Source organism: Eublepharis macularius, chromosome 5, assembly GCF_028583425.1.
Source record: "Eublepharis macularius isolate TG4126 chromosome 5, MPM_Emac_v1.0, whole genome shotgun sequence".
In the NCBI taxonomy this organism is placed as follows: Eukaryota; Metazoa; Chordata; class Lepidosauria; order Squamata; family Eublepharidae; genus Eublepharis; species Eublepharis macularius.
The window spans coordinates 148525089-148582324 of NC_072794.1; the positions used below are offsets into that span (position 1 = coordinate 148525089).

General features: G+C 43.8%; 1 protein-coding gene across 1 annotated transcript; it reads right to left on the reverse strand.

Moving 5' to 3' along the window:
* Positions 1–3433: 3433 nt before the first annotated feature.
* Positions 3434–44188, reverse strand: PEDS1 (plasmanylethanolamine desaturase 1). Its single transcript, XM_054981923.1, has 6 exons — positions 43821–44188; positions 30173–30292; positions 10915–11006; positions 7533–7677; positions 5892–6104; positions 3434–4218 (listed from the first exon to the last, which is right to left on the reverse strand). The coding sequence occupies exons 1-6, from the start codon at positions 44143–44145 to the stop codon at positions 4097–4099; spliced, it is 1017 nt and encodes a 338-aa protein (XP_054837898.1). The 5' UTR covers positions 44146–44188; the 3' UTR covers positions 3434–4096.
* Positions 44189–57236: the final 13048 nt, after the last annotated feature.

Below are 57236 nucleotides of genomic sequence, written 5' to 3' on the forward strand. Positions count from 1 at the left end.
CAGTACTGAGGTCATCAATGCTGTCTATAGGGGCTCAAAACAAGACCCGGGGCTAGGTGAGCCCTTTTCACACGTCCCCTGGCCACAAGTTCACTACGTGGCATTATTCTCTCATCTGTAAAATGGGTATAATACTGGTCTATTATGAGGAACACTGACGAAATCTTTTGACACTGCAGTCTCCTAACAGACTGACCTGGCAGGCTCGAACCCACATGGTCAGATGCCCATCCATAAAAACTTAAACCTCACGGTACTCTGAGGCGCCTCAACACACGTGTAGCAAATAAGCAGCAGTGTCCATTTTGGTCTCTGAAATTTAAAACATATGACATTTTCAGTGCTTTAAATATATTATGTAAGCGCTATAGTGTCAGCGCCGTTTTGCTCAACCAGGAAAATGGCATTTTAAACTGACCGTTATCACCATGGGGACTAAGAAGCAAGTTATATAGTGGAGCCGTAGTATGAAATGAAAGATGAAATGCTTTAACAGATAAGGCTCAAAACAGGAAGGGGAGATGTAGGCAAGAACAAAGAGTCATCCAACCAAAAGCGAACACACGTTAAGTCCATTACGCAGGCTTTTAAAGATGGTTCATCTAATTCTTCAGGAGAAGCATGGAGTTTTAAGATCTATAAACAAGATTTGGAGGGGGGAAGAATTGTAGAACACTGAATATTTCAACTATCTCCTGTTCATAAGAGTACTGCTGGTTTAGCCCAGAGGCCCATTTAATTCAGAACCACACTTCTCACAACCAGGTGTTCCAGCAAAGCCTACAAGCAAGGTAAACCGTTTTTCCCTGTTGTCGTCCACCGGGTATTCACAACACACATCGGCTTGCTCCTGGTCAGTGTGACCTACTTGTATTTGCCTGTCAACTCATTACTGGAGATGCTATGCAGACAGCCAAAAAACCCAAAAAGATGAATTGCAACAAGACTTAACAAATGTGATTAGTATTGTCGAACTACTGTTATAAATATATTATATACATTCAGACCACATTAAAATATTATTCCATGTTACACCAAAAAAGAATTAAGGCTTTATAAATATTTACATGAATGAGCAAGCACCTTTAAAAACAAGACTAATCCCTAACCTATCCTTTTCTAAGACATCGACTTGACAGATGTGCCCAGTTTTGTAGAGCTACTTTTTAACAATTATTGGAAGATGAAATCATACTGAAAGGGATCCCTGCCCTGCATCACTGACCGAACATGAGCGCTGATCTTGGGCATTTCCACAAGATGTGCTCTGCTGAACCCCCTCCCCCCCCCCCCCAGATTGCTACCAAGGTAGTTACAGGTTTACACAGCAACCATCTGCTCGAATCACCAAGGGAAAAGAAGTAGAACACTTGTTTATTTCATGAGAAAGACAACATTAAAGGATCCTTAATCGAATAGCAGAGTGAGACTCTCAAATGTTCTGCTGCACACCACAGACTAAGATGGGATATGACAGCAAGATGAAGCAACTGGTTCATGTACCGAGCACTAAATGGTGACCGTTTCAGACTCCCTCTTTTTTGCCCACTGGATTTCATGCAGTAGGTCTGGATCTGCTCCCTCGACGACGATGCAAGTGCTTGTTTGCTCTCCTTGTTATTCCACACCGTCTTAAACTACTTTTGAAGTGGTAATTCATGTTGATACAACACTTTTTTTTTTTTTTTTTTACGGTGCCAACAACATTATCTTACTAGAAGTGGTAGACTCTCTTCTCCAACTAATGGCTTTTGAGATTCAAGGATGAAAGTATTTGACATCAGTAGATGCGGCTAACAGAAGGTGCTCGGTGCAAATGGAAAAACCATTCTGCGTTTCAAGTATTGTTTTGAAGAATGAGTCCTTTAACTGCAGTCTGTTAGCACTTGTTTTTAAAAAAAGCATTGTGCTTTAGTCCATTATTTCTTTGCAAGTCTTTAATTTGGCTGATGGCTTTTTCTTTTAAAAATATTGGCAACAAATATGTGGACTGCAGAAGCCTGTCAAAGCGTTATTTAATTTTCTGAGCCCATTTCATGTCGTCTGCTCGGTTATTTAAGTTGTTGAATTCTCAACCAACACTGCCAGTACTGAGGTCATCAATGCTGTCTATAGGGGCTCAAAACAAGACCCGGGGCTAGGTGAGCCCTTTTCACACGTCCCCTGGCCACAAGTTCACTACGTGGCATTATTCTCTCATCTGTAAAATGGGTATAATACTGGTCTATTATGAGGAACACTGACGAAATCTTTTGACACTGCAGTCTCCTAACAGACTGACCTGGCAGGCTCGAACCCACATGGTCAGATGCCCATCCATAAAAACTTAAACCTCACGGTACTCTGAGGCGCCTCAACACACGTGTAGCAAATAAGCAGCAGTGTCCATTTTGGTCTCTGAAATTTAAAACATATGACATTTTCAGTGCTTTAAATATATTATGTAAGCGCTATAGTGTCAGCGCCGTTTTGCTCAACCAGGAAAATGGCATTTTAAACTGACCGTTATCACCATGGGGACTAAGAAGCAAGTTATATAGTGGAGCCGTAGTATGAAATGAAAGATGAAATGCTTTAACAGATAAGGCTCAAAACAGGAAGGGGAGATGTAGGCAAGAACAAAGAGTCATCCAACCAAAAGCGAACACACGTTAAGTCCATTACGCAGGCTTTTAAAGATGGTTCATCTAATTCTTCAGGAGAAGCATGGAGTTTTAAGATCTATAAACAAGATTTGGAGGGGGGAAGAATTGTAGAACACTGAATATTTCAACTATCTCCTGTTCATAAGAGTACTGCTGGTTTAGCCCAGAGGCCCATTTAATTCAGAACCACACTTCTCACAACCAGGTGTTCCAGCAAAGCCTACAAGCAAGGTAAACCGTTTTTCCCTGTTGTCGTCCACCGGGTATTCACAACACACATCGGCTTGCTCCTGGTCAGTGTGACCTACTTGTATTTGCCTGTCAACTCATTACTGGAGATGCTATGCAGACAGCCAAAAAACCCAAAAAGATGAATTGCAACAAGACTTAACAAATGTGATTAGTATTGTCGAACTACTGTTATAAATATATTATATACATTCAGACCACATTAAAATATTATTCCATGTTACACCAAAAAAGAATTAAGGCTTTATAAATATTTACATGAATGAGCAAGCACCTTTAAAAACAAGACTAATCCCTAACCTATCCTTTTCTAAGACATCGACTTGACAGATGTGCCCAGTTTTGTAGAGCTACTTTTTAACAATTATTGGAAGATGAAATCATACTGAAAGGGATCCCTGCCCTGCATCACTGACCGAACATGAGCGCTGATCTTGGGCATTTCCACAAGATGTGCTCTGCTGAACCCCCTCCCCCCCCCCCCCAGATTGCTACCAAGGTAGTTACAGGTTTACACAGCAACCATCTGCTCGAATCACCAAGGGAAAAGAAGTAGAACACTTGTTTATTTCATGAGAAAGACAACATTAAAGGATCCTTAATCGAATAGCAGAGTGAGACTCTCAAATGTTCTGCTGCACACCACAGACTAAGATGGGATATGACAGCAAGATGAAGCAACTGGTTCATGTACCGAGCACTAAATGGTGACCGTTTCAGACTCCCTCTTTTTTGCCCACTGGATTTCATGCAGTAGGTCTGGATCTGCTCCCTCGACGACGATGCAAGTGCTTGTTTGCTCTCCTTGTTATTCCACACCGTCTTAAACTACTTTTGAAGTGGTAATTCATGTTGATACAACACTTTTTTTTTTTTTTTTTTACGGTGCCAACAACATTATCTTACTAGAAGTGGTAGACTCTCTTCTCCAACTAATGGCTTTTGAGATTCAAGGATGAAAGTATTTGACATCAGTAGATGCGGCTAACAGAAGGTGCTCGGTGCAAATGGAAAAACCATTCTGCGTTTCAAGTATTGTTTTGAAGAATGAGTCCTTTAACTGCAGTCTGTTAGCACTTGTTTTTAAAAAAAGCATTGTGCTTTAGTCCATTATTTCTTTGCAAGTCTTTAATTTGGCTGATGGCTTTTTCTTTTAAAAATATTGGCAACAAATATGTGGACTGCAGAAGCCTGTCAAAGCGTTATTTAATTTTCTGAGCCCATTTCATGTCGTCTGCTCTAGGTTTTTCTCCTGTCAGTCTTTGAATGATATTCTCCAGGAACCTCCAAAATCTGATTTTTTCTAATGGATAGTTGAGCCAGCCTGAAAGATTACAGACAGAGAGAGGATAAGGATGCGAATTAAGGCAGACATGCTACAACTAATTAATTTAGAGACAATACAAAACAATACAAGGTGTAAGTTTTAGGCTTCAGTTGTGCAGTTAAATCCTGTGTGTGCTTCCAGGGAAGCATGTTCCACTGTTCAATGAAACCTCAGGTCTTCTATAAAACTTTTCAGCCTGCAGTTTTTTTTGACGCTAAATATGCTTCATGCATTACTAGTGTGACATTAAAAAACCTAAAAGAATTTGATTCAGATGAAAGTTTTCACATGCACAAGGATTTCTACCATAAAGGGAGATTCTTCCCCCACCTCCAGTAGCAAGTCTAAAATTTCCCCCCAAATCTTGCTTCTGGGGTCCCTTATCCATAAGAAAAGGATTTCAGGGGACATTTTGGGTTTCCAGGGGCAGAGAGTGGACATTGCACTCCATGGGCAGAAACATGTTTGGGTCCAAGCGACAGTCTTTTTAGCACCCCTTAAGGGCTTCTTCTAAAACAGTGCAGTATGTCAATCCAATACCTGCTTGTCAGACAGAAATTAACTTTTCAAAGGTAGTTTCCTAGCATCCTTCAGAACAAGTTTACACATGCGAAGGAAAAATGGGCTGACGTAGTTTTTTTTTAAAAAAAAATAAAGATCAGATGTCAACTGCTGGTCACCACTGACACCCTAGACAGTCAGCAGCATGACAGTTAAACTAAGTGAAAAGAAGTTCTGTTCTTTCCTCTGCAGGCAATGCTTGTAAAGAGCCAAGTAAATGATAGGAGACGCTTGCAGTGGTTAAAAGGAAAATTTGGTGCCAAAGTTTCAGGATTTTTGATTTCAGCGTTTGACTTCAAATTCTGGAGTATGATAAAAATATGAAAGTTCTCAACTCGGACAGAGTATGTGCCAGCTGTCAAATAAGAAGCAGTCAGTGACCAAATACTAGGTTCTATTGCACGACTGTTTAGCTAATGCACTGTCAGCTAACAAATATGGAAATCGTGTATTGTCAAAGCATCAAACACTAAGATCGAGTATTGTCAGTAATGGCAAATAACATCAGATATTAATTTGATATCTGCGGAATTATGAATCCTCCACATCTAATACAATGGTGTGGAAAATAGTCGCTGAATATGCATGGCGACACATGATGCTTTAATAAACAGTGTGCATTTTGCTATTTCAAGTAAAGCTCAGCAGCAGCTGCCGGCCCCCAAGCCTCCAAATCCCTGCCAGATGGACTGCCACAGAAGCGCTCCTCAAGGCACTGTGGTGGAGAGAGCGCTGTCAAGTCACAGCTGACTCATGGCAACCCCGAGCAGCATTTTTATGGCACAAGACCGACAAGAGGTGATTTGCCATGGCCTGACTCTGCAATCTTGGTCTTGGTTGGAGGTCTCTCATCCAATTACTAACCAAGGCTGACCCTGCTTAGCTTCCATGATTTGACGAGACTGGGCATGCCTGGGCTATCCAGGGACGGGCCCTTAAGACACTAAGGGCTGACACAGGAAGGAAACATTGTCCGCTCCAGTGTGCGCAGGGAAGCATTTTCTGCTTCCATGGGTGAGCGGGGGAATGCATATTTGTGTATTCCAGCTAGTGCTCTGCCAAGTGCATTCGGACGTATGTTTACCATGGCAAGCTGCATTTTCCTTTACCTGTAGTAATACAGAAATAGGTTTCATGAGGAGACACGTGGTGGATTCTGTGGTGTTTCCGTGGCAGGATGATGTGCCAGTCCTGTAGAAAGACGACCCAGCACGGAAGACCAAAATAGGTGTGAGACCACTTGTGAATCTGGTTCGTCAAGGTTACAAATATAGCCAGGGCAAAGACATAACATTCCCATGGGCACGCTTGGTGTAAAGCTTCTGGGGGAAAAAAAGAAAGGCAACAGGATCAACTCTGTTCACTAATCCAACAAGAGACCAATAGAAACTGCTGCAACATAAGAGCCCGTCTACCAACCATGGTTTGAGTCCCCCACCAAGTCAGGTGTGGTTTCTAAGGACTGATGACATTTAAGCAATGGATTCTGTGGCAGTGCACTTGCTGAATAAGCTCCAAGAAGCTGTAGGTCAAACTGCAATTCTCCAGCACACATACAACATTCATCTGGGGGCATCTTGGGCTTGTATATACACTGACTTCTTGCTTTATGGTACTTAGCACTGTGAGCACTAGGCCCAGAGTGAAGCAACCCTCCGGTCACTCCATATAGCAGAACTCACTTCCCCAACGGCATCAAAGAAGCTGCGTTATCCTCCAAACTCTGAAATGTTCCTACAAGGAGTTAGTTTGTAATGGTGCATCTTTGTCATCTGAGGCAAAATATCCACAGCAGCAGTACTCTGATAGGGCTTCAATTCACATGCAGAACCAAAGTGATAACAATATTTCAGGTCAGGAAAGAAACTTCCTTAGTATACTGCATGGTATTGCCTGAGCCACCTGGATTTTCTATTCCTTTAATCTCAGAGAGACCTCTTGCAGTGCCAGTTTTATTTACACTTTGCATCTGCCACAATATTTATTTTAAACGCGTCTACTGTACCATTCAGGCCCCATAGTGGTTAATAAATTTAACATGTAGTCATCTTAAACAATAAGCAAGCTTAGAAAATGAGCAATGTAAGTATTACATTCAGACCAAATCCACCTATTTTCAATTGTTTAAACCAGTTTATTGTGCAAACCCTAGTTAAGTCTGTCACACATAACAGACACAGTTAGTCTGATGCCTGACTCTTCTCCTGAAGCACTGGATGCTGTCCTGAGCTCCCTTGCATTGCCAGGTTGCTGGACAGGAATTGTTGCAGGGCAGGGAGGAGCCTAGGGCCAGCCAAACCCCTCCCCTCTTTTGGACAGAGATCCCTGCTAGCTGCTTTTTAATACAATGGTGAGATACAGAAACTGACCATCAGCCACTGCATTTTTAACCAGTTTAAGTTTTCCAATGCTTTGCATAGACAACCCCACACTATGGGATTTCAGCATGAAAGTTACCAAGGCATGGGTCCAGGAGGGGCTGCAGGCGGTGCACCAACCAGAGTGGGCAAAAGGCGCTATGGGCTTCAGTTATCACCTGGGCATCGATATCCAATGCTGATCTAAAAGCAGTCCCAAGTGGAAAGTGATGCAGGTTCAAATGGACAATTAAAAATCTTTAACTGTTCATGGCAACATTCTCCTTTCTTAGCTGTTGCAGTTTTACTGGCTTAACAGAGGACAAAGGCCCATTCACCGTACTTCGTGGAAGCTACAAGTCCAGTTTACTCAATGATTTATAACTAAATTACCTGGCGATAAAGAAACCAATTTGTACGCCATGTTTGCTAGTGGAGCTACGGTCAACATGCAGTTATCACCATTGGTCTCTATGAAGTCATGTCTGGTAATTGCTGTTGGGTCAATGTGATGTTCTCTAAAGGGTCTGATAAAAGCCTAAAAAACAGGAGAGAGATAAAAGTTAGAAGTGTGACCTGCCAGCTTTAACAGGCCTGAAGTCCCGATAACCCACTACCCTGTCTGCCCACACACACATACTGATTTAATTTGTAAATGCAGAAACCTCTGGCTAGTGCCTTAAAAGTAGGGGTGTGCAATTCAGAATTGATACTTAAGCAGTTGCTTGCTGTTTATTTACTTGTTGCTTCTTGTGGGGAGGGAACTGCTTAAACAGTTGCTTACTTACTGTTTATTTACTTGTTACAATGTCCCTCGCTTCACTTTGGTTTACATGGAATTCTCAGGTTTGATATTATTCTGTTGCTTCAGTTCTGGTGGATTCATTGGTTTGACATTGATTCTGGTGGGATTCTCTGGTTCGAAATCTGTTGGCTTGCTTCAGTTTGGTTCTGTGCTATATACACTAAGATTTAATCTAAATGGGAGAAATGAATGTCATAGACCCATTGGTTCTGTTTTGTCTTCTCTCAGATTTGATTTGTCTCTGATTTGTTGGTTCCAACTGCTTCAGTTTGGTTCTGGTGGGATTCCCATGTTTCCATTTGCATTGTGAATGGGACTTACACTGGGACTGGCTTTTGGCCAAAGGTCGTGGACTGCCCCTTTGCTTAAGGTTTCTTTGTCCTGGAAAGCCTTGGGATGTTTTCCCCTCATAGGAAACAATGGAGAGTGGCTGGAGGTAGCTTGTTCAGATGCCCAAAGAATTGGACGCCTGGGTCCAATCTTGCTGAAATTTGGGGGATCTTTAGTGGACAGGAATGACCAGGTACCCTGCAAATTTGGTGGAGTTTGCTTTAAAAATGCCCCCCTCCTCCCGAGATAGTTTCTCCCATAAGGAATAATGGCCAAATATATTCAGGATTCTCCAATGAAACTTGAATCCGATTACAGAATCTGAGCTGGATATCAGGAATACTGAATATTTATGGTATTGCTGATACTTGGATCCAAATTATGCCACTATTTTTTTGCTGCACATCCATATTTAAAAACATCTAACAGCATATCATCCATGGGGATCAGATGAGTCAAGGACGGGTCCCTCCTTCCATCCATCCAAAGTGATCTATTCTAATTTTTTTCCTCTTACCCCACCCCAACTAAGTCTCCTGCTGACCTGGCTATTATAAGCTATCATCATCTAGCTTTTTGGCAAGCCTAAAGGAACTTCCTCCCCAGATGTGTTGACAGACGAAAGAAGCGATGGGTCTTCTCAGCTCTGGTTCTATTTAACAATCGTAAGAAATCTTTCTGGAAGATGAGAATGAATGGAGCCCTCTCCTTAAGCCTCCTAACTCAGCTGTTGCAGCTATTTCTGCAGTTTTCACTAGAATCAAGTCATACCGGCCACACCCCAATGCACAAACATTGCAAGGCAGGAACTTCCTCACAGCATGAGCTGAGGATTGGTGGGTTATACTTCTTACTTGTCTCTCCTCCTTGACAGCAGCAAGGAGGGGATAGAGAAACAGATCATCATCTTTTCTCCAAGCTTCCCGCTTCCCCCTCTGTGCAGCTACAAGGTCATCACAATTAACCGGGTAAGAAAAGAGCATTTTTTCCCAGGCTGTTCTGCCTGCCGAGCAGATGCTCTACCACTGTACAACAGATCTCTATGGAAGCAAATCGCTACCAACGTATCTTCTAATCACGTGGGAGCTGGCCCTGTAATTTTTAAATGCCATTCATGCTATAAACCCAGGGTGAACGTCAAGACATGTGGCAGAGGGAGAGCTATTAATTTATTTCCCGGCTGACTCTCCTAGAAGAACTTCAGCTTGGTACCAGGTCAGTTGTACTCAGTATACCAGTCTTCTTAGGACAGGATACACAGAAGGGGCAGGGAAGGAAAGACCAAATACAGACAGCAGAAATGGCACTTGTTCCAACTAAGACACTGTACATAAACACCTTGGGAAAGCACCAAAATCATTAGCTGAACCAGAGAAATGCGGCAAGCTGCAAGAGATCACACCTAGCATACATTATTTCCCTTATAAAATTAGGGAAGATAAAAGCAAACAAAGTTGCCAGCAGACAAGCTGTGTTTATTCCTGCGCTCTTGGAACCAAACTAAACAAGATGTTGGCGATCCATGCTGATTATCTTTCATCTCTTTAGATTTGTGTTCAGATTTGGTCTCCTGTGCATGCTTTTAACAGATGGGAGATCCACCATGGATCTTGACTCCAACATGTTGTCTGGTTTGGCCTTTATTCTGGAACAATAAATACTCAAAGACTCCAGTCTTTCAAAATATTTCTATAGATGTCTGAAAATATGAAGAAAAACCGTGAGTCTGTCACAGCATGTCAACTGCAAACTACTGTGTACACTTTGATATCTGGCACTTGATTATCCAGGATGCTCAGTTAATTGGCATCACCCAGAGCTCCTCCTGCTCGGCCACTATATTTTAGCGTCCATGGGTGTGTGTGCACTCATTTCCTGTCTTTTCAGTCACCCAGCTCGATGCCTGTGGACACTGCTGGCCTTCTGACAGCAGAAATCATCCTCTGGTGCTTCCTTCCCCCTCAGCCTGCCTCGAGCTGCTGGGAGTCAGCTCTGCCAGAGGGCTGATGGGCAGCCAGTCCACATGTCTGCCTGCTATGTACGATGGCTCTGTGGTTTAGGTGAAGGGTACCGCCATGCCTGGATGAGGCAGTGGAATAAGCCTGAGTACCTGGCACAATGAAAAGTTTACTATACTTCGAAGTGGCTCTGCAACCAGTAGTTGCCTGCCTCTGGTATAGTGCCTACTAAGCGTCAATTAGCTCTTCCTAGCTCTGCTCTCTATGCCCAATCTGCAAGAGAGGCAAATGGCATCCAGAGAAAGGACTTTTTCAGTGGTGGCACATCACCCTTAGAATGACTCCACCCCACTCTGTGGCTGCAACGGTGCCCACCTTGCTATCCTGTAAGAGCCAAGCCAAAATATGTATTTTTAGCTAGGCTTTTAACTGAAGGGATGCCACCTTTTAAAGCTTTTGTTGTCTGTGCTTCTAGCCCGAGCATTATTTTATGAATATAATTTTAAGCTGTTAAATACGTTTTATGCTGTTTTTATACCTATAGCCTGCTTTTATTATTGATGACTAACGTAAGTTTGTTGCATTTTTTGCTTTCCAGGGACCCATTTGAAGAGGCTCACAGAGGCAGCATATACATTTCTAAATGAAAGCAATCCTTGTTTCCACAGTAATAAAGCCAAACCTTTCCAACTATTGGCAGCTCCACAGATCCCCAAGTGTCTGCTCCCCAGTGCACGAGACCCGAGACAAAGTCCGCAGTAATGACTCCTGCAACTGTAAAAGAAGGGGGCAGGGAAAGGAGAGAGAGGATGAAGACAATCGTTAGACATTCAAAGGAGTATACCAATGGCTTAATTTGTTTTTTAAATGAACCAACCCTGTGTAGTGATCTAGGCATGGCTTTGACCAATAGCCAAGTGCAAAGTAATGCACATTGGAACCAAAAATCCAAAATATAAATACAAGTTGATGGGGTCTGAACTGGCGGAGACTGACCAAGAGAGAGATCTTGGAGTCATGATAGATAACTCACTAAAAACGTCAGCACAGTGTGTGACTGCCATAAAAAAAGCTAATGCTATGCTAGGGGTTATTAGGAAAGGGATTGAAAACAAATCAGCCGGTATCATAATGCCTCTGTATAAATCGATGGTGAGGCCTCATTTGGAGTACTGTGTACAGTTCTGGTCGCCACACCTTAAAAAAGATATCATAGCACTGGAAAAAGTACAGAGAAGGGCAACTAAAATGATTAAAGGGTTGGAACACTTTCCCTATGAGGAAAGATTGAGGCGCTTGGGGCTCTTTAGCCTGGAGAAAAGACGACTGAGGGGAGACATGATAGAGGTTTACAAGATAATGCACGGGTTAGAGAAGGTAGAGAAAGATGTGTTTTTCTCCCTTTCTCACAATACAAGAACTCGTGGGCACTCTATGAAATTATTGAGCAGTCGGGTTAGAACAGATAGAAGAAAATACTACTTTACACAAAGGGTGATAAACACATGGAATTCGTTGCCACAGGAGGTGGTGGCAGCTACAAGCATTGCCAGCTTCAAGAGGGGACTGGACAAATATATGGAGCAGAGGTCCATCAGTGGCTATTAGCCACAGGAGATAGATGGTATTCTCTTTGTGGGGAGGTGGTGCTCTGTTGTCTTGGTGCTGGAAGGAAGGCAGTGGGAGGGCTTCTGGTGTCCTGGCCTCACTGACAGTCCTTTAGATGGCACTGGATTTCTAGCCACTGTGTGTGACAGAATGTTGGACTGGATGGGCCACTGGCCTGATCCAACATGGCTTTGCTTATGTTCTTATGCTTAATACATGATGGTTGGCAAATATGCAGATTGGCAAATGGTCATGGAGGAAATTACTGTGACTGTCAAAACAACTGAGCCTTTAGTCATCTTGTTGGTAGGAAGCAAGTAGCTGGTATAAAAAGGTAAAGGTAGTCCCCTGCGCAAGCACCGCGTCCTTACTGACACACACATGCGCACACAGAGAGAGTAAAGGCACAAACAATTTCATAAAATCTACTGAAAAATATTAACTGTGATATCCATTTTATAATCAAAGTATCTAAACAGGGCTTTTAGACTTCTGTTTAGGTATGCATTATGGGTACACACAGGAATCCTTACAGCAATCTGTAAAGATAAACTGGTATAAATCCCAGGTTACAATGGGATCTGAGAGTGCTCTAAGGTGGACTTGCAAACGGTCTACCAGCAAGCTCATGGCAGAGGTGAAATTTGAACCAGGGACTTCCTAACTCTCAGTTCCTAGCTACTCCAGCTTTCAATATGTTCTATTGTGTTTTGCAATTCTAAAAGGTAACTAACAACTAAGGCTGCCTTTTTAACACGAGCCACTTAATCTCATGAGCATGGGGTGGTGGGAAAATGAGAGAAGATCAAAGCTAACAGGCATAGTACACTTGGCACAAAGGGACAGATCACGAGGCTGTGTGGTTCAGCCATAAATCAAGTGTTACAAAATCACTGGCCAAGAGTCCTCTCGCTGCTGCTGTAGCACAGGAGTGGCTTGGGCTTATAGAAGGTGACTAAGACTGCAACTAATTAGATTCCACCTGGCTAGAGGTAACAACTTTATTAAAAGGCATTAAGCAATCTGACTCATGAGGTGTGGTTTATTATACAGTATTTGAGTACTAACATTTTGCCTCGCTTGAAGCTCTGCAAGTGTGATGTTTTTTATTTGTACACTATATACGCAAAGCAGCCAGCATGTGATAACCCCTCCCTATTTTGGTATCACCCAGAAATGTTAGAAACTAACACACCAATTTCTGTTCTCCCAGAAACAGACAAAGGAGGGGAAATAGTGGCAAATGGTATTTCCCAGCCTTTACTCAGTCTTTCCGCGCAAGACATCTTACACAGGAACACTCAAGTGAAAGATCTTACACTTGTTCTCCCACTGTGGATACACATGCACTGCTAGGGAGACAGAATGCACTTGAATATAAGACTACACACAGCATCCCTGCATAAGACTCTCTCTACATGAGACGAATTACACGAGGACACTCAAGTGAAGGGAAGCTGAGTTTTAAAAGACAGATTGGAAGGCTCTGTCAGTTTTACCTCTCTAGAGCCAGTAAAGATGGCTCCTCCTCCCTGAAGGCTCTGTCAATTTCATGTCCCCTTCAGGGAGGGGAAGAGGAAATAAAGAGGAATGATCTTTGCCTGCTCTAGAGAGGTGAAAGTGACCGAACCTTCTGATCTGTCTTTTAAAACTCAGCTTCCCGGCTAACATTGCACCTCCTTTCACTTGAGCATCCTTGTGTAATTCATCTTGTGTAGAGAGACTCCCAGTCAAGCATCCTTTAGGGAAGACCTGGCACTAGCTGCAGCAATCCTGCTACAGTGCTACACACAAAAAGCCTTATACAGAATCAGACCAAGATCAGTACTGGCAGAAGCTCTTATGGTTTTCACATCACTTATTTCCTGAGCCATTTAAATGGATATGCCAAGAGTTGAACCTGGGACCTTCTGCAGGCCAAGCAGAAGGTCTATCACAGAGTCATGGCCCCTAGACAAGAGCATGTAAGCTCTATTCACAAAGTAATAAACCAAAGGCTCTCAGCAATAGGCTCTATCCTTCCTCTTAATAAGAAACTGCATATAGTGAGTCCTCAGGCACAAGCAACTCAAACCCTGTGACTCATATCCATCATGAGTGACAAGTTAAACTTCCCCTCCCATTGATACCGTATCCTAATTAACAGTACTTTGTTCAGAATCAGCAACGTTCCAGGCAGCAGAGAAGAGCAACAGTCCAGAAGACAGCAGACTTCTCTTGGTTCTGCAATGCTCTTTCTTTGACAATTTGTACAACAAAAGATATGCAAGGACACAATTTTTGTTATTTTAAAGTCAGATGAGAGTTCATTTTGTTAGGTCTACAACATTTTAGTTTTTCAGATCAGGCCAGTAAAATATGCTCCCATTTGTTATTCATACAAACTAAGTATATTAACTGCTGCATGTCCTAACAGTAGGTCTCCTCTGAGCGTGCTTCTGGGAACAAACATAGCCAAGTTGTTAAGCAAAGAGAGTGTTTTTTTTAACCTGGCCATATGCTTGTGATAGTGTGTGCTGTTCTCAGACAACAAAGCTTGTTTAGGAGGATTCCTGTAGCAAGCTTTTTCGTCTTACCATCCCAGTGCTGTGGGTCCAGCAGCAGGGGGTGGGGGAATGGTTCCAGTTTTTAATCTTTCAGCCCTAAGGTGGAGGCTTAAAAAATTCTCCCTTTAGGGACTAGAATACAGCCTCACTTAGCCAAAACAGAGAGTCCTCAGAGCCAGCTGAGGTTTCTGTACTGTGCATACCAACCTGAGTGTAGATCCTACTGGTTTTAGTAGGGTTCTGTGAAGCTTTATTTCATCAGTGTGCTTGTGACTGCAGCCCCAGAATCTAAGTAGCTTAGAAATAAATTACCAACCATTTCAAAGCACTTCCACCTCTAGTTTCAGCAGCTGCAAACCACTGGGGCTGCCAAGAGCTTTCAAGTCAAATAGAAAGCGCTCAAGCTGTTGATAGCTTGTGTTTCTGTACCCCCCCCCCAACATACACAAACCTACAAGCTAAGAGCTTGTTTTTTTTCTGACAACTATGGAATGCCTAAACAATGTAGAACAATGTGGAGCAAGAAGAAGAATTAAGTCAAAGTAATTCCTATCTCTATATTTCCTTGGAGAAAGGCAGGATTCAGTCGGGGGAAGCAACAGGTGTACTCGAGGGACTGGCCAAGGCCTAAATGGATTTTATAAAATGCATCTCCCTCTACTGATAGAGTACAGCACGTGCCCTAGACCAACCAGCTTCTTCATACACTGCAATATGAACACAGAACTATAATGCATTAATGGCCTGCTATGCCAAGTAATATATTTTAGAGTATAACATCTGCAAACTTGCCAGTCACATAAAGAATGGGTGTGCACTCAATGAGATAATTATGACTAATTAAAAACAGAATAATTTGCTAAATTTCTTTAGGGTTCATACTTGCACCACCAAGAATCAGGATTTCAAGCCAGGAAGAACTCATTTACTCCTTGTGAAAGGGGTAATAAACAACCGTATATTGCAAACACATGACCATATATTGCAGAAATACCATCCAGACGGTCTTATGATGCATAATCGGGAACTCATTCCAACTGTTACAAAGAACTTTAACACTGTATCTGAGTTCACAGACACCCAAATTTATTACACTTTTCCAGTAGATGTTAATCTCCAAAAATTCAGAGGGCTTTTAGACTTCTGGAAAGTCTGTAGAAACCGAACCAATAATGGGAATCAGGAATACAGACCTGGGTATGCACTCTATGGAAACAGAAACATGATCCTCTCTCAGTTCTAAGAGAACTGGATGTACTGAATGCTATAACCAAAGTTAAAGCCAACGGTTTTGCTGTTCCTCAAGGAGATCGCAGACTCAAACCCCGCTGCTCATAACCACTACATCTCACTGGCTTTAAGTAGCAGTTGCCTTCATTAGCTTTTGCTTCATCCAATACCTTTTGCACTCCTTCAGAGATAGTAAAACAAGTGCGGTCCATAAATTTTTGGTGACCAGATCACAATAGTGTATCATCCTGACCAAGTATTTGAAGTAACATCTAAGTATGAACATGAAGGTTGCAGTCAAGTGTCAAGAGACGTCTTTCCAAGGCCAACATGGAATACATCCTATCTGCTATGTAGTTTAGCCAGTTTTATATTTCTCTCATCATTTTATCAGCTCACTGTTCACAAGTGGCAATTTGAGAACACTATATTCTTTTAAGCATTCTCAAACTTGGACTGCAATACTGAGAATACTTTCCTGGGAGTGAGCCATGATGGTGATGGTGATGGTGATGGTGAAGAAGAACAAGAAGAAGAACAAGAAGAACAAGAACAAGAACAACAAGAAGAAGAACAAGAAGAACAAGAAGAACAACAAGAAGAAGAAGAACAACAACAACAACAAAAAGGATCTATTTCTGAATAGAGAAGTAAAATTGCCAGAAATTCTGAAACCATGGAAAAAATGTTTTCTAGCAATTGGGAGTGGGGGAGGATTGAAATATCAGCAGCACATTTCCCCCCTATCAAAGGTGAACTTTTTTTTACCGATTTAACAACATAAAATGCATCATTTATGACTTAGCATAGAAAATAGTACCTTGGGACATCTATGGAATTTAAAAGTACACATCTTTGTTTTCTACAAGAAAAAACTGCAAGTATTTAAATTCTTGAGAAAGTAAAAAGCTGTCTACGCTAGGCTACCATAGCACATGGATCTTTAATTTCTGTCATGAGAGGTGGGAAACAATAAAAGTGGAAGGTAAATAACAAATTCTGGGGTAAAACAAAAGGCAGGGAGAAAGGCATGGTATAAATTTTGTAAATAAAATGCATTATTTGAACAGAAACACCCTTATAGAGTCACAATTATGTAGCACTACCGGATGTTAAGCTTAATTTATAATGTTGAAAAAAACTGAACTCCAATAGTATATCACAGAGAATGTGATATAGAGAACTGTTTGCAAAATTATTTACATTTAAATAAAAACTATTTTTTAAAATGTTGCGTATGTGTTTAAGTAGGAGGTTTTTTCCTAGCAGTCCTCAAATTTCTCATTTTCTTCCACTGGGAAAATTAAAGATGTTCTCTGACTTTTTCAAACTGTACAGTTGAAAGAGTGAAACACTTTGTAAGACAAGTTTTTTCCTCACTGAAAAGGAGAGAAATATTCAAGCGCTCTCCCAAATTTTCTGTCAGAAAAAAACCCTGAAAAAGTGTTTGAGAGGACACAAAATAAAACACTCCCTATTTTTTTTTTCAAAAAGTTGACTTTGCACCTCTGCCTAAGCAGATCTGCTTAAGACTTCTCCTTAAGCTTCTGAGAAGAATCTATCAAGTCTTTGCCAGTATCAGTAGGAAGAATTCAACTCACTTTAAATTGACTAATCTAAGATTGTAACTGTTAATGGGTTACACCTTCCCATGCTAGAGTGTGTACAGGATAGCAGCTGATTAACACCTTATACTCTTACCTTTCACAAACTGCTGTGAAGCTGAAACTTCAAGTAAGGTGAGCAAAGAAAAGACTACCTTCACACATACAGCCTGACTGGGGCAGGGTATTCCAGCATGTAGCAGCTGAAATAGATCAAGAAATCTGAATAGTAAGGCAGAAATACAATTTTCTGTTCCTTTGTACTAAAGGTACAGCAGTTACTTAGCTGGTTTTAACTGACCTGGGAAAGGTTAGTACAGTTTAAAAAATTACTGTGCCATCCTATGCAGAGTTATAACCTTCAAAGTCATTGAGCTTAGGACAGGGCTCTTCATACAGCACTGCTGGTCTCTTATTAAAATTGTGCTCCATTATAATCGTTTATTACATACAAGACTAACACAGAAACTGTAGTAAAGTTTCAGTTTTAATCTACTGTTGTCTGAAACAGAAAATTTGTGATTATTATTCATTTATAGTCCACCTTTCTCACTGAGACCCAAGGCAGATTACAAGCATGATAAACTTTTCAGCCAACCAGTGAGCAGATAACAAAATAAGAGATCAGGCATTGGGTGAACAGATTACAAGGTAGGATAAAATTTGAATCTAACAGCAAAGATACCTAAAACCAAAACCATGCCATTGGGCTGAGATTGTAGAAAAGGGACAAAAATACATGCAAACATACCTATTTAATATAAGACAATCTGTGTAGGAAAAACTTTGTACCTAATAAAAACCACCTCCTGAGCTGAACCATGTTGTACATTTTGCAAAATGATAGAACCAGCCCCAGATAAGACTGCTCCACAATGTAGAAGCCACCAAGGAAAATGCATGCAAACAGGCAAGTGCCGATTTTACCAGTTTGCAGGGTGGTTTCTGCTCAGATGGGCGGAGCTGCCACAGCAGGACACAGTGGGAGAGGTACCTGCAGGCGCATAGCCTTTATGGGCTTTAGGATTTGAATCCAGTGGGAGCCTAGAGACCAACAAGGTTTTCAGGGTATAAGCTTTCGGGAGTCAGTACTCCCTTCAGATACCAACACAGTATCAACAAACACCTGAAGGGCTTTGTAGGGGATAGCTAGCACACTGAACGGAACCTGGTAACTAATTGTTAACCAATGGAGTGTCTGCAGAACGGGAGTGATACGTACATTCTACTTGAAAGCAGCCAGGCCATGTTGTTTTGTACCAACTATAGTTTCCAAGTTGACTTTAAGGCAAGACCAGTATTGAGCGCATTGAAGTAGTCTAGCCTCAAGATAACCATAACATGGATCATTAAGGCCAGGTGAACAAAAGTCAAGGGACCATCTTCTAAGCTAAGTGGAGTGGATAGCATGCTTTTTTTTTTTTTGCAGCGGCATCAGCCTGCTTCGCCAGCAATAAAGCTAGATCAAGTATCCATCCCACGGCACTAACTGAGTCAGCAAAAGTCAGCTGAAACCCCATCAAAAGTGAGGAGCTCCATGTCCTTCAGGAACTAGGACTTTCCAACCGACAACTTCTGTTTATCATATCATCAGAGTCAGCAGAGGAACCACCCGCTTTGGTTCTAAGCAACTGTACTAGAACAACTGGAAGCAAGAACACGCAAATGAAGCTAGCAGCCGGATCAAACAACCCAACACACCCTAAGCTGACACATGAATACCAGCAGGAAAGGCTCATTTCAAAATGACCAATTTACACCAGTAACAGTGTAAATTTACACCTAATTTATACCTTAAACAACTTCTCATCATAATAATGTTCCTCCCAACACTGACACAGACTCTGGGACCAGAACCTGCAATAAACCAACCTGCCAACTCTGTTTCCGTATCCACTCAGATGGCACGATTACTGGAGCCAACAGCACCAAGTATACCATCCCGGGTTCACTCACTTGTTCATCTTCTGATATTATATATGCTATCAAGTGTCAGCAATGTCCTTCTACTCTCTACATTGCACAAACGAGGTCAGTTCCTACACAAAAGAAAAATGGATATAAATTTGATATTAGACACCACAACACTAAAAAAACTGTGGGAAGACATTTTAATCTTCCAGAATATTCCTCTGCAAACCTAAAAGTGGCTGACCTCGAACAGGAGAATACTGAAATGGAGTTTATTCACAGATTCACAACAGTGGAATCCCCCCTCCCTCGTAGGGATGAAGATTCTTATCTCACTACAGATGCTTATTTATGCTCTAATCAAGTTGCACTTTGCCACTGTACTTTTACATCCTGACATATCCCTTTGCTATACCCCTCCCATCTAATCAAGCTGCAGTATACCTTAACATCCTAATACCCTCACTTGTAACACCCCACCCATCTCTGGCTGGGATATAAAGGCTCAGGGATCTCCATTCCTACTCATATCTGAAGACGGGAGCTCTGACTCTCGAAAGCTTGCACCTTGAAAATCTTGTTTGTCTCTAAGGTGCCACTAGATTCCAGTCCTGGTGTTCTACTGCAAACCTTCATAGCTACCCACCTAAAACACCACTAAAGAGTATCACTTGCATTACTTATGGAAATCAACCCACAGTTAAGCCCTTTAAGACCACAAGTTTCAATGGAAAAGGACATACTTTACCATATTGTCTAAAGCCATTTTATTTCTCAAGAAGTTTCCATTCCATTACTGCTGCCCAGCCTCCCCATCCTTTAACGCTAATAAACGGAGCAAAATTATGTTTACTACAGCCAGGATAATCCATGTCTGCCAGATTTCCCCCCCACCAGCCTGTCCTAATGGCCACTTGGTCTAGGGACAGTACCAGCAGATGATACTGATGTCCAAGCCACTTCTGAAAAGCTTATGTGACCTGCTTCTGCAGATCACGAGGCGAAGAAAGGTGTAAGTACCAGCCAGGCTGCTGTTGGATAAGCTAGCAGTCCTGGTCTCCAAATCCCTAATCAAGGGAGTACAGGTTACTTTCTACTCAAAATAAAAAGTATGGTCTTGATAATTGCCACACCGTGCCTAAAATGTGGCCCTCTAAGGTAGAATACCTAGATTTTGGAAGTCTGTAGGATACATGAAGAAAGGAAAGGAAGAGAAATGGGAGCTGTTAGGTCTACCCACAAGTGCGATTTAACAGAGCTTATGAAGCAAGCAGGGGCGGTGCCAGGGTTTCTGGCTCCTGAGGCTGCCCCTGCTCCAGACTGTGTGATGATGTCACTGCATGTGACATCATCACACAGCAAGCCGGCCCCATTGGCTGACGGGCAGCTGGGACGGCACGCGGAGGCTGCCTGTGCTCCCAGTCGGGCACGGCAGGTGGCTGGGGAGGTGCACATGCGTCCCTTCCAGCCCTCCCACTCCGTTGTTTTGCATGCTGCCCCAGACACCTGCCATGCCTGGCCCGCGGCTGCTGCGCCCGGCTGGGTGTGTGTGTTGGTGGCAATGGCAGTGTGGGGCGGGAGGGCTGGCAGGCTGCAGCAGCTGCAGGTCAGGCACAGCAAGTGGCCAGGGCAGCGTGCAAGCGGCTTCCCCTCCCTCCCGCTCAGTTGCCAGCACTGCCGCTGCCAGCTCCGCGGTGCATGCCCCGCTCCCAGCGCCCCCTTCGGCACCTCAGCACTCGAGGCGGGGGCTGGACCTGCCTCAATGGGTGCACTGGCCCTAGAAACAAGAATGCTACCCTCTCAAGTCTAAGTGGGATTCTTATTCCATGGTACAGCAGTAAGTACCAATAAGCTGGTTCATGTTTGGTATGAAGTGGTCTGGCGTAATTCAATAGCAGCTCCTCAAGAACTTGATTAGCTAACAAAGTTTGAAGTTCTGAAATTAATAAAACAAAGAAGTGACTCAACAGGTCTTCTTCTGTTCTCAGCGAACTGCGTGGGTGGCCTCACATACTGCTGCTCTTCTGTATTCAGTGTGAAAAATACAAGGAGAACACTAGAGCAGCAATTCATCCACATTCCAGAACTAATGCCTGTACTCCCTCCCTATCATGTGGGTAGGAAATATTCTATCATGGGACATGTTGCCAACAGGACACTTCAAGGGAGTACTAGGATGACTGTCAATTTAGCTATGCCAGTATGCCAATGCCGGTATGCCAATTAAATGCCTATATAGATGCAGACAATATATCAGAATGGGAAAAGCTAAGTGGCACCCTCTCACATGGGCACAGGAAGCTGCCCCATACTGAATCAGACCACTAGCCCATCCAAGTCAGTATTGTCTACTCAGACTGGCAGAGGTCTGTCACATAACCTGCCACCTGATTCTTTTAACTGGAGATGCTGGGCCTGAGCCCTTCTGCATGCCAAGCAGACGCTCTACCACTGAGCCATGGCCCCTCCTGTGTGTTAGATTCTGACACACCCCTCACCCTAGAGAAGGCCCTTGCTGCCCTGCAATTCTCAGAACTTCTAATACCTGAAGTTTAGCTATCGGGCCTAACTTCTATTTGCCCTGTGGCATAATTGCAGGCATCTCTCAAAAGGCTGAGAAGGCAAAGTAAAGCAAACCAGTAGTATAAGGCCACAAATGCCCAGGATTCAGGAATACCAAGACAGCCACTGAATCTGCTGTGAAATAAGAGGAACGTGATACCAGCCTCTGCCATGGTACTCTAAAGCTTTGGGGATGGAATAGACTCTAGCATCCCAAGAACATATGAAATAGCATTACAGTGAATAAGAGACCACTGAGCCATCCAGTTTAGCATCTCCTCTAGAAGCAGCTCTTCAGGAACTCAGGCACAGAAAGGTCTTTTCTAATCCTTGTGCTTCTTTAACTGGATATGCCCGAGACTGAATTTAGGATTTTCCATATGCAAAGCATGTAATCTACCATTGCCTCTCCCTACATTGAGTCCATTACTGCTCTGAAAAAAAACAACCTGTAAATTAAAAAAAAAAAATTTTAAACCCCTGTATTTTTTTAAAAAAACCTAAAAATACAAGCCTAATTTCAGTGCCAGTAAAAGAATCCCTTTACAAATATATTTTATTCATCTCAAACTATTACCAGAAAGCCTTGTGATCACCCTTAGCTTCTCCCCTAACCCCATGTGCCAACCTAATCCTACCCTACTATACAATTCGAATCCTAGGCCCGCTCCCCTACTACACAGGGTTTGCCCTGGACTGAATGTTCCCACTGAGGTTCCCTGAGAATCTGTGCTCTCTCTTTCGCGCAAGGGCGAGTCCTGACAAGCAAACAGAATATTCTTTGTCAACCAGTTCATGAGCAGCCTTTGAGCACAGCAATAGGTTCACTGTGCATGCAAACAATGGACTATTTAGTGCAGAACTTCCTAGTGTCCCTTCATGAGGAAAACTAAGCATGATTTTTTTAAAAAAGTGCCAATCATGTACAACTATCAGTTCCAACAACACTTCTGAACTATTACGTTTTCATCTTCCTCAACCCATGACTCCAACTCTGAGGTCATGTGATGCTTTCTTCCGGTGGAAAATTGCCTAATCCACATATATGAAGCATAGTCTATTTATCTCTAGTTGTCTAGGCTCCAAATCAATCATCTTAGATGGACTAAATACAAGGTAAAGAGCATGGACAAACCTCAGAGCTTGTACGTGGTGTATCTGCCTTTGTTTGCAATCACTAGTTCCATATTTAAATTACTTTAAATTTCTTAAAAAGTTTCCTAGGAACCTCACATGTTGGGAGGAAGCAGCCTCTGCTTCCTTCCAAGTTCTGTTGCAATTCTCTAGGCCTCTACAATAACTCCCCACACACAAAGCTCGCCTCCAATCCTCCTGCCCCCAGGCTTGTTCCAACATTGCTTTAACTTCTATTTGTTATCTATTTTCTAGGCTTATTCCCAAGTCTCTCCCATTGCCTACTGCCATTGCCACAGTTTCTTGCCAGGCTGATCCTCATAGCTGGGGCAAGCAACAGTTGCTGCTGCCATAAAGGTAGTCAAGAGCAAAACTCAAGGAAGTCCCTTACCACTGCACCAGAGATGCTGCCATTAGAAGCTTCTCTCCTCATGTACTATACAACTATTCCCAGAGGTACCAAAGTTTAGAGACAACTGACTCACAGCTCGGCGTGTTTCTCAAACACTCAACACTACTTCAATCCAACCTGAAGCTTAAAACAAACCCATATTGACACTCTGCACCCTGAGGCAATTTGAACGCATTCCACAGACGGAAGATCATTCCATTCATTGTAACTTAGTCAAACCAAGTTGCTAAGAGCCTTACTAAAGTCAACAGTGTACATTAAGCATTAGTCATAGCTCACCAGTTGTGATCACAGCAGTAAGGAGAACGTTAAATACAAACATGTTGTCAGACAATTCAAAAGCCAAGGATCACAATACTGCACAAACCATCACAATAATGCACAAAAGCATTTAGCCCAAGTGTGTGTGTGGATGAGAATCAATGTAAAATATTACTGAGCTCCCTGCCTCCCATAAACACTGTTTGCAATATTAGGACAACTGCACAGAGTTACAGGAATGGTCAAATATATCAAGCACAATAGCCTGCGTTTTAGAATAGGGGTACTGAATTCATGGAAGTTCTGTCCTACCGAGCACCAATGGGACTTCAATGGGCCAGTCTTGTGAACTAACCAACCCATTTCCTTGCTTCTCTATAGGAGTCTGATTCAGAGGACCGTCCTACATTTTTCTTGGAGCAAATCGCAACCCCCAGGGCACGGCATGCTCTCTACACACATCCGCCCTGAGCCTGCTGGTGTGGGGAGGGCGGAACACAAATTGAATAAATAAATAAATAAATAAATACTAGCAGCAAGACCTTCCAAAAAGTTCGCAGCACAGCAGGAGGGGATCTGCAACTCACCTGAGAGTCAAGGCCACTACTTGAAGACCGCTCTTTAAACAGGGAAAAATTGACCACGTGACATTTCCTGTAAGGTCAACTCTACGTTAAAAAGAAAGGCAGTTAAGTGTTCTTCATCAAAGATCAAGCAATGCCATGACTGGGGGGTTTTTTTTGGAGGGGGGCTTAAAAATAGTTCAAACCATTGAATTTATCAGCTACACTTGGTATTTGCATGCTCTACAGGCACTGACAGATTTGCGCATGTGCTCTCTCCATTTTAATAACTTTAAACGCACAAATACTTTCCTTGCCTTCATTTTGTATTGCTTTCTGATTAGGCTCTAGAGGCTAGGATACTGTTCTGCCATTAGCTCTCAGAAAAGCTGTGTCATATGAACACACTTTGGTTGGGTTCACTGACACTTGCCGCCTTCTAATATCCTTTACTGCACTGCCTGAAGATATTCCCTCCCTCTGCTTCTCCCTACAGTGCACGGGGATTAAACTCAAATAAGAGAAGAAATGAGAATATTTGCTAATCTGCGCCTATTTTCAGAGGCTATGACGACCAGGGCTAACAAAAAAAACAACAACCCTGCACCTCTACACAGCATAGTCATATCATGCTGTGAGACAGTATAAATCAGTGATTAGTTTTAGTTAAAGCTTAATTTTAATAACAGCTCGTTAATACATCTAGGAAGCTGTTGGTGTGTGTGCGTATTGCAAAAATCACGTTTTAATCTAGCGCTTGATTCCTGAACTTTGACAATTACGCAAAGCACTACTACAGCCACCTGCCCACTCAAGTGCCCGTGAGCGGGAGGATTTCATCATTAAGTGCATGCTCACTTTTTGGCACTATTTCTCCGTCAAAATCTCAAAGCTAATAAAGGAGCATTGAAAACACAGCAGCCCATTGAACCTCAAAGTGAAGGCAGAGAGCGAATTCTGTTTTGAACACATGTATGTTGTCAGGATTGTGCACCTCGTGCCAGAAAGCTAAAATTCCAAGGGCAGCTCTCTATACAACTCATTAGCAACCACTCAAGCAAGCAAAACCAGACTCTGTTGCAACGTAACAGTTACCTGCTGTACGAGGTCTTTAGATGTACAGTTGATCTTAATTACCAAAGAGAACGAAGGAAAGTGGGGGTCATAATCAATCATTTAGAAGTCAAAAATCTTCAGTTCTGCTGCACTGTAAAGTTCCAATATTCATTGTTGTCAAGCAATACTGTATTGTAACAAACAAAAACCCTAAAATGATGGTTGTTGTGGGTTTTCTGGGCTGTATTGCCGTGGTCTTGGCATTGTAGTTCCTGACGTTTCGCCAGCAGCTGTGACTGGCATCTTCAGAGGTGTAGCACCAAAAGATAGAGATCTCTCAGTGTTACAGTGTGGAAAAGATATGGCAGGTCATTTATATCTACTCAGGAGGGGTAAAGTGTTTTTGCCATATATCAAAGGAATTACTGATCAGATGGGAAAGCTTATGAAAAAGCATAACCTCCAAGCTGTATTCAGACCCACCCGAAAAATACAACAGATGCTATGATCAGCAAAAGACAGTAGAGACCCCCTCACCTCTGCAGGAGTATACCGTATACCCTGCAGCTGTGGACAAGTTTACATCGGGACCACAAAGTGTAGCATCCAGACAAGAATAAAAGAACATGAAAGACACTGCAGACTTGGACAACCTGAAAAATCAGCAGTGGCTGAACATAGCCTAACTCAAACAGGGCACAGTATCTTATTCCAGGACACCAAAATACTGGACAACACTTCCAACTACTTTGTCAGACTGCACAGGGAAGCCATTGAAATTCACAAGCATAAGCAAAACTTCAACAGGAAAGAAGAAACCTTAAGAATGAACAGAGCATGGTTTCCAGTTCTGAAAAACACCAGGCTAACAAAACACTCCACACCCGACAACAGCCCTGCAGAGAAGATTAGCACATCAAGCACCAATCCATATGCAAAAGAACCTCCTCAGGATACAGTGAAGCCTCCCGCCATTAGCATTCCACACCCTGGGAAACTCCTACAGGATGACTCAGCTCAGTCCCACCCCTCCTGAGTAGATATAAATGACCTGCCATATCTTTTCCACAGTGTGACACTGAGAGATCTCTATCTTTTGGTGCTACACCTCTGAAGATGCCAGCCACAGCTGTTGGCGAAACGTCAGGAACTACAATGCCAAGACCACGGCAATACAGCCCGGAAAACCCACAACAACCATCGTTCTCCGGCCGTGAAAGCCTTTGACAATACAAAAACCCTAAAAGCTCTTTGCTGCTATTTGATTTAACAGTGAGTATCCATAATCATGTTAACTATTTTTAAATCGTTGTCAAGCATTTTGATTTTACTTGACAACTGAGGAGTAAGACAGATCAAGCAGAAGTGTGGTCAAAACATACACATTATTAAAAATATTCTAAGGGAGTGAATTTTTTTGAGACATGCTTTTTTCAGTGAGAAAGAATATGACGACTTTTATACAAGACAATCAAAAACAATCATGATTAACTGAGGTTGAGGCACCCCATTTTCCCTTCCCCCTGCTGGGCCCTGCCCCCCCACTGGTACAAATAAACAAGTAATAGAGTGGGAAGGGGGGGCTTGTAGGAAGTAAGGGAAACAGTGGTCAGGCAGCAGTGGAGAAGAAGAAAGCACACCATCAGCTGGCTGGTGGCAACTTGGAGCAGAAAGTGCATCAGACAAGATTCCTGCTCCAAGTCTATCTTCCTCAGCTACTGCCCACCAGCTGATAGTGGTGGAGGACTTAGAGGAGAAAGTGTATCCGATATGCCTTCTGTTCCAACCTGAGCAATAGCTGGGGAGGGAAGCTTGAAGTTATGTATGGAAAGTGAGCCTAAAATATAGGATTCCAGCTAGAATGGCTGAACATTGGTTCAGTGTACTAAGTGCTCGCACGCCCAGGTCTAGCTGAGACACCCAGTTTCTGTTAATTAACAAGACCTGCAAGTACTCTCTGAGTCCCAAGTGAATGGCCTTAAAGACCCTGTGTGTTCTCATCACAAAAATGCCAATTAGTTGCTGAACACTGATTGGCTCCTGAGTTGCCGGGTGATCTTCTGAGGGCTAGCAAAGTTGGCCTTTCCACATGTTTTGTACCCGACCCTCTTCCTTCTTCACCTTGGCAAGCCTCTATGCTGCACCAACTCAGCCTGGGAAGGGCCTACATGCTACCAGATGGGTAAGATGAACACCTTTTGGAGGTCAATCAGTGAAGATTAAGTTAGTCAGCTCTTAAAAGTTTTAGATAAATAATCTAGCTGTTGCTAACTAAAATTCTATTTCTTTTGCACCTGTTCTCTGATCTCTTGTTGAGAGCTTAATGCTTTTGCAAACACTTTTTAGAAGCTAATAACATATTTTATTCAAGCAATGTCTGGATTAACTGGCTACTCCCTACTCAGACCTTTGCAACCACAGAGTGTTAGTGATTCAGCAACTCGGAGAAAAGTTCCTACGAGGATATAACTGCATTTTTTGCCCTCCGAATACATGTTCACGGGGAGGTGGCGGAGTTGTTGGCCCAAATGACCTCCCAAAAGCAAGAGACTATCAATATTTTAAGAATTTGCCCCTTCAATAGTTTGGACTGTCCACACAGCAGCTCAGGAAAAACTTTCATTCAGAGGTGGGTGACAACGGCCCACCTTCCATAAGAATATTGCCTGGGTATAATAATGCTAGCTGTCCATCACAGACCTGTATCCAATAAATTGTTTTAAGATTCTCCCAGGCACTGGGGTTACACAGCACAATATTTTTGTCTCAGAACAGTGGATCTCCGCACCCCAGCTCAAATTTCTATAGAAAACAGTTGGAAAAGTAGTTTGCCACTCGACATTAGGGGAGGGTAGGGTTAACAATTGTGTGAAATTAGGTCTAAAGCTTTCTTGGGGACAAGTAGTTCAGCCATTCTTTAAGAACTAGGCCGCAGAATGTATAGCGCACACATCTTTCCAATCAGGAGTTACCAGAAAGCCATGTTTGCACAGAAACACCATTCTGCTACTTTAATCATTTACCAACTACTTAAATAATGTTATCAGTAAATTGCCAGCCTTATCCAAGTTGCAAGCTAATGCGATAACACTTCCAAGCCCTCATCATCACTGAAGTGAGAAATACCTACACTTGTATACGGCACTGACAGTAAGGACTACAATAAAGTTGATTGAACCTCCCATTGTACTTGTACAAGAAACACTGTCTTTAAAAAAAATAGGAACTTGCCCAGCATGTTGATAAGTACCAAATGTATAATTATATATAACTGCTTCTGCTACCGTGGAACTCCCTGAAGAAGCTGAGAGAGATTAACTGCAGTGACTTCCTCTCGAAGTCCATCGTTTTTAAAGAAAGACACTTCAAAACCATACATATTTGCTATGAAGAACAGAATTAAGGAACTGGTTTGTCTGGACTGCAGAGTAGAGGTCAGATTTGATAAAATTACACACTTGGAAATTCTGTAAAACTATCCTGTTTTGTATTTCAGCTAGTAAGGATGGCCACCCATTAAAAGTTAGCGTACTGGACAACATGGCTGATTTACATGAAGTGCTCAGAAGTCAAATAAAGTCAAATTAACCATCTGATCCAGGCAAATTGCAGGAGGATCATTTTTAATGGACCAGATGCTTAGTAAGGTGGAAAGTTTCCTGGTTGCATAGAACTCTTGAGGCAGAAATTCAGACATCTGTTACCCAGACTACCACAGCAGGTCCAATAAAATGTGTCGCTCTCTGAGATTAACATAGCACCCACTGTCAAAATTAGGAGTTCACATTACTGATGTGATCTTTTTCAAATCCCGAAGTCAGTGGTAAAATTAATCAAATTCCAGTCATAATTGTTTATCTTCAATAGTCTCTTATTTTCCCAATACACCTCAGGCTAAGACTGTTGTTGTCATACCTGTAGTACAGGTACTTAACGCAACTGTCTGAAAACTGCAGCACCAACTGACGCCAGGTGCTCCTGTGAAGTATGCAGAGCATCCCTCTCATCAACAAGGATGCTCTCCTCCTCCCAAGGAGAAGACTATGTTCACAATGCATTCCGAACGTAAAGCCATCACTTCTCAAACACAGGCAGAAATTCAGCCATACAGTGATCCAACACAGGAAACAAGCAAGTCTTCCTTTTAATTAATACATAGCATTACAACCATCCTTTAAGTACAGCATACCAACTGTTACCACACCTCTCTGTTCCAGAGCTGAGACAAAGGAACTGAGGGGCACGTGGTGTCATGCAGTTTAAGGAGACCAGATGCTCAGACAGCACTCAAAGACGACCCAATTTATTCAGCTTCTTGTTACAATCAGAAGAGTTTGGAGAGACAGCTATTCCAGGGAGACGTTCTTCCAGACAGACAAACACAACCCAACAGCATTTTCTTCACAGACTGTCATCTGCCCTTTCTGCTTTAGGTTTCAGAACCCAGGACAGGGTTCAGAGTCGAGACTGATTCTCATGAGACACCTCAATCATATCCATGTTTATTATGTTGGTACTTTTTGTTTATTACGTAGATTAAATGATTGCTGCCCAAGTTCATCCTTAAGTTTTTATTTACTTCACCGAGAGCCCATCTTCCTCCCCAATGAAGATCTAAAGCAGCACACATCACTCTCTTCTCCTCCCATCCTCATAACAACCCTTTGAGGCAGGTTAAGCCAAGTGTGTGTGACTAGTACGAGGTCACCCACCAAGGCTCCATGTCAGAGTGGGGTTTTGAACTCTGATCCTCCCAGACCCTAATCAGACATTCTAATAAATCACTATACCACACCGTCTTCAGTGTATAAGACAGACAGCACATTTAAGTTTAACGCACCATTTCTATCCATAAACTAGATTTATGAGAAAGGTTTCAGAAAAAATCTCAAGATCTTCTTGCCTTCAGCCTACTGCTACAGATAAATACATGTCTGGTCTGGTCAGGGCACTGCAAATTCTGTACATGTTTTATGATGACTGTGTTTCCAAACATGCATTTCAGTATTTACAGAAAAGATTCCTTACTGTATTAGAACTAGCTCATACTTACATATCCCCACAATAACAGAGAAGACATGCTCCCATCTCACGCAGAAGATGAGATTGTAGAAGTTGAAAGTCATCAGAGAAAAACATAAGACGACACTGATCCATTCTTGCAACCGTTTCCCTGTTCAACAAAAAAGGGGAAAATTCAATTTATTGAAATTGTAATAAACACCCAAAGCTATTTTTCAGCTAATTTTGCAAGGCTTCCTGACAGTAAGAACTGGAGAGACAAATCTGTCTCTTACTTATAACCCCTGAGCAGTAAAATAAATGCTATCGGGAGGAATGCTGCATGGTGATCATCTATCTAAGACTGGGACCAAGATGAAAAGTGGCATACAAATTAGGACATTCCCTTTAGGATATTCTGTGACTGTGTCGATGAACTGGGCAGCTCTGCAGCAGACATGCTTTCTACACTTATTATCATGGAGACAAATATTCACTTACTAAAAACCTGCGGATTATCACAAATGAAAACCTTGTTCATATAGTTCAAGGTGGCATCATCAGTCTTCAGACCTGCACTGTATTTTAAAGAAAATTTAAATTGCATTTAATCCAACAAAAACACAGAAAGTGTATCAGAATTACCGAATAGCATATAAGTATGTTTCACATTTTCCACAAGCCAGACAAGATGCCTTCTTGATATGGAAAACAAGCCCACTGGAGTGGGGTTTAATGGGTTCTCCAGCAGATGTTTAGTCAACGTACTCCAAGGTATTTATTTGTGTGAGCAAATCCATCTCCCGTGCCAGAGAGAGTGGTCAGACGAATGCAGACCACTCTAATGTAACTTTACACCATGTCTGAAAGGCAGCAGAAATGCAGTCACTTACAGGCCTTAATACAATCAGAATTAGGAGCACTCATTATTATTGGAGTTTGAGACATCTGCTGAATGCAAATCACCGATAAATCAAAACCGAGTGGCTCCCACACCAAAGTCATCAGAAAGACACAGCGTTTCAAGCGGCACAGCTGAAAATATCACTCAATGTCCAAAGGTTGCTCTTCTGACACAATAAGGAGCTTGGGATGTACGACTGAATCTCCTGTTCCTTCCTTCAATCAAGGTTCCCAGATAAATATCAGGTCAAAGTAAAATGTAAGAATGGGGCATACTTTATTCCTCTCCTTCCACACACCCACACACACACACACACACACAAAAGAGAAAGTGTGCATAGGTGATAGCTTTCTGGGAAACAAAAGCACCGGAAACCTCTGTGCAAATACCACATGCAGGACCAAATCTGCCAACTGCTCCCAGGACTGAAAAACAAACATCCTCAGAGAATCCCCTGCTTTTCAAAACTGTGTGTACCATAGAGAACAAGAGCCACCGTAGTGCATTCTGCTAGGATTTTGTAGACATGCTCTTCAAATATGATTCCCCTTTATAAAGAAAAAAAGGGTCCAGGAGAACTTGCATTTTATCTTTTCCAGCAACTGTTTGCATTACTTAAATCAGTACCCTTTTTGAAAGCTGTGATAGTCTCAAAGTCATGAATAATTGTTAATTTTATATGGTGTCTGAATTTACACCAGTATTAAACTAATTGTTTTATATCTTTAGAATCACAGAAGTTAATCGTGCCATGCTTGTTTTTTTCAAGTCTCTGTAAAGCCATAAAACACAAGTACAATTTACATTAGATGTGCACGTGTTTTCCCACTGTTCAGACACCAAACACATGCATTTAGCATACTTCTTTTGGGAAAATAGCTGCATAAATTTGATCGTAATATATTTCATATTTGAAATGAGTGTTCTGTTTTTATCTGAATTCGTCAAAAATGCACTTTGGCCAGCCTTGCTCACATGGTCTACGCTCACCAGTCTCCCTGCAACCTTGCATGAATCTAATGTGGACACTGCACATGAATATTAAATCTTGTAGAGGTTCAGTTTGTAATATTCTTTTCCCGCAAATGGGAGGGGTGAACTGCAACTCTGCAATTATGCTTCTAATTAACTATTTGCCTGGTACAGGGAACAGACAAGATCAGAGCCAACGCGGTGTAGCGCTTAAAGTGTTGTGCTGTGATTTGAGAGAGCCAGGTTTGAATCCTTACTCTGCCGTGGAAGCTTGCTGGGTGACTTTGGGACAGTTCCACACTCAGCCTAACCTACCTCACAGGATTGTTGTTGTGAGGATAAAACAGGGTGGATAAAAATCAATGATTTTTTTAAAAAAATCAAAAAAATCAGATTTTTTATTTAAATCGGATTTTTTTGATTTAAATCGGATTTTTAAAATTTAAATTGGATTTTTTAAAAATAAAATGCTTTTTGAGGAAAATATATTACCATCCAAAGGTTATTCCATCATGAAATAAAGATTAGTTTTTAATTATGTAGAATAAGGCTGTATATGTTTAATTTTTTTGGTAAATAAATTCCATTAATCCATTCACAATGGCATGCTCTTCCAGAGGTTTTTGAAAGATTATTGGGCAGTTTCTCTGCCTACAAGATATTATCACAGATGCTTGGTTTTGCAGTTCTCAAAACTGAATTTGTGTCAGCTCAGCAGAGATCACATGCCTCATCTTCACAGCAAAAATGTTATAACATGAACAGAGTTGAGAAAAAGACCTTAATCCTATTGTTCTACAAACCTATGAAGACAGAATCAACCCCTCCAGTGCTAAGTTTCAAGAAGTTCAGTGAATAGAAACAATCTTTTTCTGATTGTTTGGAGTGGAATAGATCTGCACAAGAAGAAACTAAGTGTGAGGACGGAGGGGCAAGCAGTACAAAATGAAAGTGAAACTTTTTGAGCACAATACTGCACAAGTCTTTGGATCTTTTGTGTGTATGACCTGAGGTTTATCACATTCTTTCCTTGGAGGAAAAAACCTATAATGGCAGCAGGCCGTAAAAGAGACCCAGTTTGGGAATACTTTAATGAAGTTCCTTTACCTATCGGTAAGGCAGGCATCTACTTGCATATTAAAGTTATACCAGCAAGAATTAGTCTTTATGTAGAAAACTATGTTTTAAATCAAGCCTTACTGACTAGTGATTTAAATCATGATTTAAATCGTGATTTAAAACAGTTTGATTTAAATCAAATCCACCCTGGGATAAAATGTAAGAGAGGAGGAGGATGCAAGCAGTTTTTGGTCTTCATGGGTGGAAGGTGTGACATGCATCAAATGTTGATTTAATATTTAATAATAAATATTTATTTATGTAACTTCACATGACCCCCACAAATGTATGAAAGCTATTGGAGAAAAAAGCTCTCTTTTTAAAGGTATAATCTGCCCTGCCATTTTCCTTTTTTAAACATAACTCACCAGAATGAGTAGAGTAGGTTCAGAATTGTATCTTTAGCACCCCCGTCCCCCAACAAAGAATGTTATGGAGCTCAATGCAGCTTGTGGGCATAGTTAGAAGAGTGATTAAAAATGCTGGCACACCAGCACGTTGTCAGAGTAGCATAGGGTCACAATATGCTATTGTTCTAAGAGCCTCTATGGCATCCAAATAAGTTAATTAACACCCACATTCTGCAGAGGAGCAGCTACCCTAAATAGAAGAGCTAAATGGATAAGTCCACAAGGAACAATTAAGATGACGATGTGGGAAGCGCCATGGCACTTGCATGCTTCTCCTAAGGGAGGCCCATGTTCAATCTGCTCGTAAAGAGAACCCTGCCATTTCATGTTCAAAGTAGGGAATCCTGCAGCATTAAATTATTTTTCAGAAGACACTGTTTATGCATGCAGATGAGCCAAGTTCCAATTACACCCGCATGAATAAGAACAAAACTTCACTAGAAAGTACCTACATTAAGAAAGTAAGGTGTTGTTTACAGAGCTCTTAAGTCTTCAGAGACAAAAACAGCAAGGAATTAAAGCATCGTATTTTGAAAAAACAGAATTCTGAAAAGGATAAACTGTGGTATGCATCTACCGTGTAACCCCATGTTTAAATACAGGGTATGTCCAGGACTACATGGTGAGCTATCCATCTGAATCCATTTGATTAAAATCAGTTTTCTGCTTTACAACAGGACTTTCAATCCACAAAACCAACACAGTAAACCTCATTTTAGCAGACTCTCCAGAAGCACAAAAACAAGGGTGTTGTCTACCATCTGGCAAGCCATGACTGGTAGGTTGCATTTGGCTTCTCACATCAGAAGTTGTAAGGAGCAGTTTTCTTACATCTAGCATCCATCAGTATTAGAATATCCTTGCACAAGTACTGTGCAATCCACCAGGCTTTTAATGCTTATTAGTTTCTACCACATATTTTAAAAAGAACCAAAATACAAGAGCTCCTGCTTCAAGGAGTAGGACACTTCCCACAACAGCCAAGTTACACTAACGTAAACACATTCTAAAGCAGTTTTCACAACTGCCCTTAACATTTAGCTAATGGCGTAGACAGGTTTCATTCTGTACACATATTACAAAGCTGTACATTGTATTAACTGGAGGAGACACTAACCCTTGGGTACTGGCGGTGCTAGTTAGACCAGTGTACCCCAGATGTGACTATACCCCGGATGTGACTATACTAATCGCTGGAAATGTATCAATACTGTCTTTCATGTGAATGACATGGTTATACTAATCATGTTTATAGTGTAAGCCACTAATGAAGGTATTGCACTGAAATGCATCTGGCACTGTTTGTTCTCATTGTATATGCGCAATTACACTTTGTGCTTCAATAGTTTATACATTACATGTATGTTTTGTGCATGCTTTTGAACCAGTTTTAATTGCATACTGTATCACGCAGTGCTTATTATTTTTCTTGTTTTCTCAACCTTTTTATTTTAGCCCTTTATATGCTTCTTGTCCTCTTGAAAACACAGGCATCAAAAAGGGGGCTATTCTGCTGGCAACAGCCACTGAACAAGTACTAAGTTGCATAGGAAATCGAAAAGCTGAAGATCGCTATCCATAGATACAGTATGCAGAGCTGCCTTATATTAAAACTTGCAAACAAAGGTCTTTTAGCTCATTCAGGGTTCTTTTTGCTGAAAGCAGCAATAATTGTCACAGCCATTAAATACTGCAATACCCTTCCTTCTCTTGGGAGATTTAGGCTGAACTATGGGAGAAAAAAAGTCTGCCGGCAAAGAGTTCACAATGACTATGTGATAAAAGGCAGGAAAAAAAATCTCTCCCATGAAACTGCGTTACTATTACTGCAGCTGCTATTTCCATGGCATGACTGTTAATGAACTGCCAAATCCATCCCACCAAACAACCATTTCTGTACACACATTTAAGGCCTGTTGTAAGCCTAACATAACTAAGCTAAGTACCAGCTGAGCAGTTCCAGGTTGCTGAAGAATGTGAATACAGACTCAGAAACTTAAATTTCCATGAAATACAGAAACAGACATTTCATGTACATAACTTCACAGGAAAAAAGCTGGGAATGAACTGTACTCTACTTCCAGAGATGAACTTAAACAGTACAGAGGAAACATGGCTATTGTCATGCCACATCTGTCACATTTAGAAAAAACAGATGCGATGAGATGTTCCTGCACTGCAATGAAGAGAGGAAATACTGAGCATGACATCATATCACAGACCTTGTTTAACTATTACAGGATCTATGGGGAGAAGAAACAGCCACGCATTCCCCATAACATGCTAACAGCTCCTACAAGCGCTATACCGCCGTCTCTGTAATCACAGCCGTCATAGCAGCAAGGACAACCGCAAACACTGCATCACTTGAGTCACGTTAACTCAGCCAATGGGTGACTGTGCATACAATCATGTACAGAAATGTGATGTGCAACTCGGCCTCAAGGCAGCCCTCAAACAAGATGCTTAGAGCCATGCACAGATGCTCCTTGCCCATATTCTGCACAGGGAAGGTTTAATGTCTGAAGCTTTCTGAGCCATGTTCCTGGCTTTCGGGCCCTCCGCTCCAGCCCAGACCGAATGAACTGATCCACTGCTGAAAACGTTTGTGCACCCTGCCACAGTGCAGAAGGATCTGATGACGGGAGCAGTAAGCCCACTCCAACATTAGAAGTACAGAACTCGGTGCCTTTGTCCCCCCTCCCAAATCACAATCAGGAGCTCCCTTAATCTCATAGCCCCTTCAGCCCCCAAAAGAGCCCAATCACCTCCACAAACGGGGTGAGAAGAGGAGAACCACAAGGAAAGCAGCAGGTGAGCCATGGGGGCAGACTTTATCCTGCTCCTCACCTGAGGCTGGAGAGTGGCCTGGAATGCAGGAAACTGACATAGCTGGAGATGCACCCGTAACACATCCAAGGACGAAGTTCCACGTCTCTATTTGGCTGTGTTGGGGGTGGGGTGGGGTGGGGAATGAAGGAGCAACTTCTTCTTCAAAGAAGGGGGCCTTCTTTGAAGATAATTTCAGGAGGGCTGCCTACCAACAAGATTTCCAGGGTATAAGCTTTCAAGAATCAAAGCTCCCTTCATTAGATACCTTGTTGGTCTTTAAGGACCTGAAGCTCGTTCAACTTCCTTCTCTGTGGCAGAGGCTTGGCTGAAGGGACCCTACAGGATACTCCACTCCCCAGGAATTTAAAACCCAGGAAGCGAGGGGCAGCATTCCTCTCCAATAATCAGTCGTCATGCCCTACAAGTAATCATGAGACGAGACAGGCTACTCTTACTGCAATTTCCCAAATGGGTTGTTTTGAACACACGGTGCCTTTTTAGGCCAACCAGTGATTTTCCACAGCTGTACACCATTTGAACTCAGAACTCTCACTTGAAGACTTTATTCACTAGTCCACAATGGCGCTCTCAAACTATGGAGTACTTTATCTGCTCAGACTTTGCTGTTTTGGCTTTGAGGGCGAGTCAGCAGTGATTTCAGAGAGGAACTGGAGTTCAGGGAAATGGAGGCATGACTCAAACTTTCAGTTCCAAGGATAGCCAAATGGCAAATGCTATTGCTGCTGCCTTTACATGCTTCTCTTATTTCTGCAACAACAGTCAGGACAGATGAAGAATTAGATCTGAGCCAGGGACATCAGTTGCTGACTTCTGCTTCTAATCTTTTACAGACATTCAAGTTCTGGCTAAGGAGGAAAAACCCTTCCTTGTTAGTGGGGGAAAAGGATTCCAGTTACTGTCTGACCTTGACAAAATATCTTGCTGTACTGTTAAAACAGAAACAATGTCAGCTACGTTGCGCTCTAGATCTTTTGGAAGAAAATCAAACTAGGCAGAAATGCCCTTTAGAACCTCAAATTAAGATTCTGCATGTATTTAAAGAACTTTATTTTATTACTTATTTAAAACATGTATGAACTGCCTTTCTACCTTGAAAGAACTCAAGATGGTTTACAATACAAACAGAACAACAATACGGTGATTAAAAACAAAGTTTTAGGACTGCCAGTGAACATAAATACAAAGTTAATTCAAAGCAGTCCTAAATACAAATGCCTGAAGATCAGCAGTGAGTGGGATAGGTCGGCCTTCCATAATCATGGGGCTACCAACAAAAAGTCCGTCTTGCATACCCACACAGTGAGCTTCTTTTGCTAATGGGACAGTCAAGCCGGTCTTTACACACAAAAGTTCATGTTCAGTGTTCCAAACAGCTCTGTAAAATGTGGGCATGAGCAATGCAGGGTAGCTAGAGCAGGAGAGCACCCACTGGCCCCACCCTGATCACTGCATGACAATAATAACATTCGATTTATATACCGCCCTTCAGGACAACTTAATGCCCACTCAAGAGTGGTTTACAAAGTATGTTATCATTAACCCCACAACAAAACACCCTGTGAGGTGGGTGGGGCTGAGAGAGCTCCAGAGAGCCATGACTAGCCCAAGCTCACCCAGCTGGCTTCAAGTGGAGGAGTAGGGAATCAAACCCGGCTCTCCAGATTAGAGTCCCATGCTCTTACCCACTACACCAAACTGGCTCTCGCCAGAACGCAGAAGAGGCACAAACTGTTTATACACAACCTCTCTAGAGATATCATAGAAAACAGCTTGAATATGCAAAGGCTCATGCATAAATTGGGGCATCGACCCATTAAACCTTCCCCCAATCCACTGATCATACCCCATTCATTTTTAGACAGTGTATTTTACATACAATGACCAAAGGCCACTTCATCCCACTTTATACAAAACAGATATGTTGCTTCTATATTTACAGTATGTCTTCCAGTGAACACAGTAAAGTGGAGCGGCAATTGAACATGGCTGCATATTAAATAGCCATGGCATATGCACATATGCTCATCTTGCCCATAAACGTTGCTCACTACACAGATGTACAATATATACCCAGGAAGCATGCATGAAGCATGGAGTCATCATGAAGTAATAATCCAAACAGACAAAAATATGGAGAAGAGGGGAAGCAGATGGAACAGCACCTTTGGGAAAAGACTGAAATCTGCACAAGGACAACATTGCTGGCTTCCCCTCCAGTTTCTCAAACTTTGCCCTGACATCCAAACCTTATCACAGCTACTGCAACTAGAAGCTTGCTTTTAAAATTCTGTTGCCCATCCCTGTGAATGTGTCATTGCTCTAACAGACTTGTATATTGCCACTGGTCTCCTATGCTATTTGTAAATTTTTTCAATTGGTCATTAACAGTACAAATGGGATCCAACTACCAGCCCATATTTATCATATGATACCAACGTAAGCAAAGAAGGGGAGACAGTGACAGCAGAAGAGTCCTGCCAGATCAGGTCAGTGGCTTAGCTAGTCCAGTATCCTGGACCCATGGTTATGGAGGCCAAGGCTATCCCTGGATGTTGCCTCCAAGCACTGGTATTCATAGGTTTATTGCCTCTGAATATAGAAGTTTCCTCTATTTACTGTGGCTAGCAGCCATGGAGGAACCCCTCCTTCTCAAATGCGTCGAATCTATTTTAATGCAATTTATGCTTGTTTGTATCACAACCATCGACTGGCAGTGAATGTCACAATTTAATCCCCAAGTTCCTTACTCCACTATGAGTTTATAGCTTCGCTGAATGCCCCAAGTTCCAGTATTATGGGACAGAAAGGAAAAGTCCTTTCTCTCAATTTTCTCCACTCCATACGTAACGTTGCAAACTTCGGTCATACCCCCCGCCCTTCCTTCCATTTTATTTTCTATCTGCTAATAACCGCATGATGCATTTTCCTTTTTCACTGCTCCACCACACTGAATCAACATTTTCACCCAGATAACTCATATGATGCTGGAAACGTCCCCCTTTCTGCCTTGGCCAGTTCAGACCCCACATCCAACGCGTATCATCTTACGCTTATCTACACTGAACTTCACTGGCCACACACCTCTAACTGAGAGAGATCCTTGTGGAGCTTTTCACAATCTGCTTTGTTACCATCTGTAAACTTGGCCACTATGCTACACACTCCCAACTCCAGATCATTTCTGAACAAATTCAATAGAACTGATCCCAGTACTGATCATTGTGGAAACACATTACTTCCTTCCTTCCCTGAGATCTGCCAGTTTATACCTACTTCCACTGCTGTTACTGGAATTGGTCTCCTTGCGAGTAAGAAAATTTGTGGCGGGAATTAGCAAGCAAGGAAGATAACTATGCAGGAGGCCAGTAACTACGGGATATTGTTCACCAATGTCTACGGGGTCCCTTCCCTAAATAGCAAATGAGGCTGATGCTTAAGTTCAAATGACAATCTTTTATTAGAAGGAAAAAATGCATGCACATTTTTGGTCACACACAAATGGTCACAGTCCTAGGAAGCTAGCCAGAAGTTGGGACAGAGAGAGGGGAATAAGTATATCTCCCTATCCTGAAGAGTAGTCCAGTCCATGGGTAAAGAGAGTTGCTTCAAACATCCAGCGTCCTTGGCCAAAAGAGAGAGCAAGAGGCTTGGGGTAACCTCAAGGAAACCTCAAGGGAACAGCGCTTAGGATCCAGTACACTTGCTTAATTTGTGTGCTGCCAAGGCACCCTTGTTACAGGGCAAAATGTGCCCTGAGATGGGAGAGTCCACCCTGCTGTTGGAATAAAGGCTCCAACAGTCAGTTCCTGGGAGTAACAAAAGGTTTGATTACCTTGATTGGTAGCTGCCGGGGCGTGTGAAAGAGAATGCAAATCTTGTCCTGGCTCTGCACAAAAGGGCAGTTTGTTAATGAAGTCCACCAGAGCTAAGTTGATGAATTTGGTTGGGGAATATACCTTCCCAGGAATGAATTATAAATACTTATGAGTGCCATTTGATTAGCTCCTCAATCAAGGACAGATCTCATCGCGGAAGGAGGGAAAGGAATGTGTTAAGTGGGGATGTCTCTGCGAGACCTTTGTTGCGCTGACTCCTTCTGGAGCTGGAGAGACTGCAGATCCAATCACCACTGATCATCCCGCATTCCTATGCAGCATTCCATTCATGCCTGGGTCTCCCCGGCAGGACTCAGCCACTGTTAGGTGGACTTTCTCCTAGTAGCAATCCAAGCTGCCATTTTAATCCAGCAGCCTTGTGATATTATTTCACAAGTAGCCATGTTAAATGGCGGTTAAAGGTGGCGGAGGCCGGGCCAACTGCTTACACTGCCTGCCATTTAACCAATATTTAAAACACCCAAACACCGATTTCATGACTGCCAAACTTGAGAGTCTCTGGAAGATGGCTTGTCAAAACCTTTTTAAAAATCCAAGTATATAATGACTCCTAGATCACCCTTATCCACATGCTTGTTAAGCTTCTCAAAAAACTCCAAGAGATACATGATGGAGGACTTCACTTTGCAAAAGCCATGCTGATTTTCCTACAGCAAACTTTATTCCTCTTTTTATTTTACTTTTGTCCCTATTGAGGATGCATGGTGGCATGCATAAGTTTCCTCTCCTCCTCTTAGCCCCACAAAAACCTTGTGAGGTAGATTAGGTTGAGAATGCACCTTTAGTAACAGCCTCTACTAATTTATGTAACATGGGTATTAGGCTAGCTGGCTTGTAATTTCCACATTAGCATCTGCCCACGTAAAGATTAACAATCACAGACTGCTAGGTCTGCAACCAAGATTGAAAACAGGTTTTTAAAAAACCTTGTAAAAATACAACATCAGGTGTTCCTTGCAGACAGCAAAGATGACCCCTCCCCTGGTCAGGAACAGCAAAGTACAGACAAACACAATTAAATCAAGCAGCTCAGTTGTATTGCTGCTGCACCCACAAGCCTCGTTCACTGAAGCCTGAACTGGGTGGAGTTTTGTCTTTGAGTGCAGCAAAAAGTGACCTAAAAAAAAAAAGGACACTTCTAAGCCTGAGTCTCATGAGACAGGAGAGTTACTAAAGCAAGTACGTGACATTCCTTCAATGAAGGCGGTGTTCGCAGATTCTCAATCAGGCCAGACCATGTCATGTGGAAAATTAAAAGAATTTCAGGTTGTCCCCCTAGCTTTCACAATACTAGAGCTGTATTCATCTAAGCAGCTCCTAAATAACAGAACTTTACACTTGCCACCATATGATCCGTAAATTCAGCCCAGCTTTTCCTTTACTTTACCTGAATTTGCTTATTTTTAAACAGAATTTGGAAGGGGGGGAGCTGAAGTGGAGGCAAGAATCCTCAATAAAATCCTCAAGTTTCTGCAGGTCAACATTCTAACTACCAGTCCTCGCTTATCATACAATGCCAACATAAAGCCACTGAGGCAGCTCAAACAGGAAGCAAACTTTCTGTATATGCTATCCACAGACAGGATTTCCAAGGGATTAGCACGTAGCTGACCGCCCTTCACAGTACCTATGACCTAGTGACAGAGCGTATGCTTTGGTTGCCTAAGGGCCCAAGTTCAATCCCCGGCATTTCCAGCTAAAGGGTATCAGATATCAAGCACTGGGGAAAGACTTTTCTCGGCCTGAGACCCTGCAGAACGGCTGCCAGTCACAGCAAATAGTACTGAATAAGATGAACCAATGATCTCGCTCAGTATAAAGCAGGGTCAGAGGGCCAAATAGCTGTTACCTATTATTACTTAACACTAACCACAACCATACATTCACAAGAAGTCAAGTTGTATGAAAGAATGAGCCAAGTCTATTTTGTGGGTAATCAAACCCACATTTGAATACAAAGACAAACACGTAAGATCCCATGTTTGTAGTCTGCTGTAACTACCATCCCCCACAATTCTGCTAAGCTAGTTGAAATCATTATGCCAACATAGGAAGCAACTCCACGCAAGCACCTTCTTGCATGGAAGGATACCCATATACTCATGTTTTACAACGCTTCAAACATTTAAGCAATGTAGTTTAAATAGCTGCACTGCGCCACATAAACATTAAGTGCTATTATTAGTATAGGAAAGAAGCGTTACAGCTAATCAGAATCCTCATTTCTACCATTAAAAATAAATCTGTGAAAGGATTTGTTTTCCTCTTGAGGAGAGAGAAAAGTGATAGTCTACTCTTTCACCCCTTACACTGACAGAATGAGTAAAACAGTAGTTTTATTTATCTGGCCTATAACTCATCCCATCCCAAAGGCTTGAGGTGGGGAACAATTTCAAAATTCTTCCCCTCACTAGCTACCAAGAGCTCTGTCAAATAAAAACATTTATACTGTTTTTCTGAGATGTTGATGAATCTCTAGGGAAAGAAAATCAGAGCTGAAGCTAAAACAACACTGAGAGATGGCCAAATCACATTAAAGAATCTTGGATACAATTGTCCCTTGCAAATGAACTATGTTGGAAAAACTGTTGGGATGTTTCCTGTTTGAGCTGCAACTACCTAACAGGTTGCCCCCCTGGTTCTGTAACTTCAACAAGCAGTTTCACCCATAATGCCAAAATGCCAATGAGACTCTCATTGCCCCGCCATGTGCTCAGCGTGTGCGTGCCTTGGTACCTGTCCATGCACCCTCATGTTCACTTGAGCCTTCTTCTCTCCATGAAATGCTGATACCTTAGAAAACTAGTTCATCTTTAAGGTGCTACTGGACCCAGAACTTGCTCGGTCATACAAGGAGAACAAAAAGCCACTACAACTAATGTTGTCACCCGATTAAATTAATTTTACCTGGTTAGCCATATTCATTCAATTAGATGGGTACTTTTTTGAGATTTTGGTTTCAGATGATGCAGGCGTACAAACAGCTGTAAGGCACCACATCCAGTATCACATGAGGGAACGCCCCTAAGACTGGGCCGCCAAGACTCCCTTTCACACATGCAAGCTGTAACCAGGGCAACAACACTCCATCCGATTACTCAGACTAAAAAAGCACCACTGACCAAACACATTTTTGAACTTTAAATTACCTGTATTTTTCATAAGATTTCACAAAAGGGCATTTTTTAAAAAAATCCACTGCCTGGCTTAAGCCAGTTGCGCATTTTCAAAGCTCCCCACAAACAGGATTTTAATGAATGGGTCCATTCATCGCCAATGACAACCATCATATGCAATCACAGACAACGCCACAGGTGGAAAAACTTTCGCATCCTCTCAGACACCGCCGTCCAAGGAATGCGTGCTCCCAGAGGCCAGTTCACACGGTCCCCCGCCACAACAATCACGGCAAGGGGAGACTGAAAAGGTGAACCTGCGCGCGTAAACCAGGCTACACGACACGCGTCCGCAGCCTCGATTCGCCATCGGGGGAAAACCCCGCGTAACGTGTGAAGCGCCCTTTCCGCCCATCCGAGAGATCCTCACCGGGCGAGTAGAGCTCGGCCAGCTCCCGAGCGCCGGCGTGCTGAGCCCCCCAGCGGGGACCGGCGCACTCCTCCCGCGCGGCTGACGCAGCGGCCTCCGCCTCGGACGACGCCCCGTCCTGCCCGTGGTCGGTCCCAGCCGGCCAGCGTGAGGCGCCTTCTTCGGCCATGGCCCCGCCGCGGCCTCGTTCCGCCTCCTCGTCCCGCTGCTCTCCCAGGCCGGCCTCGTTTGGCAGCTCCGGCCCCGCCGCTCGCGCGCCGGGGCCGGGGGAGCCGCCTGGCGCCAGCGCCCCGGCCAGCGGAGAGGGCGGCGGCCGGAGCAGCATCGCCAAGCAAGCCCGCCCGAGACGACGCCGGAGCAGGCGCAAGTGGCCGCCGCCGGCCGAGGAGCAGAAAGAGATGCGAGCCCTCGGGCCGCCCCGCCCGCTCAGCCGGAGGAGGGGCCGGCCAATCCGCGCGGCCCGCGCGCAGACGCGTCGGCCTATGGCGGAGGGCGAGCGATCCGCCCCGGCCAATGGCAGCATAGCATGTGGGACGAACATCTGCCTCGGCGGCTCGCTGGTCCCGCCCACTTCCCCGTGATGAGAGAACGCGTCTTTGGCCTCAAATCCTTGCCAACCTCCAGGTGGAAGCTGGAGATTTCCGGGAATTGCAACTGCGACAGCGATCAGCTTCCCTAAAGAAAGTGATTGTTTTGGAAGGTAGACTTCATGGCATTATACGCTGTCGAGGCCCCTCCCATATTCCGCCCTCCCTGGGCGCAGCCAAGCAAGATCATACATAAATATCAGAATAGGCTACAATCCTCTTCCCATTTTAAAAAAACACAACCATTTCATGATACTTCGGCCCTGTTCCTTTTGCTAAAATGGCCTTCTGAGCAATTGTGCTTCGCGCATTCTGTGGAATGACAGACGTGTGGTTGCCTTCCAGACCTCAGGCAGACCGTTCCGCAAGGTGGGAACCACCACTGAGAATGCACTGCACGGGCACCTGCATCTGCTAGGTGGAACCTTCAGGAGGCTTCGCTCAGATGAGTACAGCTATCATGGGGGAAGGTGGCAGGACAAGCAGGCCTGCAGATACCTGCATCCAATTTTACTATTATACTGAGAACTTGCTGTTGGAAAGCAGCATATCAAAATCCAGAGTATGTAAATAAGTCAGTGGCTTGCTCAGCAATTATCCCATAATTGTTCTTTAAGGTCACCTGGCTTATTTCGCCTCACTCACTGATACCTGCCTTGCTTTTCACCTTTCTCTCTGCTCGGATCTCTCATGCATGGTCTATATAGGTGGCAGAATAAAGTTGCTAACTCCGGTGTAGAAACCTCCCTGAGATTTTAGGGGCAGGGCCTGGGGAGGACAGGATTTGGGGATGAGGGACCTCAGCAGGGTATATTAAACATTACATATGAAACCAATTACAAAATGTTCCAGAACATTATCAAGAGATATTTTTTTCTTTAAATTTATCAGAATGGAACATGGAATCTCTCAGACTTCCACATGAATAAGTCAGCTTCAATACCAAAGCTACTTTCAAGTGTAGGCGAGGCAATCAGACCTGGTGGAGAGTGCCCTCAAGTCACAGCTGACTTATGGCAACCCCTTAGGGTTTTCAAGGAAAGAGACAGGTGGTTTGCCATTGCCTGCCAGTGTTTAGCATCTCTGGGCTTCCTTGGTAAAGGAGGGGATAATTGCACACCTTTTCCACTCCTCACTGCACTCCTGCAACACCTAAAGCTACATCTTCACATGGGCATCCCAATTCTAGAAATTATATTTCCAGGAGTCTGAGGACAACATGAATGGAGAGTCCAGTAGCACCTTTAAGACTAACCAACTTTATTGTAGCATAAGCTTTCGAGAGCCACAGCTTTCTTCGTCAGATGACGAAGAGAGCTGTGGCTCTCAAAAGCTTATGCTACAATAAAGTTGGTTAGTCTTAAAGGTGCTACTGGACACTGCCATTTTGCTACTGCAGACTAACATGGCTAACTCCTCTGGATCCATGAATGGAGAGGATCATAGGAAAACTCATGCCTTCTGTGCGTGGGAGGTTGGATACAGGCCAGAAATTTCACACAGTACAGATAAACACGGATAATTTATTCAGAAGGCTCCATCGCAAAGGAGTCAGAGTATCATTATAACATATCATAAAATACAATATCATAAAATGGCACATCAGCTTTTCAAAGTTACATGTTAAAAATAAATCCACATGCTTGCTTCTGCTCAAGATGACAATGTACAGCAATTATAACTAATTGACATGCACTTGAGTAAGAAAAGTTTAAGTCCTGTTTTTACCACACAACCTTCTGATTCAAGCACAAAAAGCCACAAAGCATGTTTCTTAAGAGTCCTAAAGAAGCCTCAGAAGCAACTTTTAAATTCAACAGCTTCCTGGAGTATACCCCAATTTCTCAACCACTGTTTTCATCACCTATAGCAAGAACAAGAGCATTCTGCAAGGACGATTATCCCAGTGTTTGTTTGTTTAGAAAATTTCTGTATGTCTCCAATGAATCTGAAATGGGGAATGGCTGAGGTCAACATACAGAGACAACGTTTAGAGTCCCATTTCAGTTGGGCCCATTTCATTTTCCAGTCTCTATTCTGGAGATATGCCTTCCAAACATCCTCTGCTGCTTATGTACTGTTGGGGTAAGCAAGTAATTTTTAAGAAGAGAGGTGCTTGGGCTTCGGTGTATGTGTTAAGATGACCCCCTATCTTTTCACAATATTGTTATGTGTCCCCAACTTTCCTGAGTGTTGAGATGTTCCAGGGATAGTGATTTACCTGGGTTGATTCCCTTTGGAGGACACAGCTTTGGAGACTTGTGGTGTCCTTGTAATAATTTGTTTTGTGTACGAATACTGCTCAGGTAGAGGCACAGGGGGCTGTCCTATAGAACAATGGACCCACTACTACCCCAGAGGGAGTAAAGGAGAAAGAGATTCTGCACTGCCCACGTGCCTCAGCTGATTCTGTCTGCCTTTCGCTACATCTCTTCAAACATCTAAAAGTAAAGCTCTCTTCTCCGATTATTTCCCTCCTTTGAGTTGAGTACAAAGTTCACTTTTTCTGAGCCAGACCCATCTCGTGACATGAGACCATGGAAAGGATATTCACAGTCATTAAGGCATATTACCGTTCCTCTGGTTATGTAGCATAGAGTAACTCACAGTAGTAACAACAACAACAACATTCGATTTATATACTGTTCTTCAGGACAACTTAATGCCACACTCAGAGCAGTTTACAAAGTATGTTGTTGTTATCCCCACAACAAAACACCCTGTGAGGTGGGTGGGCCTGAGAGAGCTCTGTGAGAGCTGTGACTGACCCAAGGTCACCCAACTGGCTTCAAGCGGAGGAGGGGGGAATCAAGTCTGGTTCTCCATATTAGAGCCCTGCCACTCTTAGCCACTACAGCAAACTGGGTTGCCAAGTCTAGGTTGAGATTCCCAGCGTGGTTAGAGGCTAGAGTGATGGAATCGCCACTCTACCATGGAAGCTTGTTTGGTGACCTTGGCGCATTCGCATACTCTCAGCCTAACCTAACTCAGAGGGCTGTTGTGAAGGGGGGAAATATGGAGGAGAAGAGAATGATGTAAGCTGTTTTGGGTCCCCACTGGGGTAAAAGGCAGGATATAAAAGAAGTTTTAAAAAATCCTTAGGAGTTGCAGGTAGTGCCTGGGGGTGGCAGGGTTTGGGGGAGAAAGGGATCTCAATGGGATATTACGTCATAAAGTCCATCCATCAAAGCCACCATTTTCTCCAGGGGAACTGATCCCTGTTGTCCAGGAAATCTACAGGCCCAACCTGGAGGCTGGCAACTGTAAACTAGTGTCCAGGGCTGCTGTTAAGCTATCAAGTATTATGGGTTTTTTTGTGTACGTGGAATCAACTGCTGTTTGCTTTCTTGGAAAAATACCAGCTGCTGCAGTGGGCCTTGCATAAAAACGTTATGATGACCCAGGAAGCAGTTTTCTGGGCTTGTGGGAAGCCCTTAACTGTTTGGGGCCTGTTTGAGTGATAAACAAATAATGTTGACATCCAGAGGGACACGAGTTTCTTGGAATCAGATGGTGGTAACACTGGCAAAGAGCGGGGAATAGGGTTGTGAACATCCCAGTGGGTCCTGGAGATCTCCCAGAGTTATAACTGATCTCCAGACCACAGAGATTCCCCTGCAGAATACTAAGGGGTATCCAAGAGGCCAGTCACACAAACTTTACGGCTAACCAACTTCACAGGATTCTTGCGAGGATAAAATGGGGGAGAGGAGAACTATGTAAGTGGCTTTGAGTTCCCATTGAGGGAAAAGGCGGGTTATACATGAAGTAAATAAATCACTGGGAGATACCTGGTTTGATCAGAATATTCTACATGTCTCTGAAAAGGATCGATGGCCTGCCTGAAGAAAGAGGGATCTTATCTGACTAGACAATTTAATCGAGTTTTTTTTGAGAAAGTAAACAGGCATATAGATAACGGCAATGCAGTAGACATTATTTACTTGGACTTTCAAAAGGCCTTTGATAAAGTTCCATACCAAAGACTCCTGGGTAAGCTTAATAGTCATAGGCAGGGCTTTTTTTCAGCTGGAACGTGGTGGAACGGAGTACCAGCACCTCTTGAAAATGGTCACATGGCTGGTGGCCCCGCCCCCTGATCTCCAGACAGAGGGGAGTTTAGATCGCCCGCGCCACTCCAGCGGTGCGGAGGGTAATCTAAACTCCCCTCTGTCTGGAGATCAGGGGGCGGGGCCACCAGCCATGTGACCATTTTCGCTGAGGGCAATTTAAACTTTAAAAAACTCCCCCCTTGTTCCAGCTGACCCAAGTGACGTCATTGTGCAGTCCTGAGTTCCACCACTGAATTCCACCACTGAGTTCCACCACCTCTTTTCCCAGAAAAAAACCCTGGTCATGGGATAAAAGGATAGGTCCTCTTATGGATTAATAATTGGTTAAAGGCCAAGAGGCAAAAAGCAGGAATAAATGGACAGTTCTCACTATGGAGGGAAGTAAGCAGTGGGGTTCCACAAGGATTGGGATTGGAGCTGGTCCTATTAATTTGTTCATAAATTATTTGGAACAGGAAGCGAACAGCGTACTGGCCAAGTTTGCAGATGACACAAATCTATTCCAGATGGTAAGAAAACCAAGGCTTCATGTGAATAGCTTCTCCACAACTTGAGTCAGTGGGCAAGAATGTGGCAAATAAAGTTTGACGTAAGCAAGTGTACGACTGTACGGTGATGTGCACTGGAACAAAAAAAATCCCATCATCAAGTATATGCTACTGAGGTCTGAACTTGCTGGGACTGAGAGGGAAAGAGACCTTGGTTTCAAAGTGGAGAGCTCAATTGAAGTCTCAACCCAGGGTGCTGCATCAGGGACAAAAGCAAACTCTGTGCTGGGGATTATTAGAAAAGGGGGGTGAAAATAAAACGGCCAATATCATAACGCTGCTGTAAAGATCTATGTTGCAGCATCATTTGCAATATGGGTTTAATCCACATGTCCTGGCGTAGTGCTAAACTGTCAGAATAATGGCGTCTTCCTGGCACAATTTCTGACGTTATTGCTCCATGAGAGTGGAATCGTGGCGCAGTGATGTCAGAAATTGCGCCAGGAAGACACTGTCATTCCAATCGTTTAGTGCTATGCCAGGACATGTGGATTCAGCCATGGCATGTAGTTCTGGTCACTGTATCTCCAAAAGACATTGCGGAGCTGGAAAAAGTGCAAAAGAGGACAACCAAAATAATTAGGAGGTTGGGATACCTTTCCTATGAGGAAAATCTGAGCAGTCTGTGACTTTTCAGTTTAGAGAAGACGCAACTAAGGAGGTTTATAAACTATGGTTTATAAAATTATGCATGGGGTAGAAAGGGTGGACAAAGATAACTTTTCTCCCTCTCGTAGAACTGGAGGGCATCCAATGAAGCGGATGGGCAGTAGAGTCAGGACTGACCAAGGAAATACTTCTTTGCTCAGCAAGTGATTAAGATGTGGAATTCAGGGCCGGAGGAGGTAGTGATGGCCACAGGCTCAATAGCCGTGCCAAGAAGCAACGTCAGGGGAAGGCCTTGACCTATTGTTGGTCCTCCACAGCAACAGTGTGTGAGGCAGGATGCTGGACTTGGTAGACCAATGGTCTCATCCAGAAGAGCTCTTCTTACGTTCTAATATTCTATTCCAAGCTTTATGCTATCACATTGCAAGGACAAAACAATTCCTGTGAATTTATCCAAACTTGTGGGCTTGACCCAACAAATCCTAAAATTGCAATTGTTGATCGGTATGCCATTGTTCCGTTAATAGATATGCCATTGTTGGGCCCATTTAGGGCCCAAAACAGCCCAGATCAGGCAGCTGCTGAGCGGGAGAGGGTTTCACCACCCGGCAGTGGCCCGTTCCAGGCTGATGTGGGCCTGATATGGGCCGTTTCAGGCCCATATTGGCCATTTTTGGCCCATTTCAGAACCAAAGTGGACAGGATTGGGCCTGAAACAGCTAGCATCGGGTCTCTGCCGGGTGGAGAAACACTCCCCCGCCTGGCAGTGGCCCAATCCTGGCCATTTTGGACCCCTTTCGGCCATTTTGGGCCCAATTCAGGCCCAAAATGACCAGGATCAGGCCCAAAATGGCTAGGATCAAGCCTCTTCCTAGTGGGGGACCCTGCCTGGCAGTGGCCCGATCCTGTTAGTTTTGGGCCCAATTTTGGCCCCAAACAGCCAAGATGTCTCTTAAATGGCCAGGATTGGGCCTCTGCTGGGCAAGGGAACACTCCCCTGCCCAGCATTGGCTCAGTCCTGGCCATTTCAGGCTTGATCCTGTCTCTTTTCAGCCATTTTGGCCCCAAGCGGCCAAGATTGGGCCCGAAACAGCTAGAATCGGGCCTCTGCCAGGCAGGGGAACACTCCCCTGCACGGCGGTGGTAGGGATGCCATACGCCTGGTGGCATCCCTGCGGCTGGCTAAATGTTCTCTGCGGCCGGCCGCAGTTTGGGCTGTTCTCTGTTGGATCCTTGATGTTACATCCTGAGTGACACCTGAAAAGAAAAAAACAGTATTGGTTACAAACTTACCGTTTTGTTTACACCTGGAGCGTCCACCTTGTTCCTAAAAAAGCATTGGAATAGGACACTGAGTCCCTTGTTTGAACTGGACTAAGAGACTTTCGACTTTTGGGTGTATTATGAATACTAGGAATGCACTTGTATATTTGCAGATGTATCGAGGATGATATGATATGATAATACTGTTGAATCTCGTGCCTTAATATATAGATATATATTTCCACTTCCTGGGTGGGTTTCCACTTTCTCTACAGCTGTCTATACTGGGATTTGCCTTGTTTCCTTATATATATAGCTACCTGAACCTGGCTTTCACCAGGATTGAACTCAGATCGAGAGCAGAGCTTGGGCTGCAGTACTGCCGCTTACCACTCTGCGCTATGGGGCTCCTATACCATGCATGCTTACAGTTATTTTTTTTCCAGGACACAATCCTAGTATTGAAAAGTATTAGCACAAATTAAGCCATTAATCCCAGAAACAAATTCCATAAAGGAAGCCATTTTTGTTGTGGCAAGCCCAAATAAGTGCCTTTGCTACCTTAAAGATTAACAAATGTAGGGTGGCCATAGCTTTGTGGCTAGAGCCATATTCGTGGAATGCACAAAGTGAATGCTTGGTAAGCAGATACAATGTGGATGTAGCGGGGAAATTACGATGAGTGGGGGGTTAGGCCATGAAATGCAAGACACGCTGTTTGTGTTATTACTGTACAAAATGCAAAAGTCCAGGATAAGTACTGTGACCTTTCACAATGGTTGTAACTAGGGTTGCCGGCCCCCTAGTGGGGCTGGGGTACCCCCCCTGCCTCTCATTTCCTGTCACCTTTTGAAGCAGTAGTAGGAGGGGGGGAAGCCTTAAGGGTGGATTAAAGATGGACGGCTCCTACTGTTTTACCCCTGAACTTATTTTAGATATTTTTATGTCCCATGAATTTTAATAAACACATTTTTCAATACTTGGATCTGATTTGAGTTACTTTAAGGAGCTTCAGGGTGGAAAGGCAAGTGGGAAAAAAAGACTAAGCAAATAAATCAGGGTGGTCGAAATTCTGATGTCAAGACACCATTGGGTCTACAATGCCAATATTTGCTATGTAGGTCTTCATCCTTAAGATGAACAAAGCAGGAGGAAGACTATCACTTTTCACCTTAGAGGCGCTAGTTAGTTACTCTGACCTGCCCGCCCCAGGTAGCCCGATCTCATCAGATTTCAGAAGCTAAGCAGGGACAGCCCTGGTTAGTATTTGGATGGGAGACCACCAAGGAAGTCCAGGGTCGCTGTGCAGAGGCAGGCAATGGCAAACCACCTCTGAATATCTCTTGCCCTGAAAACCCTACAAGGTGGCCGTAAGTAACTGTCAAACTAGACAAGACGCCAGGCACGAAACGAAAAAGGCACGTGTCAGTTTCCTGCATGTTTTGATGGGAAATGTAACAAGGCTTCTTGTCTGACTGCTGCTGCCAGTCCCGCCAGAAGAAGGGCGCCTGGTGCCACGCCAAACCCTCATGCCCAGGAAGGTGCAGTGGCCCTGCATGCCCCACCAGCCTGGGCTGGGAGAGCGCCCTTCTGGGAGGGCGCTGGGGCTGGCCGAAGCAGGTGCAGGGCGGGCGAGGCAACATGCCATGCGGGTCTGGGTGGGGTGGAGAATGGGGCAGTGGGTCAGCCAGCCAGATGTCAGCTGCGGAGGGGGTGGGTGATGCCGGCTGGCTCCTCCTCGGCAGTGACAGCCGAACGTGGCTCCCTGTGCCCAGGTTGTTGGAAGGCAGAGCGCTTGGCAGGGAGCCAGTCCACGTGCTGCTCCGCGGCTGGGGAGCTCCACAGTGAGATGCGGCCCCGGAGCCCTCGCCTCTCTGCTTGAAGGAAGGCGGAAGGTGGCAAGCGCAGGGCGGGCGAAGCAAGAGCGGGGCAGGCGGCAGTCAGATGAGACGCCTCACTACATTTCCCATCAAAACCTGCGTGAAACTGACATGTGTCATTTTCGTGACTGGCGTCTCGTCTGGTTTGACTGTACGATGCAACTTGACGGCACAACATGTGAAAAACACCCAACAGCTCCATCTTGTGGCTGGCCTCATTTGCTCTGTCTACCATTCCAAAGGTTCCCGAGCAGACCTGGGTATCAACTCGCTCTTTCTCCCTCTCTTTCTTATAGGGACTGCATGTTAATTCCTATAACAAAATCTAAACTATCTTCTAAAGGGACTATATCAAATTAGATAAACTAGACACAATTTTCCTAGAGAGCCAACATGGTGTGGTGGTTGAGAGTGCCAGCCTAGGATCTGGGAGACCCAGGTTTGAATCCCCACTCTGCCATGGCAGCTTGCTGGGTGACCTTGGGCCAGTTACACACTCCGCCTAAACTACCTTACAGGGTTGTGAAGATATAATGGAAGAGAGGTGAATGATATAAGCCACTTTGGGTCACCACTGGGCAGAAAGGCAGGGCATAAATAAAGTAAATGAATAAAGTAATAAATAAAACAAAATTGTAAGGTAAAATAAAAAGTATTACAAGGTACCTAACCCACAGAGATACAGAAGTACTTCTTTGTTTGCTGGACAACCGCCAAATGCTTCTTTGCGCTTAACAGGCTTCAGTAGCCTCATGCACGTGTGGTATCTCTGTACAGAGTCAATGAGTGGCCTTGCCTGCGATTCCCCATGTTTGCACGTTCCGTCTCCTCACCGGGATCCAGCTTCCATTTTTTCTACCTGCTTGGGCAGCAGCTTCCATGTTTCTGCCTGCCTAGGCAATTGTTTTAGTGCTTGAAGTGCGTTCAGAGAATGGACTTATGGCACAACCATAATCATAAGGCTTCTAATATTATGGGGGCAAGTCTAACTGCGAACACTACTGCTCTTAATGACACATGGCCCTTGAGCCATACACAGTTTTTCAGGAGCCATCAGTCCACTTGTACATGCTGCAGTCTGGTAGGCCAGCGCTCCTAAGAAATTAGTAATAGCAGCTTGAGGACTAGATAAATAAGCTCCTGGCAGCTGAATCTTGCCCCCAGTCAGTAATTTTGCCTGTCAGTAATTTTGCCTGGTTTAAATGAACACCTGCATCCCTCCAAAGTAAAACAGAGGAATATAAGTTGACTGAAGTTGAACCCTATGAAGATGGAGGCCCTGTACCTGGACCAGCGCCGGATCTAGGGCTGCCCGCGCCTGGGGCAACCCTAGGCTGACCACCTCGTGCACACGCTCCCTGCGCTGCGTGATGACATCACTTCGGTGATGTCATCACACAGGGCAGAACGGCAGAGGCAGCATGTGGGGCTGGGAAGCCACCTGTGCCATTCGCCTCCCCGCAGATGAATGGCGCGGGCGGCCTCACAGCCCCCCGCGCTGCCTTTCGCCTGCCCTGCAGGACAGGGGGTGCGCAGCAAGCTGGCTGCCCCCTGTCCTGTGGGGCAGGCGAAAGGCAGTACAGGGGGCTGCGAGGCTGCCCGCACTGCTGCCTGCGCCTTCTGGCAGGTGGCAGCTGCTCCCGACGCCCCCTCCCTGGTGGCGCCGGGGGCAGACTACCCCCCCCTGCCCCCCTCGATCCGGCCCTGACCTGGACCAAGGGTTGAAGGGTTTGGGAATACGGCTGTCAGCCTTAGATGGGGCACAGCTGGCACCTCTGCCAATGGTGAGGAGCCTTGGCGTGGTCTTGGATGCTTCTCTTTCAGTGGAGGCCCAGGTCACGGCAGTTGCCAGATCTGCATTCTTCCTCCTTTGTCAGCTCAGGCAGCTTTTTCCCAACTGGCAACCGATCTACAGAGATCCAAGCAACCGTCACTGTAACTCGCTCTCCGCAGGACTGCCCTGAAAACTGATCCGGAAGTTACAGCTGGTCCAGAAGACAGCAGCACGCATCCTTACCGAGACTGCAGTCAGGATGCCTATTCGACCTGTTTTGTGTCAGCTGCCCTGGCTCCCAGTTGAGTTCCGTGTCAAGCTTAAGGTACCGACTATGACATTTAAAGTCCTTAAGAGACTGGGACCAAAATACCAGCAGGACTGCCTCTTGCCATATATTCCCCAGAGAGCACTTTGTTCTGCTGACAAACACCTTCTGGGGATCCCCAAGGACGTTCGCCTGGCCTCAACCAGGGCCAGGGCCAGGGCCTTTTTGGACCTGACTCCAACCTGGTGGGACTCTCTCCCCGCTGAGTCTAGGGCCCTGTGGGACTTGTTACAGTTCCACTGGGCCTGTAAAATGGAGCTGTTCCGCCAGGCCAACAGTGGTGGTTGAGGTGTGGGCCGCCTGTCTGGTTGGCCTCTCTGCTGTGGCTTTTGGTCCACTTGTTGTACATTCTGGTGACCTGCCCGCCCTGCCTCCATGATACTGGCGTGTGGGATGCATTGTGGTGAACCATCACGTGTTGCATCTTAGATTGTGGTTTTAACTTTTGTATTGGAATTATGAAATTGTGTATTTTACCTTTTATTGTGTTTTGTTGTTTTAATTTATTGCACCACTGTATAATGTTGTAAGCCTGCTCGTGGGGAGGGCAGGCAAGAAATCTAATAAATTAAATGTACATGTTAAGCAAACAATACATTCATAAAATGATGGTAAGGAAGCAAAAAAAACATTTCTGTGGGATTTAGTGGCAGTGGAGTGAAACTTTCGAGAGCGATGGGCCTAGTTGTCGTGAGATGTACATTTCTGTCATCTCCCAAGATTTTGCTTCCCCAAAAGCCAAGTGGGTAAATCTAGTCCTCAAATAAGATATACAATGTTGTGCCAACCCAAAATATACACTTTTGGAGAGCACAATGCAGTTATAATTACATATCAGTAACCTGTCACTTAAAAGTTGCTATACCTATTAAATAGGTTCAGAAGGAGACTGTGAACTTGAGAGACCCTCAATGGCTGTGTGTGTGTGTGTGTGTGTTATGTGCTGTCAAGTCGCCTCCGACCTATGGCAACCCTATGAATGAAAGACCTCCAAAACGTCCTATCATTAACAGACTTGCTCAGATTGTACAGACTGGAGGATGTAGCTTCTTTTATTGAGTCAAGCCATCTCGGTTTAGGTCTTCCTTGATTCTCTGTTTTGCATCCATTGCTGCTGCATTGGCGAATGGTGCTTCCATGTGGGAGTTTTCTGCATTTCCCCCCTCAACTAATAATAGCGCACTGTTACTGATTTAAAACACTTCAAAAAGCTCTCTAGTGGTGCAGCAGAAAAAATGACAGCCGCAAGGGGACTGACGGAAAACAGCGCTGATGTGAACGGAACCTTGGAAAATGTGCAGCTTCCTATCACAGCATGATAACGCATGTGGGCTGCTATCTTGGGGGAGAGTTATCTTCCCCAAAAAACTGAGGGGAAAAACTTCCTCGCGGAAGAGCCATTGTTCAAGGAATATTGCGCCGGCCGTTTCATTTCTATAGCACGTCACTAGATGGCGCCGTGGGATCATCTTTTGTAGGGGAGCCCGCGAATATTGCAGTTGCTCTCTCCCTACGGAAAGTAAAGGCATGGGCGGGGGAGAAAATATATGCTGAATATGCATACGTGGTGTCCAAGAGATACGTGGGGACAAGGTGTCCATACGTGAAACTACTAATGCAGAACAGATGGGTCATCAGGTTGCGTGTGTGTTATGTGCTGTCAAGTCCCCTCCAACCTATGGTGACCCTATGAAAAAAAGACTTCCAAAAACGTTCTGTCTTTAACAGCCTTGCTCAGATCTTGCAAACCGGAGGACGTGGCTTCTTTTATTGGGTCAAGTCATCTTGTTTGGGTCTTCTTCTTCCTACTGCCTTCAACTGCAGGTTACAGAGTCCAAATCAGCGACAAAGTACTGCTTATAAACCTACACTATTTGTTTTCTCAAGAAGATTCCTTTTCTCTTACTAGATTCATAATGGGAGTAGGTACCCTCTGGGTGTAGTCTGATTGTTTCTCATTTTGTGTTGCAGAAATTATTCTACGGTTATGCACTGATGCTCCAGTAACTATCTAGAATCGAAACTATCTAGAATCAAAATGTCAAAGAGATGCTTCACTAATGAGTTAGGGACCATAGACTTCACCACTACATTGCCTTACATCCTATATGTTGCTTTAAGTACGTGCTCCTAAGTACTACCTGTTGCTTTAAGTATGGCCCGAGTGGGTAGTTCTATGTCTAATGTCAGTCCTAGAATTGCTTATGCTCTGTTTCAGCATTTCTTCAACTCTGTATTGGATTTTTTGCTAATGTTATGTCTTTGTAAACTTGCTTTTATTTACCCTAAGGCATTGGTTATTGAAATGACCTTGATATTGACTGTACTAATCTCAAACTATGTAATCCACCTTG

Coding starts and splice junctions, on each gene's coding strand:
- PEDS1 (XM_054981923.1), bottom strand. CDS start 44,145: ATGCTGCTCCGGCCGCCGCCCTCTCCGCTGGCCGGGGCGCTGGCGCCA. Junction 7,678..10,914: donor AGCTGCCAATAGTTGGAAAG/GTTTGGCTTTAT, acceptor CCTGTTTTTTAG/GCTTTTATCAGACCCTTTAG. Junction 6,105..7,532: donor ATTGGTTTCTTTATCGCCAG/GTAATTTAGTTA, acceptor TTTTTCCCCCAG/AAGCTTTACACCAAGCGTGC.